Here is a 70,213-nt window from a genome sequence, read left to right on the forward strand (position 1 = left end):
GTCCCATGCACCTAAAGACAGCACACACACACAGCCATCATCCCCTAGATGTCAGTTCATTTCTGTTTTGGTTGCCTGGATTTTGTTTGGTTTTGTTGTTGCTTATTTCCTTTTGTTGTGCCTTAGCTGTCCTGTAGGCAGTAGAGTGAATCTTGCCAATGAACTTGTGCTTTGTTGCTTAATAGTACCATGATTGAAAAAGGGTCTTGTCCAATTAATTATCTCCCAGATAATTATGCAGCCATCTCAGTGGCTAGGACCTGAAGTGGCCTGGAGTTCAAACCACTGAGAGCATCCAGACCAGGTCTTTCAAATGGACTATATAAGGGAGGCTTGGGAATAAACGTTCTCTGTTGCTGCATGAACTCAAGGGTGAGCGGTCTTTGTCTCCTGCCCTCTCCCCCCAACTCGGGACCTTGAATCATGATTTTAAAGGGTTAGGATTTTAGATGAGGGTCAGAACCAATTTATATTGAAGTTAGATACACTGATAATAGGCCAATGATTATTAGATGCTTAAGCTAAAGGCAATTATTATATTATGAACTCATTTGTTGAAAGAAGTGGAACAAGTGAACCATTATAGGAACGCATTGAAACCAGTAGAAGAATGCCCAGCACCTGGACTCCATGTTCATCCATCACAAAGCAGGGGGCCTTGGATCGTGCCAGAAGGTCACAGAGATCTGACTAAGACTTTCCTGACTTCATCCCTGGGACCACTGACCCAATTCAAGACCACCAGCCCAATTCAAGGAAGAATTGTGCACGTGTGGAGGACTAATTTTATCACTCTAATACAAGGTGGGGATGGGAGGTGCTGGAGTTATGCATATGTATTATTTAGGGAAATAAATAGAAGGCAAAGAGCCTTGTGTGTGGTCACACATTTCAGGAATGAACGACCCCGCCCCCGCCCCGTGCTGCCCACCGGTGTAATAAACATACAACTTTCTAACTTTAACTAGTTAGAGAGTCTTTGCCTGTGATCTTCGGTTTTAATGATTGGCAAGCCAGCCAGGAGGACACTCTGCTGGGCTGTGAGACCAGCTCAGGTCATGGACTCCCTCGGGGCACCCCCGGGATGTTCCTGGAAGTATGGGCTCTACTGCCCGGACTGTTCATCCAGCAGCAGACAAGGACCCCTGACTACCAAAACTCCAGACAAAACCGTATCTTTAAAAATTAAAACAGTTTTAAACAGTGACCTGTAAGGCATACGCATGGTCTGGAAAGGCCATTTGGTAAGTCGTGGGAGATGTTCCACTTGCAACTTGTGCCTCTGTAGTGTGCTTGCACGCTGAAGTTGCAGTTGAAATCTGGTTCATCTGGTTGCCAGCAGAAAGAGTTGTTGAACTGTTGTACCGAGCTCAGGCTTTTGTTGCCATTTGTTTTGCCATAGAGGGCTCCATTTGCTACCAATTGGGGCCAGCAGTTATAAGGGCAAATCCTGGTCTAAAGTTGTCATGCTATTGTGAATGTGTCCTGACTGTAAGAACAATTGTGAGAGCATTTGCTGAGATGTGCTGTTAGCATAATCCAAGTGGGAGTTTGGACCCGCAGTTCTGTTTTTGGGTGACTGAAATGGCCAGGGAAAAACAAAGTGAGTGGGATGCACGATCCTTAATAAACCTCCTCCCCGCTGTGACTCTGTGTGTGTGTGTGTGGGTTTTGGTTTCAGGGACAGAATTTACTATAACACCCGGTTTTCACATTAAAAGGGCTTGGACTCTGAGAAAATATAGGGCAGCGCTCTGCTGTTCAGGTGTTTATGTTTGTGAAATTTGAAATACAGAGGTTGAGTGCTTTAGTGTAGCGTGTTTGTAAGTATTTCCCATGGAATAATAAGGTTGTGGTATTGTCAGATTGCATGAAAAAGATTTTATTATACGTGAGTATATGTTGTGGTCGTTTGGAGATGTGTTGTATTTTTGAGGCAACACTGCCTTCCTGTGTCAAAAGTTATAAGTGCAGCACAGGTTGAGTGTGAAGTGGTAAATCTGGTTCGTTTGAAAGAATTGATTGATTTTTGAGAGATGAGACATGAACATTTTGAAGCAAATTGGGGACAGACAAAGGACAGGAGGACAGGGCCAGTTTGGCAAGAAAAACTTGAAGCCTTTGATAAGAGTTTACTTGTGGTTTTAGGTACAGGGATTGTGTTTGTAGATGCTGATTGCTAGAATCATAATAGGGGTGGGTAGTTTTGGTCTGAGAATCCAATCTGGCCAGAAAGATAGAAGGAACTCCTTTACTTCAGTGGTTTAAGCTCCACTCATGGAAGTTTGTGAAGACAGTAAAGTGGTGGATAGACAGGGGAAATGAGACAATTTATTTAGAAGGTTTATATCAAAAGTCTGCTGAGAGACTAGTGGCTTTGGATTGGGAGCAACTGGCTGTGGAGAATCTAGAAAGCCAAGAAAGAGTGAATGGAATAGCTTGCATTTGTGGGAATTTTCCTGCAGCTTTTGATGCATCTCGAGGTTGGCATTGTGTGTGGATGTTACTGCAGTGTAAGATTTGTGCAGGATGTTTTTATTGTTCTTCTGCTAACTGGTACAGAGAATGTGCCCAGTGTCACAGCTCCCTGACTGAGTTGATTTAGAACCAAAGATTTTAAAGCTGGTGTGTGGAAAATCACATTTAATACCTGAGCTGTGGGCTATGCAAGAAGAAGATTGGGAAAGGACTGTAAAAATCTGTGAAGCCAGGTCTGGGTGGAAGTGAGACAAGAAGCAAAGGAGGAGGTAATAAGGATGGGAGAAGGGTGTTGGTTTTGTTAAGGAGAAGGGGAGCGATGGGAAGCAACCAGAGCAAAGAGATCCCCAAAAGTAGTCCTTTAGGGTGTATTTTGGCACACTGGAAGGAACTAGTAGGGTATAGAGGTATAGAAAATAAAAGGACCCTAGTGAAATTTTCCACACAATGGTGGCCACTCCATAGGCTTGAAGAGGGGGACAGGTGGCCCCCAGCTGGAACTCTACATTATGAGACTTTGTTACAGCTTATGTTGTTTTTGAGATGGGAGGAAAAATGGGAAGAAGTGACATTTGCTGATGTTTTTCTCCCTCCAGAACCACCCTGAGTGGCAGAGAGATCGTGGGCTCAGGGCTCCCTTTGATGCCTTTGTATTGGCCCTGGAAAAAGATAATGAGACTAGTAGAGGGAGGATGAAACAGGGTTGTAGTGCATGCTCCATAAATCAACACTGCACACACTCAGACAAGGTATACCTAGCTGAGTCACTGGAGCAAGAGCTGGGGGAACTGTTTGAACTGTCCCCTAGAAGGCAAGGTGGGCAGAGAGGGGCAGCAAATTCAGGATGGTTAACCATCATTATAGAGCACGACACGGGACAAAGTACCACAACTCCATCAGAAGGGTGCAAGAGAGATTTATCATAGCAACATGTTGCTTTTACACTTTTTCATTGTGTTTACATTCACTCAGCAGACACATTCATTGCCCATTGGTTACAAGAAAGAAACAAAGTTCTCAGTCAGTGATCAAGGAGCCACATCATTCTGTGAACCGGCTATAGTCCGTATCTTTTTACTTTTTCCCCATGGCGACAACCTTGGTGTCTTCTTCAGGAGAGATACAGGGCTTTCCTTTATCTTCAGGAGGCCTTTCCTGGCTCACAAGAACAGCAGAGAATGTCTTTCCTACAGTTAATAACCTCAACTCCAGTTCCAGCTTTTGTTCCACCCCCTGACATCTCTGTCGAAACTCCAGCTTTTTTTCCACCTCCTGACATCTCTGTTGAAACTCCAGCTCATATTCCATCCCCCACTCCAATTAAGGCTATTACTTTCTCAACACCAGCTCCAGGTTTAAACAAAGCTATTACTATTTCAACTCCAGCTCCAGTTTTAAGCTCAACTGAATCAACTCCAGTTTCTATTTCAAGTTCATCTCCAGCTTCTACTCTATTCCCCACCTCCATTGCTCTACTTACTCCTAAATCTTTCCCACTGCAAAACCAGAGAGATTACTTTGGAGGTTAAGGACCAACAATATGTGGAATTGTTAAGCCTGATGTTAATAACCAATGAGGCTAAAGTTCAAAGTGAGGATGAGACTCACAGGAAAATAGTGGATCGGGTATTTCCTGGGGTGTGGGCTTCTAACATACCAGGGAGGACAATGAATGCACCCCCAAAGCAAATTAAGCTTGAAGAAGGAAAACAACCAGTTTGTGTCAAGCAGTACCCTTTGAGAAAGGAAGACAAGAGAAGGGATTAGCCCAGTAATTGAAAATTTTTTACAGATAGAGCTATTAAAGGACTGTCAGTCTGAGTTCAATACTCCTATTTTACCTGTTAAAAAGCCTGATGGATCATACTGAATAGTACAAGATTTAAGAGTTGTCAATAACTGAGGATTTATACCCAGTGGTTGCCAATCCCTACACTGTTAACTCATTTAAGATCTGAATTACATGGTTTAACGTGGTTTACTGTTTTGTATTTAAAAGATACTTTCTTTTGCCTTCCTCTCCATGAGGCCAGCTAGAAAATTTTTGCATTTGAGTTGGAAAACCCCAAAACTGGATGCAAAACCCAGCTAACACAGTCAGTTCTACCTCAAGGTTTTAAGAACTCTCCCATGATATTTGAAGAACAGCTAGCAAAAGATCTGGAATCCTGGGAAGCTCCATCAGAAGGACAGCTGTTACAGTATGTGGACGACCTTCTGGTACCTACCAAAGCTCAAGAGGCATGTATGAGTGGATCTCTTCGACTTTTAGGGCCTACAGAGTATTGAGTATCCCAGAAGAAAGCCCAGATGGTGAAGCAAACAGTTTTTTATCTGGGCTACGAGATTAGTGCTGGACAAAGAACTTTAGGACAGGATCACAAGGAAGCAATATGCCAAACCCCAAAACCCCAGACAGTAAAAGAACTGAGAACCTTCTTGGACATGAGTGGGCGGTGCAGGCTGTGGGTTTATAATTACAGACTGTTAGTCAAACCCCGATATGCCTTGATTACAGAAGGGAACAGAGATCTCCAGTGGACAAAAGAAGCAACATGAGCCTTCAGCCAACTGAAGAAGGCCTTTATTTCAGCTCCAGCCCTGGGACTTCCAAATGTGAGTAAACCATTCTTCTTATTTTCTCACGAAAAGCTGGGAATTGCTTTGGGAATACTGGCACAAGATCTGGGCAGGGCAGTCGCCTACCTCTCTAAGCAGCTGGATGCAGTGGCTGAGGGATGGCCAGGATGCCTCAGAGAGCTTGCAGCAGTGGCAGGGAACATGCAGGGAGCACACAAGTTCACCCTGGGCCAGAAGATGACTGTGCTAGTGTCCCACACAGTGTCTGCAGTGCTGGAAGTAAAGGCTCTCCCCACAGAGATTCCTGAAATACCGAGCCATAATGGTGGAACAAGTTGATGTAGAAATTGTGGTAACTAACATTGTGAGAGACCCGGATCTGAAGGACACCCCTCTCGAGGACACTGAGACCTGGTTCACTGATGGAAGCAGCTACGTCAGCAGTAGAAAAAGGCATGCTGGGTATGCAGTTACCATAAGCCAAGAGGTAATAGAGTCTGGATCATTACCAATCAACACCTTGGCAGAGGAGGCTGAAATAACTGCCTTAACCCAGGCTTTAGAGCCGGCAAAAGGAAAGAAAATCAATCTTTACACAGACTCGAGGAATGCATTTGGGGTAGTCCATGCACATGGAGGCATCTGGAAGGAAAGAGGACAGTTGAACACACAAGGAAAACATTAAACATTCACAAGAGGTAATAAAACTGTTGGAGGCAGTCCAGCTACCTGAAATGGTAACCATCATGCACATCAAGGCACACCAAAAAGTGAGTTCTGAATTGGAGGAAGGAAATGAGCAGGCAGACAGAAGGGCAAAAGAACCAGCTAAAGAAAAGGTAATTGTTGAGACAGTTTAGGCAGCCTCAATCCCAGATGGATACATTTCTATTGAAGGTAAGCCAAGATACAGTAAACTCAAGAGGCTTGTTGAGAAAGAAAACTGAAGTTATAATCAAGAGGGGTGAACTATTACAGATGAAGGGAAAGGAAGGCTTGTGATCCCCTCATATATGTTGTGGTCATTAATGAAAGAGGAACATGAGGAAGCACATTGGGGAATAGATGCTTTGTATAATTACTTTAAAGACATAATCCTAACCAGAAACTGGCAAAGTGCAGTGATTCAGGTGACTCGCCAATGTAGCCTTTGCCACCAAATTAACCCCAAAAATATTCCTAAAACAAAGCTTGGGCAAATTGGAAAAGGATATGGACCTGGGCAACAATGGCAAATTGATTTTTCAGAACTACCCAGGAAAGGGGAGTACCAAGACTTATTGGTGTTAACAGATACCTTTTCAGGGTGGCCAGAAGCTTTTCCTACTAGAACTGCCAAAGTGCAGGAGGTAACTGAGGCATTGTCACAAGAAATAATACCGGGTTTTGGAGTCCCAGCCACAATGTCTTCAGATAGGGGGCCACATTTTATTTCAAAAATTGTGCAGCAAATTAGCCTCCTGTCAAAGCAGAGAATGAGATGAACCAGTACATAATGTACAGCCTGGGGTGGGGTTATGTGTATGTTAAGGCTTTTGCAAAAAAGACTCTGGAAGCACAGTGAGAGAGAACATTCCAAGTGCTCCACACAACCTTTACTGCAATCAAGATTAAGGAACAAAGCGCCTGGATCCATCATTCCTGAGTGAAGAAGGCTCCTGAGGAACTCTGGAAAGGTGTACCAAGTGACAATAAACTGAAATTGGGAAAATAAATAGGGTGTGGGTGAAATGATAAATATAGTTTAAGAATGGAAAAGATTCTAGTTAAAATCAATAATCAAATAGGTGTAGCCTGGAGAGTTGTGGCATTTGTGATTATCACTATAGCCATGGATAATGCAGTGCTGCTGGTATATAATGTGACTGGTACATGTAAGTGCCAAGGGAAAGCCTATGACTCCGACCCCTGTAAGTCTCTGGATCAGATGCTAAGAGTGACAAATGCAACTGTGTGGGAAGGGAAAGATCTTTGGGGATGTGAATATGTGTTTGTCCAGGATGGGTTTTAAAAATTTTATCAAAAACCCATGAAACTTATTCTAATTGTTCCTGAATGCTGTGACAAATGCTTAGCCAATTGTCCAGAGATTAGACTCCAAATAGAAGGTTGTGCAATCAAGGATTTTAAGATTGATTATAATTTAACTCAATTTTGTACTGTTTCCCAAATGGGTAAGGTTAAAATAACCAGAGCCAACACTGAGAGAAACCATGGCTACTCAAATCACTTTAGAACCCATGGTTTCCATAATTACCAAAATTGGACCATGTGCTGTTAGGAAGACTGGAATTCAAAAATTGCAAATTAATCCAAAGTGGTCATTGAAACAGGTGGAGATGGCAATGCAGGTGAATTCCTCTGCCATTCAGCCTGAGTGTGCACCATTTTTAAGGAGCTCTTTTATGGACTGGACTACCTGGCTGCAGAAGTCTATGCCTTGTATGTCCAGACAGAAGAAAGACCTTACTGGATTATTTGGAACGGGACTAGAGGTTCTAAACACAATACTCAGAAATATGAATGAACAAATTGACAGCACTTGGCAGTGATATGTTTAAATTGCAACAACCCTTGCAATCCTCCTTGTTGGCATTAGGTACCAGCCAGTGGAAATTGTCCAAAATATTACCAGAATGGGAAAATGTGGAAGAACAAGATCATCAGCTGATAATTAATACCTTAGGCACACCTGGCAAGAACATTTCTTTGGCTCTCGGGTGTATGCAGGCACAGTTATGCAGGCATATGTATGCAGGCATATGTATGCAGGCAATCAGTGGTGGCCTCAGTCATTAGGGATAGGGAGAAGGCATATTCCTTGCCAAAATTTGTTAAGTTGTTTGGGATAATGCCTCAGATTTAGAAAAAGGAACTTCAATCTTGGTGGGGTTTAGTTAGTTTTACTTACGATCCCATGACAAATATGGTAACAGCTTTTGTTTTAACCATATATGATGCATCAGTGAGCTTGATACCTCAAATTATTCCTTTAGGGCTAAATCTCAAGAGGACCATGCTATATCCTTTTGAACACAGAATGTGGGCATGAGAGGTTGAAGGAAGGTGGTGAACTATTAACATAGAACCTTGCTCAATGAGGGGACACCTGGGGTGGATATGTGAAGGCAATGTAAGTGATGATAAAGATATTTGTTTAGATATAAAGTAAAGCATTTGTCACTTTGAAATGTATCCTATTAACCAGACAACCTTACTTGTGTATATGGGTTAAGGTTGTGTCTGCCCCAGAACAGCATGCTCCACTATAATGGTGGATGAGATCACTGTAAAGGAAACTTAATTTAACCTGTGCATTTGTAACTTTGTCAAAATTGAGGGAGGGGATTTTTCCTATCAGGCACCTGTCATAGTATACCAACATATAAAAGCAAATTTAATTTCTGTACAAGAAATATCACCCATGCCTATAGGGATGAACTTAGCTTTGGTTACGCAGTTGTTGAAACATCATGAATTAGAGAGAATTCTTAAAGAAATTAAAGATGAAGGGAAGAAAACTTTGGTTACGATACACCATGACACAGAGACTATACAGAGAGTATTTTAAAGATTGGAAAACAGCCCATCCCATCATTAGTGGGATGGGCTCTTTGGGTAGTCTCCAACAGCAACCAGATTGCTCAATACCTCAGTTCATCCAATTATTGTTTTGCTTATCTTAGTTGGTATAAGTTTGATTTTGTTTATTATAGTACTTGTATAGCTGCTACCGGCTGCAACAATTGGAGATTGTTGCAGTGAGTAGCAGCTTTAACTTCAATATCAAGAGCATATGGTCCAGTTTAAGAGACACCTACAGCACAGCCTTGCTAGATGAAGAAGAATCTCTATATTATTATTATTAAAAGAATTTTCTAGCCTTGAAGAAGGAGTGGGGAAATGAATTGTGATTTTAAAGGGTTAAGATTTTAGATGAGGTCAGAACCAATTCATATTGAAGTTAGATACACCCATAATAGCTCAATGATTATTAGATGCTTAAGCTAAAGGCAATTATTATATTATGAACTCATTTGTTGAAAGAAGTGGAACAAGTGAACCATTATAGGAACGCATTGAAACCAGTAGAACAATGCCCAGCACCTGGACTCCATGTTCATCCATCACAAAGCAGGGGGCCTTAGATCGTGCCAGAGGGTCACAGAGATCTGACTAAGACTTTCCTGACTTCATCCCTGGGACCACTGACCCAATTTGACGCCACTGACCCAATTCAAGAGGAGAACTGTGCACGTGTGAAAGACTGAGAACCTAATTTTATTACAGAGCGGGAATGAGAGGTGCTGGGGTTATGTATATGTATTATTTAGGGAAATAAATAGAAGGCAAAGAGCCTTGTGCGGTGTGGCCATGCATTTCGGGGATGACCCCTGTGCTGCCCACCAGCGTAATAAACACACCACTTACTAACTTTGACTAGTTAGAGTCTTTGTCCACGATCTTCAGTTTTAACGACTCAATCCGACTCAATCTGACTTTGCGCATGCCCTAGCCACTGATTTTTAACCACTCTCAAGCACTCTCGTTAATGACAGCACCGCAGTGTCCCACATCACCGAGGGCCCTGACACGGCCCGTGTCACAAAGGGTCACACCCGGCCCCCAACAGCAGAGGGACAGACTGGAACGGGCACGGAGCAGCCCCGGCCTTGTGGCCTTGTAGCCCCTGCGGTGCCCAGAGCCCTGGGAGGCTTTGGCCACGGTCCCAGAGGACAGCCCCAGCCCCGCCCGGCAGAGCCCTGGGGCTGCAGCCCGGGCTGTTCGGGCAGGAGGAATTGGCCGGCCGGACGTGCCGGGGCCGTGTGGGCAGCGGCTCCGTGTCCCGCGGGAGGGGGACACACAAGGGGTGTCCCTCAGGGCTCTGCCTGGGCACCGGGGCTCGTCACTGCCTCGCTCAGGGACAGCCGGGGGCAGGGGCACCACGGAAACACCGAGTGCCTGCCCGGGGCACAGCCGGGGGAGGGCCGGGCTGGAAAGCCGGGAGAGGCTGCCCAGAGCTGGCCCGGGGACTTGGGCACCTGGGAGACAGAGCCCAGCTCTGAGCTGGCGCTGAGCCAAACACCTGAGAAATGACAGCACGTTTTTCTAGACACACTTCTGTATTCTGTGTTTTCTCAATGTGAGTGTTTATGAAGAATATTTTCCATGTTCATTTTACTTTATTTTTTCCCCTTTAGTAAGAATTCCATTGAATTTTGTTATGTGTGAGGAGGGATGGGCTGGGAAACCTTGTGGGCATTTTCTATTCAATATATTTTCAAAACTGGGATGTGACAAGTCCAGACTTTGACTCTAACAGCAGTGTCTGGTTCTGACTGCTCTGCTTTTCACGGTGAGATCTCAGTTCTTTCAAATCCAGCAGTCAAAGCCCTTGAAACACGGAAAAGCTGGGAATCAGGTTAAAGCCCTTGGAGGGTTTGCTCTGTCCGTACATTCCCCATCTCCCCTGGTGTCCGTTCAGCCTCTCCTCTCCTGTCCCGGTGCACATTGCTGTATGCAGAGTTCAGTACATGCTTTTATAGATAGATAGAGACCTGTGATTATTGTACATGCAATTGTCTCGGAGTGAGTTACTGTGATGGTGCATTCCATGATCCTCTGCTTTGTGCCCACAGAATGGTTATTGTGTCTTTAACCCCGGGAGCCGGGACGGGCCGGCCGGGAGAGGCTCCGTGTTCGCTGCGCGGGCGTTTTGAAGCCTCGCTGCTCGGGTTTTCCGCAGCTCTGCGCACCGTCGTTTTCTGTCTGGCTGAAAAGCTTTTCTGGGCCAGGCAAACAAAGGATTTTCCCGTTCCTTGGTTGGGAGAGGCTTCAGCGGCAGCCTCGGAGTGCCTGGAGGCGAACCGAGCAGCGGCTCTGTCGGAGCCCGAGGGCTCGGCGCGGGCAGGAGCGGAGCGGCGCCGCTGCAGCCCAAAGCCGCTGCGAGCCCGGCCGGGCCGGGAGAGGAAACAGCCCGAGGCTTCGGCGTCGCTGCTTCACCTGCCGGGACCGCCCGGGACAGCCCAGCTGGGGAGGAGTTCAGCGCCGGGCGAGCCCCGGGCTTTCATCTCCTCTGGGACAGCCCCTGCTTGGCTTTTCCCCTGGGGGAGAAGTCGGTGCCACCTGCGCCCCGTGTCGTGAGCGGGGATTTCTCTGGCATTTTGGGTCTTTTGTCCCACGGTGTGTGTGGGGGGTAAGGACTGACAACTCAATGTCTATTAATGGTTTTTAATGTTTTTTTGTTTTCATGCCTTGCGGGCATTCTGTTTGTAAATAAACTGTTGGAGTTTTTTTCACTTTCATATATTAACATTCATTTCCTGTTGGTGGAAAGGCATTATTGGAACCCTGTAGAGGGGACAACACTCACTCCACAGTGTCCTCTTTTAAATCATCTCTCAAGCTGAGACACCCTACAAGTGCTTGGAATGAGCTCCAGCCAGAGCTCCCACCTGATCCGGCACCAGGAGATCCAAACCAAGGAACATCCCTGCTGGGGCTTGGAATGGGGGAAGAGCTTCATATGGAAGTCTGACCTGGTTATCCATCATAGGATCCACCTCAGGGAATGGCCCTACAAGTTCTTGGAATTCGGGCAGAGCTTCCAGCAAGAACTCCCACCTCATCGATCAACAAGATCCACACCGGGGACTGGCCCTGTGAGTGTGGGAGTGTGGGAAGGGCTTCAGCCTGAACTGCAAGCTCGGCACCCGCCAGCACATCCACACTGGGGAGAGCCCCTCTGAGTGTCCGGAGTGTGGGATCCCCAGTGACCCCAGCTGTGCAGAGCCCCGGTGATCCGTGGTCCTGGTGATCCCTGTTGGGCGTGGGGAAGGCGCTGGAGAGATTTCTTTCCCTTCTCCTTGTGCTGCTGTGATTTGGATGGTAATAAATTCACTCCCTGCGCCCAGGCTGGGTCTGTTGCGCCCGTGCCGGTTCTCGGAGCGGGATCTCTCCCGGTTTTTCTTCCAGCTCCTGGGCCTCTCCACAGCCATTTAGAGAGCTAATCAGAGCGCGCGGCGCTGATGACTCCCCAGTTGCCAGGCAGTCCCACAGCGCCCAGAGCTCCTCACCTGGACTCCACCCGCGCCCCCAGACGCTACCGCCAGGGGAATTTGGGCAGGGGGGAGGTGTCAGACCCTGCCCGGCGCTGGCCATGGGGCGAAGGGCGGCAGCTGGGGCCCTGCTGGCGGCCCTGTTGATGCTGGGAGCCCCCCCGGCTGCGGGAGCGGAGCTCTCGGGTGAGCGGGGCGGGGGAAGTGTTGGGAGGGTGGGAACGGTGGGGCGTGGAGGGAAAAGGGGGAGGTGAGACCCTCAAATTGATGTGGGGGGTGGTGCTGGCGACTGAGGAGTTATGGAAAAGGGGGAGGAAAATACGGAGAAGAGCGGAAAAGAGGAAGAGGGGCTGCGGGAAGAAAGGGCCTACAAGGGGTGGTAGGTGGGGCACACGGAGTGCAGAGTGGGGATCCGGGGTTGCCTCTGAGCTCTTGGTTTGCTGTGGGGTGCTGCGGGTTGCTGGAGGGGCACCCTCTGACCTGTGTCCTGTACACATAGGAGTGTTCCAGGAGATGGTTCAGTCCGAGTGTCACTTCATTAACGGCACCGAGCGGGTGAGGTTCGTGAAGAGGTTCATCTACAACCGGGAGCAGTACGTGCACTTCGACAGCGATGTGGGGCACTTTGTGGGCGACACCCCATATGGGGAGGAGGTGGCCAGGTACTGGAACAGCAACCCGGAATGGATGGAGCACAGACGGGCTGCGGTGGACAGGCACTGCCGACACAACTACGAGTTGTCCACCCCGTTCCTCGTGGAGCGCCGAGGTGAGCGCGGGGCAGAGCGTGTCCCCTCGGGCCCTGCCCTGGCAGTGACCCTGGAGCCCCTCAAAACGCCCCTGGGAATAACCCCAGACACGTCAGCCCTTCCTGTGCCCATCCCCGTCGGCTCTTGCCCACCCCGCAGTGTCCCGGAGCTCTCCCTATCTCTTCCAGTCCATCCCAGTCTCCCCCAGTGCCCCCCGCGTGTCCATTTCGACGGTGCGTGGAGCTGCCCCAGCCAATTACGACGCGTCTCTTTGATGACTCATCAGTTGCCAGGCAGACCCGCAGTGCCGAGTGCCCCGCGCTGGACTCGGCCTCCCAGTGCCGCGCACGTCATTCCCAGTTCCTCCCAGTGCCCCCACCCCCCCCCACCCCCCCCCCCCAGGCCTTCCCAGTGCCACAGAAATCTCTTCCAGTGCCAGGCACTTCCTTCCCAGTCCCTCTCAGTTCATTCCCATTCCATTCCCAGTCCTTCTCGGGCCACTCTCAGACTTCCGTCCTCTCTCCCAGTGCCCTCCCAGCATTCTCCAACCCCCTCCCAGTCCCTCCCCAGTCCCTCTCAATGTTACCCGAGTCCTTCCCCGTGTCTCCCATTTTACCCGCATTTTATCCCAGTGTGTCCCCGCTCTCTCCCAGTGCCCCCCACCGTGTCCATCTCACTGGTGCCCTCGAGCTCCCAGCCCGGCCCCGGCCGCCTGCTCTGCTCCGTGATGGATTTCTACCCTGCCCACATCCAGGTGAGGTGGTTCCAGGGCCAGCAGGAGCTCTCGGACCACGTGGTGGCCACCGATGTGGTCCCCAACGGGGACTGGACCCACCAGCTCCTGGTGCTGCTGGAAATCCCCCCCCGGCGCGGGGTCACCTACACCTGCCAGGTGGAGCACGTCAGTCTGGAGCATCCCCTGAGCCGGCACTGGGGTACGGCCCGGCCCCCAGAGCACCGGGGGAGGGGGAGTGGGACTGTGGGGACTGAGAGGGGAGTTGGTGGTAGCTGGGAGTAATTAGGAGGGAGTTTGAGGAAGGCAGAGGGTAAATGGGAGAAGGGTTTGGGTGGCCTGGAAGGGCAGAGAAGAGTTTTGGAGGATGCTGGGAAGACTGGGATGCAGTTAAGGGTTTCCTGGTGGTTTCTGAGAGGTAACATCCTGGTGGTGCTGGATGTAACTGGAAGGGAGTCTGACAGAGCTGGAGGCACTGGAAGCAGGTTGGGGATGTAAAAATGGGGCTGGGATGGGAGTTGAGTGTGCTTCAATCTACTGGCAGTGATGTTGGTGAGTCCTGGTGGGACTGGGAAAAGGTTTGGGGGATCATTGAAAGATGGGTGTCAACTGGGAGGGGGTTTTGGGTTCTGGAGGGATGAGGAGGGGACTTGGGTGTTACTAGGGAGGTTGGGTGGGGATAGGAAAGAGGTCTTGTGGTCTTGGGTGGGCTGAAGTGGTATGAGGGTGCTTGGAGGGGCTTGGGGGGTCTGTGAGAGCTTTTGGGGGGGTCCTGACCCCTGTGGACCCCCCAGAGGTGCCGCCGGACGCCGCCCGCAGCAAGATGCTGATGGGAATCGGGGGCTCCATGTTGGGCTTCGTCTTCCTGGTGCTGGGGCTCGGGTTCTACCTGTGCAAGAAGGTGAGGGGGGGTCCCAGGGGTCATGAGCCGCTCCCCCAGAGCGTGTGCACTCCTCCCATGGCCCCCCAGCCCGGTGTCACCCCCTTTTCTCTGCCCACAGAGCTTCTGAGCTGCCAGCGACTGCAACCCCTCCCCGTGGCCTCGGGCCCGGCTGGGACTTCCCGCTCCATCCCCACGGTGATTTTGGTGGGATTGTGTGTCCCCCCCAGCCCTGCTGTCACTGGGCCTCTGCCCAGCTGCTCCCAGTGTTCCCAATAAAGCTTCCCAGTTCACCCTGATCCCATTTATGGGGGAGCTGTGTGGAGGAATTTTGGGGGAACCCACAGGGGTACTGTGGTGGGAGGGGCAGAATCGGCCCCAAGATGGATTAGGAATGGGGACGCCTGTGAGTCCCCTGTGTGTCACCCCACACTGGGTGCTGGGAGCCCACCCTGGCTGTGGGTGAGGAGCTCTTGGGTGAGAGGGGGAGCAGTGCAGGAAAGATGGGGAAGGTATTTGAGAGGGGGGTAAGAGGAGGGGGGACAGCAGCAAAGGGGTTCCCCTGGGAGTCCCTTCCTGTCCCCATCACTGGAGCTCTTGAGCTGTTCCCTGGGGTTCTGGGGCGGGGGGAGGGTGTGTAAGCAGATCCTTGCTAGGGGGTCCCCAACCTCCCCCCTCCCTCTCTGGGGGGCTGACAGTGGGGGTGACCCCACCCAGCAGCCAGTGCTGTGCTGGCCATGGGGCAGGGGGTGGGAATGGGGGATCCAGGGTGGTCCCTTGAGCTCCCAACCTGCTGTAGGGTGCTGGGGTCTGTTGGGGGGTGAGGGGAGGCACCCCCTCACCTGTCTCCTTTCCAACACAGGTGTGTTCCATTTTTTGGGGAAAAGCCCACTGTCACTTCCCCGATGGCACCAACTGGGTGAAGTTTGTGGACGAGGAACACCCACAACTGGGAGTAATTTGGGCTCAGGAGATACCCCAAAATTTTGAGGTGGGATTGAGTTGTTTGGAGGTGGAGTTGAGACATTTTCAGTGGGATGGAGTCATTTTGAGGCACCAGCCATCCCTCTGGGCTCCTGGGGAGCAGAGCTGTGAGGGACTGAAATGTCCCAGGTTAATGGCTCGAAGCACTGGCAAAAGCAGAGGGGCTTTGCTGGCCATGGGCATGGGGAGTGCCCGGGGCAGAGGGGGTGAACAGCCAGCCCCGGGCGGGACGAGCTGGGCTGGCAGCCAGGGAAGGGAAGGGGCGATCAGAAGCAGATGCTGCCAGGTGGGACAGGGCTTTGGACCAGGGCAATGCCCTCCCTTACACAGCTGGCTCAGCTCTGGAAACTCCCCTGGGGAAGGCCTGGGACATTCACACAGAGGGCTGGAGCTTTTCATCCCTTCCCATGGCCATACCTGGCTCAACTGCGCTGCTGGGAGAGGCAGGGCCACATCTCAGAAGGGGCCATAAACCATCAGAGCCCTGGGATCCACAGTGTGACATCAGACGGTGTAAAACTCCCCCCAGAGGAGGTACCTGGGCATTCACCCAAACCTGAATCTGTACTGACCCACAGAACTTGGTGTTTCTGGGGCTTTTCCAACTCCCAAGGAATCCGTCCTGGGACCATCACTTAGACCAAGGACAAGGACATTGCAACAATCTATTTTTGTTGCTGGATCCAGGGCTGGTGCCTGTGTGTCTTTCTACTCTTACACTTACTTTCTTTTCCCTTATAAGTTTTCCTCAGTGTTATTTTAATGCTTTTATATTGCTAGATATGGTAACTAAAAAGGGTTCCAAACCTGCTTTACATTGCAAAGAAATTGTTCTAAAATAAACCCAACAGAGATTTATTTATAAACACAGATCAATCACTGTTTCACTTTAATCTGTGCCCTGGGCTCCATGAACCAGAACCTGGGTTACCTTTGCCTTCAGGAGTGGATCAGAACAGGAGCCAAACATGGGGGAAGCTTCTGGAAGCTCCTCACAGAAGCCACCCCTGGAGCACCCCTGTTTCCAACACTTGATCACACAAACCCAGTACCCTGCCCTGGATTACCAGAAACATGGGTCACTAGGTCTCTGCCCAGTGGGGCTTACTGTGGATCAGCCAGCGTTGGGGAAGATGAAACAGGAAAGCCTTACAAATATGACTGCCTGGCAAAAGATTTTGAGAATATAGAAACTATAAGTGAGATTGAAATGAAAGCAAGCTTTGAGATCCCTTAGTTACTGAACAACAGGAAAACAATGGTGTGGCCAGCTGAAGGTAATCCCCTTTGGATGAAACAATACCTTCTGCTTGCAGACAGGCCCAAGGGGCAGAGCAGACCCTGCCAGCTTGGCAGAAGGGGTCCCAAGAGTAGTTTTTAGGGTTTAAAATGTAGCACAGTATGGCAGTGTAGTGATTTTTATAGGCTGTATGTAAATGCTATAGGATTTATATGTTGTACTGGATTGGTTAGTGAGAATCAGAATATTCAACACAGAAGATGATTTATTGTATTGTAACGGGAACTTCGCGCTCTTGCTCTTACTCTTGCTCTCTTTCTCTTTACTTTTCTATGCTCTTAGCTCTTGCCTTTTACATTCTTACCCTCTCATCCTCTCTACCCCTCTCTTCTCTCGGGCCTGCTCCGAGCTGCAGCTGGCAGCTCCCAGCAGGGCCCTGCACCCACGCCCTTTGCAATAAACTGCAAGTTCCACAACCTGGATTCAGAGATCTCTCGTCTCCGTCCGTCCCGACCGTGCCACCCCCCGTCTCGCCTACAATCCAGCATGGGTCTTCCAACGGGTAATGGAGCTGGAGCAGCGTTTGAAGCCCTGCCCGTACTTGGGGCACTCACAGGGGTTCCCTTTCCAGTGAATCCATTGGTGTAAGGTCAAGGTAGAGCTCTGGGTGAAGCTTTTCCCACAGTCAGGACACTCCTAGGGCCAGTCCCCAATGTGGATATTCTGGTGATGGATCAGGTGGGAGCTCTGGCTGGAGCTCCTCCCGCACTCCCCACACTTGTAGAGCCATTCCCTGGAGAGCAGGCGCTGGTGGCTGATGAGGTTGGAGTGGTCATTGAAGCTCTTCACACATTCCCTACACCTGCAGGGCTGTTCTCCTGTGTGAATTATCTGATGGTGGGTTGATGGGGGTCTCTGGTGTTGACATGACCCCGAGGTGTCAGAAAGTCTCAACTCCAAGATTGAAGAAGAAGACAGGATTCCTCAGCTTTTGTTCTCAAGGTTGTTTATTTTTTGTTATTTATAAAATTCTTTCTCTGACTTTCTGAGATCTATTTAGCACGTCAGTTCATGGCACACTGACTGCTTTGGGGCGGTGTTATCTTTTTATACTGAAAACTACGTGTACGTTATCTACAATAATTTTCTAATACTTATCACCTATGTTAGACAGTTTGTCTCTAAACCAATCTAAAAGCGCTACTATCACAGCAGAAGATGGAGGCTAAGAAGGAGGAGAAAGACTGGACACACTCAGATTTTTCTGTCTTGCTTCCTGAACCCCCATTCCAAAAAACTCAAAATTCTACATTTTTCACTCAGTGATAAATTTACTAACATTTTACTCAAACCTTTGTGGCTTGTAACTCCTCGCACAAAGTTGGTAAGTGTTTCTATGGGTTAAAATTGAAGGCACAGGTGTCTTTGACTCCGTGCCAAGGTCTCTGAGCCTCCAGGGCAGTCAGAGGAATTTCTTGGGTTCCGACAGCGGATCAGACAGGAGCTCCGGCTAAAGCCCTTCCCACATTCCAAGCACTTCTAGGGCCCCCCACCACATGTGGATCTTCTGGTGCCAGATCAGGTAGCAGCTCCATCTGAAGCTCTTGCCATGTTCCAAGCACCTGCAGTACATCTCCATGTGAAACCACTCAAGGACCACCAGGTCAGAGCTCTGGATGAAGCTTTGGCCACCTTCCTGACACAGGATAGGTCTTTCCTCCTTGGAGCACCGTGGGCTGTGTTTGCAGACGCTCCTTATGGGATACCACCACTGTAGCTTCTCCTCCCCACTGTATTCTTGTGCACCTCATACCTTACAGTGCTCACATGAGCAGGGCAGACACCATCCCTGCTGTTCAGGCCTGCCACAGCACTGGGATTTATGCTATTCTCAGATGCTAAATCTCTCCACTTCCCCTATCAATCCAGCAAGACTGAAATACTGCAGAAACACCGAGAAGTCCCTCACACAAATAAAACATACTATAGAAACAACCACATCAAACTTCCACTCTGCTCTGAAAGCCTAGAATAGCAAATTCATTAAAATAGAAAATGGACAGAACATACTTCCAACAAGCACTGAGGAGAAATTATTCACTTCAGATGCTATCAGTCTCAGGGAAGGTACCTGGTCCAACCAATACCAGCTCACAGAAGTGCCCTGGATAATCACTGGATAACAACTCAGGGAAAAATTCCCCTGGAATCCAGTGGAACTCTCCCTTCAGTTGCCTTTGCATCTTCCCACCAGGTGCAGGGCAGAGCCTTGAGGAGTGGGGGGGCTCAGCCCAGGACCATTTGGGGCTGCCCCAAGTGCAGCAAACAGGAGAGTTCCCAGCTCACAGAGGCCCCAGCACAGGGAGGTCGCTGTCACAGCTGCTGCAGCCCAGGAGAGCTCCAAGGGTGTAACATGGTGGTCAGAGACAGAGACACACTTCAGAGTTGCAAGTGGCAATAATAGAGAGAGCTTTATTGTTTGAACCCAATGAGCTTTATATAGGCGGTTTGAAAATGCCCCAGTCTAAACCAGTCACTGGTCTGGTCCTCTCAGTTCTCTGACCAGTGAGATGTCTGCAGCTTAGGGTGGAATGTGGTTGGGTGAAAATTGCCCAGTACAAGCCAGCTTGTACTGTAACTCAAGGGTCTCATTCAGGGCTGCTGTTTATAGCCCAAGGGATGGGCTTTAGTCACAGATATTTTCCATCCTGGCCCAAGCTCAGGCTGGTGACTTTCTGGGAAAGGTTAAGAACTAAAATATGATCCCATTTGGGATGTTATACAGGCAAAAAAAAAAAAAAGTTTCTAAGGCTGTTACTTAATAAGCAGGAGCTTTTTGGACAGCACCAGTCCCTGGAGCAGATAGTGTTTGTAGTAAGCCCCAGAGGAGCTGAGCTCAGGGTTTGATCATCAAGGCCAAAGCCAAAAGAGCATTTCCCAGATCATGCTTTGGCTTGGGGAAGGGTGGATGGACTCTTCCTCGAGTGTGTCCGCTGATGCTTTGTGAAATCCGAGTTGCTCCAAACCTCTTTCCTCGTTTCCCACACTTGTAAGGCCATTCCCCGTGAGCCAGTGCTGGTGAAGGTGGAGGGAGGTGTCCCCACCATAGTGCCTGAGCTGCTCCTTGGTGTAGATGTTACTGTCCATGAACCTCACCTGCTCGGGGTCCTTCACAAAGTGGCACTTGGGTGCCACTTTCCCATCCACTGAACACCCCTCTATGGGCAGAGAGGCAGGTCAGTGGCACCTCACCCCCCAGCAACCCCCTGCACCCCACAGAAGGTTGGGAGCTCAAGAGGCCACCCCTGCACCCTTTTTCACACCTCACTCTACCACAAGCCCACCACAGCACTGGCTGCTGGGTGGGGGGAACCCCCCCAAGGGATGGAGGGTTGGGAAACCCCCAGAGCAGATCTACCCCCTCAGAGCCCCCCAGAACCACTCCGGGGATTAAGTGATGAGGAACACAAAGGGACCCCCATAAGAGCATGTTTGCAGTGACCCACCACCTCTTATACACCCTCTCCCACCCTCGTCCCATTGTCCTCAGTTCCCCTCCGGATCAGTTTGGGGGTGCCCTACCCTCTCTCTTGCTCCTTTTGGGGATCCCTTCCCATATTTCCCCTCACTTCCCCCCTTTTCCTGTCATGTCCAGCTTCCTGCTGACCTGAGAGCTCCTGGCCTGCAGATGAAGGGATAGAGGAGGAGGAAGAGGAGGAGGACGTGGAGGAGGAAGAGGAGAGGGTAGCAGAGGTATCACGTGCATCCACCATTTACTGCAACTGCAGCCCCTCCACCCCAGGAGGATTGGCCCCTCACATCCCTCTGGTGACCAGGGAGAGGGAGCTTGTCTCAGATATCGTGGACAGTCCCCAAGAGTGCTGTTTTTGGGGGGCATCCCGTGGCTGCTCCCGGCAATTGCCCGGTGCTGGCCAGGGGTGGGGAACGTTGGGTTTGGGGACTCCCCGTGAGAGCCAAATGTGGGAAAGCCTGGGAGCCCTGGAGTGGGGGAAATGGAAATGGGCAATGCTGGAACTGTGGGGGTAATATGGATAGGGGAGAGCCCTAGGTACCCCAGAACTCGGAATGGGGGGCCAGGAGAGGAGGGAGCCCAACAGCGCAGAGGGGCACAGAGATCACTGAAATGTAGGCTGGAAAAAGGGGGAATCTGAAGAGGGACAATTCCTGGGACTGCTAGCAGGCCTGAGACAGGGAACCCCTATTACACGTGGGACCTTCAGCAGCACAGGCAGGGGAAGACCCAAGAGCCTCAATGTTGAGAGACCAGAGATGGGTTTTTTGGTCTGAATCCTGGTGCTTTGAAAATCTCTATGGACACAAGATGCCTGGTCACTTCTAGAGATAGACTTGGACAGGAGGAACCTCCAACCCAACATGCTCACGCCTTGTTTATCCTCCCAAGAAAGGATTTCTTATTCCAAAACTTGGCCAGATGGAGGAGGAGGCTGCAAGGAAGAGGAATGTAGGAATGAAACCAGCTAGGATGAATAGTGGTTTAGCCTCAGTGGCATATACAGGAGGCATCAACCTGAGACCATGGGAAACAAGATACTGAAAGAGAGCTATCTGGTTAGGTCATCGTGGGAAGAGTGTGGTAGTATGTTGATGGTATGTTAATGGAACTATTCTATATTAAGTCATGTTTCTGGTTCTTCTCAGTTGGTTTGGGACCTCTCACATATAAGGTCATGTTCCGAGTTTGTGCTGCTGATTGAACCCCTACCCTCAGAATACCCATATATATCACCATACCCCCATACCCCGCCCATCACTGGATCTTGCCCCTCAGATTGTGCAGTTTCTGTGTTTTGTTATTTCGCTGTTAAAGTTCTCTCTTTTTTGGGCAAATCCATCATTCCCATCCCTCTATTTTGCCATATTGCCACCAGCTGGACTGGGCTTGGGATTGCAGAGAGCCAGACTGCAATAGAAGAAGATGCCCCAGGACACCCAGGTAGGTCAGGAGGAAGTCACTGCCCCTTTCCCCTGCTCAGTCTCTTAGCTGAAAATTGCCCTGGGCTGCAGGACAACCCCGCTGCCAATGCTGCCCTGTTGGGGACGGATTGAGGGATCTTCTTCCCCTTCCCTCTGCCATGGAGGAAAACACCACCCTCTCCTTGTCCTTCCTTCCCCAGGCACTGAGCTGCAGACAGAGACCAGGGAGAACAAATCCCTGCCACAGAACCTCGTGGAAGAGGCAGTTTTGAGCAGCTCCACAGCGCAGGAATCCAACGGGGAGGAAAAGTCCCAGAGATCCCCCACAAGGAGGGGCTGCAAACCCAGCCCAGGGAGCTCTGAGGAGGAAGGACCCATTCTGTGCTTGGAAGGCAGCCAGAACTTGAGCCAGAGCTCTGATCTGGGGGTCCAGCAGCATATTCACACCAAAGAGAAACCCTCCTCCTCATCCACCAGTGAGTGCACACAGGGAAATGGCCCTCTGAGTGTGAGGAATGTGCAAAGAGCTTCACTCAGAGCTCCACCCTGATCCCCCACCAGAAGATCCACACAGGGAAACAGCCCTATAGGTGTTTGGAATGTGGGGAAGAGCTTCAGTGACTGCTCCTGCCTCCTCTGCCACCAGAAGCTCCATACTGAGAAATGGCCCTGTGAGTGTCCCAAGTGTGGGAAGAGCTTCAACTAGAGCTCCCACCTCATCACCCAGAGCGATGCCTTGACCTCACACCAGTGGTCCCACGTGTAAGGGAAGCCCTGCAAGTGCCCTGACTGCGGGAAGAGCTTTGTCCAACTTCATCACCCATCAGAGGACAAATATTGGAAGATACACATTGGGCAGAGACCAGTGGTCTACACTGGAAAAAGATATGTTGACCAATATTCCCGCTGAACCACATTGGGCAGAGATCTGCTTACCCACGTTCCAAGTGATCCACATTGGGAAGACATCTGGCTAGTGGTGTCCACATCCTCCTTGTTCCCCACAGGCACCCTGATGAATGCAGGGGAAGGAACATCCATTAGAATGGAGACCAACATTGGAAATTCATTGGGCAGAGCAGTCTTGTTGACTTTAGACCCCAAAAAATCTCACCAGCAGCCGCCACTCATTTCTTCAGGAGGCATCAAGCAAAACTGGATGATCTTTGAGGTCTTTTGCAACCAAGAGGTCTTTTTAATTCAATTGTTCTAATTCTCTATGGCCCACAGGCATCTTCCATAGACAAGTGGTGATGGATTGGTGCAGAGACAAAACTATTCAAATCAAAGGCTCCATAAAGGGCTCTTCCCACCCAAACAGCCCAGCTACAGAGATACTCACATGACACCAACATGTAAATCCTTCTGTTTGGGCCTTCATTTTCTTTTGAGCCATTTTAATCTCTTACAAACAGATGAAAATTGGGCTAAAATAAAGTAATTAAACAAAGATCTTCAAACTATTTCAGCTTGATTTCAAGGAGAATTTGGGATTTAGGGGAATAATCAGGAGGATTTGGGGATTTTTGTGGCGATTTGGGGTTGTTTTCCTCAAAAATAGGGCTGCTCATGCCAGGTGATTGGGGTGTGCCAACAGTATGTGTCCCTGTACTGCAGTACCTGAGCCCATCTCTCTTCCAGTAATTCCAGTTGGGTGTTCCAGTACTGGGCCTGGGTGTTCCCATATGGGGTGTCCCCTCAAAGCGCACAAACCACTGTCAAAGTGCTGGAGCTGCTTTAGGTTATAGATGTTCTTGTCCATGAACCTCACCCACTCAGGGCCGTTCAGGAAGTGACACTGGGCTTTTCCCATCCACAGGAACACCACTGTGTGGGCAAGGAGGCAAGCTGGGGGATGCACCCTCCTACGCCCACCACCCTACATCAGGCTGGAAGCTCAGGGGGCCACTCTGGACCCCCCCTTTCTAGCTCCCACTCATCCCACATCCCACATCCCAAGTGATGGGGGATGTGAAGGGTCCCCCACTGGGAACCCTTTTCCCACTGTCCCACCTTCCCTTACATGTCCTCTCAAACACCTTTCAGTTCCCTCCCCCGCTTCCCTGCTCAGCTCAGAGGCCACTACTAATCCCCTCCAGCAGGCTGACCCTGACTGGATGCAAGGTGCCACCAAAACTGCTTTGTCCCTGCCCCCTGCACCTGGACAGGGGAGAGAAAATAAAAGGAAAGGCCCAGGAATTGAGATAAGGACCAGGAGGGATCATTCCCCACACACTGTCACAGGCAAAACAGACTCACCCTGGGGAAAGGACATCAGTTTATTACCAACCAAATCAGAGCAGGATAATGAGAAGGAAAATAAAACTTAAATCCTTCCCCCAGCCTTCCTCTTTTCCCAGGCTCTCCCTCCCCGCTCCAGCAGCACAGGGAGATGGGAATGGGTGTCACAGTCAGTTCATTGCACCTCGTTCCTCCTCCTGCTGCTGCTCAGGGAGAGAAGTTGGGAGTCCTTCCCCTGCCCCAGCGTGGGTCCCCACAGGGCCTCAGGTCCTTCCAGCAAAGCTGCTCCAGCGTGGGCTCCTCTGCCCAGGGATCCACAGGATCCTGCGTGGAGGCTGCTCCAGCACGGGCTTCCCACGGGCTCACATCCTTCTTTTCGGGCATCCCCCTGTTCCAGCATAGGCTCCTCCAGGGGCTGCAGGAGAATCTCAGCTCCAGCACCTGGAGCAGCTCATGTCCCGCCTTCTGCACAACCCTGGGTGTCTGCAGAGCTGTTCCTTTCACATGTTCCCACTCTGCTCTTCTCTGCACCCGATTCCATCTGTGGAAGAACTTTTTTCTTCTTGAATCCATTATCCCTGGGGTGTCACTGCCATCTCCTATGGGCTTGGCGTTGGCAAGTTGTGGGTCCATCCAAAAGCTGGCTTTGCTTGACATGGGGAAATTTCTGGCAGCTCCTCACAAAAGCCACCCCTGTAGCCCCCTACTTCCAAAACCTGGCCACACAAACCCAGTACATGGGCCACCTGGAACATGGATCACCAGGTCTTGGCCCAGTGAGGGTCACTGTGAATCATCCAGTGTGGGTCCTCTGATGGGTGATGAAGTTGGAGCAGCAGATGAAGCTCTTCCCACAGTCAGGCCATTCGCAGGGTGTTGTGGGGTGTCCACAATGAGCCTCTGTGAACGATTTGCACACCCAGAGCAGGCTTGCTTAAACTGATGGCAAACAAGGCCAGAGATGGGTCTTTGTGTGGAGCTCCAAACCTGGTTTATTGCGATGAAGAGGGTGCAGGGACCGACAGCTGAGGACAGGGTTTTATATGGGGGGGGAAAAGAGGCAGATACGAGGGTCAAGGGCCAATGGGAACTGAGTACAAGTGGCGCAGAAGAGGGGCAGCAAACTGGGAACCAATGAGGTAACAGGGGCAGAGCACCACAGTAAACCAGGACCAACAGGAGATAAGAGAGGGGAGAAAACTCTAGGGGGAGTACCTAGGAAGGAAAAAAGGGCAGTTGAACTGGGTGATACCAATAAAGCCTGTAGCATGGAAATGCCCATGGGTGAGACCATTGTATTCAGAGGGAGTCTCTCTTTGACCCTTGTCACCTTTGCCCTTCCAGGGCTGAGGTATTACAGCTCCAAGGGTGGGCCCCTGGGCCTCTACAGCAGGGCTTCCCTTACAAGTGGGACTGTTGGTGTTGGGTCAAGCCAGAGCTGCTGCAGAAGCTCTTCCCACACTCCCCACACTCGTAGGGCCTCTCCCCGGTGTGGATGCGCCGGTGCAGGGTGAGGTGGGAGTTACGTCTGAAGCCCTTCCTGCAGTCGGGACAGCGGAAGGGCCGCTCATCCGTGTGAATGCGCTGATGCAGGAGGAGATGGGAGCTGGTCCGAAATCTCTTTGCACACTCAGGACACTCATACGGCCGTTCTCCACTGTGGATCTTCTGGTGCTGGATCAGGTCAGAGCTGATGCTGAAGCTCTTCCCACACTCCCCACACTCAAAGGGCCGTTCCCTGGAGTGCAGGCGCTGGTGGGTGAGGAGGTTGGAGCGGTCATTGAAGCTTTTCCCACACTCCTTGCACCTGTAGGGCCGTTCCCCTGTGTGAATTACCTGATGGCGGATCAGACAGGAGCTCCGGCTGAAGCTCTTCCCACATTCCAGGCATTCATAGGGGCGTTCCCCTGTGTGGATCATCTGGTGGCGGAGGAGGTGGAAGCTCCGGCTGAAGCTCTTCCCACATTCCAAGCATTTGTGGGACTTGTCCACCGCGTGAGTCTTCTTCACCAGCTCTGAACTCCAGCTGAAGCTCTGGCCGCCTTCCTGGCACAGGGGGTCTCTTTCTTCCTTGGAGCACCCTGGGCTGGGTTTGCAGCCCCTACTGGTGCAGGATATCTGGGGCTTCTCTTCCCCATTGGCTTCCTGTGCTGTGCAGGTGCTCAAAATGGCCTCTTCCACAATGTTCTGCCAGGGGGATTTCTCCTCCTTGATCTCTACCTTCAGGTCATAGCCTGGGGGAGGAAGGACAAGGAGAGGATGGGATTTGCCTCCATGCCAGAGGGAAGGGGAAGGAGATCCCCTTGATCTGTGCCCGGCAGGACGGGCAGCAGGGTTGTCCTGCAGCTGGGGGCCATGCTGGGCTGGGAGATGGAGCAGAAATGAAGGGGAAACAAGAAGTGACTTCCTCCTCACCTGCCTGGCTGTCCTGGAGCATCTTCCACTTCCTTGCAGCCTCCTCCTCCATTCAGCCAACCCTTAGGAATGACAAATCCTGGTTTTGGGGGAAAACAATGTGTGAGTGTGCTGAGTTGGAAGTTCCTCCTGCCCAAGTCCATCTCTAGAAGTCACCAGGTATCTTGTGTCCATGAAAACCTCTGAAACACCATGATGCAGAAAAAACCCCCACTCCAAAATATTAAGATTCAGCACAGGAGTCCTCCAATATTCCCCCCTCTCTGGTCTTGCCATTTTGGGGTTCTGGAGGTCTTCCCTCTCCTGGCTCCTATTTAGGGTTGCAGGAAGTTTTAGAGGTCCTAGGGGGTCCCTTCTCCTCTGAGTCTCTGTTTCGGCTGCTGGGGGTCCCAGGGTTCCTACTCTTCAGGCTCGCCTCACTCCAGGATGCAGGGCACGTCCCCCGTTTCAAGGTCGATGGAATCCTGCCCTCCCCATTAACTCTGTGCTTCCCCCTTTCGAGTCTGCCGGGGCTATTCCAAACAGGAATGGCCCCTCTCCGGTCTCCCACGCCAGGGGCAGCCAGAGCCGCTGTCCCCTGCCCCCGCCGGGCGATCTCCAGTTGGCGTGCGAGACCCCGCATCCTCCCCCGGCCTCTGCCGATAGACACGGCAGGGATCCCCCGGAACAAAACACCTGCCGGGGACGCTACCTGGGGTAAGTGCCCCCTCCCCGGTCACCTGCGGGATGCGGCGGGGCAGACGCTCCACGGGCCGGGAGGGCTGCGGACACAGGGCGCGGTGGACACGCCAATTTCCTCCTCTTCTTCCTCTCCCGCTTTCTGCTGCTTTTTCTTCTTCTCAGATCAGACAGCTACAGAAGCTGACCTCCTGGCCCTGGTACATAAACTGGAGGCAAGAACAAAAACAAACAACGCTCTTCCTCGTCGCCTTTCAGCTCCTCCTCCTTTTCCGGCTCCTGCTCCTCCTCTTCCTCTCCCCTTGCGCCGCCGCTCCGGCCGCGGGCCGGGGTCTCTGCGGGTGGGAACGGGAAGAAGGGAGAAGATGTTAGAGGAGGTGGGTCAGCGCCGAACCGAGATGGGGGAGCTGGGATTTGGGGGGACGCTGGGAAAGGAGTGGGAGAGGGAAGATGAAGGGAGGTGGCCCAGCATGATTCCCAGAGGGGGTCCCTTCATAGCTCCGTAATGCCGGGAAGGGTTCCCTGCGGCTCTGGGGGAAGCCGATCCTCTCTGGGAGGCTCCTGGGGGGTTCCCCCCACCCAGCAGCCGGCGGGGCAGAGGGGAGTGGGAAGGGGGGTCCGGCATGGCCTCCTGAGCTCCCAGCTGGCTGTGGGGGGCTGTGGCTGGGGGGCACACCATGACCTGTGTCCCTGCCCACAGAGGGGTGTTCCAGCGGGCGGGAAAGGCCAAGTACCACTTCCAGAACGGCATTCCAGAGCGGAGCTGGACAGGAACAGCTCGGGCACTCCATTGGGAAGCCGCTCTGCGTCATCCTGTGCTGATTCTTGTCTACCTCTCACCCAGCTCCGGGCTCTGGAAATTCTCTTCTTCCATCTGCATTCATCACCCACTGGCACACGGGGAATAGCCTTACAAGTGTGAGGAATGTGGGAAAAGGGTTCAGAGCATCTCAGATCTCATGAAATATCAGTGGACACACTCGGGGAAAACCTCTCCCCAGCCCCCCCTCCTGTCAGGCTACACCATGATCTGAGAAATATTTGTTTAGGCCTTGGCCTTGACAAGCAGCCCCCGGGCTCAGCTCCTCTTGAGTTTGTCACCAATGCTGGCTGTTCTAGGGACTGGTGCTGTCCAATGAGCTCCAACAGCCCTGGATTCTTTTTTTTTTTTTTTTTCCCTGTATAACATTCCAAATGGGATCATATTTTAGTTCTTAACCTTTCCCAGAAAGTCACCGGCCTGAGCTTGGGCCAGGGTGGAAAATATCTGTGACTAAAGCCCATCCCTTGGGCTATAAACAGCAGCCCTGAATGAGACCCTTGAGTTACAGTACAAGCTGGCTTGTACTGGGCAATTTCACCCAACCACATTCCACCCTAAGCTGCAGACATCTCACTGGTCAGAGAACTGAGAGGTGTTAGGACCAGACCAGTGAGTGGTTTAGACTGGGGCATTTTCAAACTGCCTATATAAAGCTCATTGGGTTCAAACAATAAAGCTCTCTCTGTTATTGCCATTTGCAACTCTGAAGTGTGTCTCTGTCTCTGACCACCATGTTACACCCTTGGAGCTCTCCTGGGCTGCAGCAGCTGTGACAGTGACCTCCCTGTGCTGGGGCCTCTGTGAATCCACAGGGGAATTTCCAGGGGAATTTCCCACAGGGACCTTGTACAGACTCTCCTTCTGTCCATACATGTGTGACGCTGCATATGCCATAGCAAATGTCCTGGGAATGCTGCTCTTCTGGAGTCAGAAGTACTTTAAATACGTAAGTCAGATATGTTCCTGTTGTGGTGTAATAAATTATGTGTGAAGTTACTGATTAAGTTTCAGTTAAATGCCGTTAAGTTTAAGTTAAGTGCTATTGGGCCTTTAAGCATAAACTTGAAATCCAGGCTCAGTTCTGCACAGGTGTCTACTCTGACCCTTGTGACTCAGCAGGGGAGTCTTCCATATTCCTTTTTATCCTTACCCTTTTCTGGTTTTTTTCCTCACCTCTTCCTCCCCCAGAACCTCCTGAGCTACATAAATAGTTTTGGGTTTATTTCAGTTTGGATTGATTGATTTTGGATTTTTGTTTCCTTTTTCTTGGTGTGCTTTAGCCAGGTAATCTTCTCCTCCTCTATCCTTAGAAGTAATCTCCTCCTCTATCCCTCCTTCTCCTCCTCCTCCATCCCTTCTCCTCTTCTCCCCAGGCCCAGCACCCACCCTTGGTCTCCTGTGCCTCCCAGACCCACAGCATCCCACAGGAGGGGCAGGGATGGAGCTGGGGCAGGTTGGGCTGGGGCAGCGCTGGGCTCTTGGCTGCTCCTGCCCACACTTGGCCCCCACCACAGCTTCCAGTGCCAGGACAGTGTGGGGGAGCCCAGGCTGGATGCTCCCTATCTTCCCCCTCCTCAAATTCCCCTCCTGGGGAACGCTGAAGGTGGGGGGGGGTTCAGGTGGGGTCCACGTGGGGAATGTCGGGCACTGTGGGTCTGCCTGGCAACTGGTGAGTCAACCCCTGCAGAACTGGGGGATACCTTGCACCCCCTTCAGGAATGGGGCCCCCCCAGGCCTCATCATCCCCAACCTTCAGCTGTCTCATTTCAGACCCCATCCGACTCCTCCTAATCCCCATCCTCCCAATTCACATGCCCCTTCTCCCATCTCACGCCTCCCAATCCCCATCCCATCTGCCCAAGCCCATATCCCATCCCTCTTGATTCACATCCCACCCCTTCCCATCCCCTTCCTTCCCCTCCAGGGTTTAGAGTGCTCTGGGATTGAATACTTTTTGGGGGGTGTTGAATTATTTTGAGGTGGGATCAAGCCATTTGGGCTGGGATGGAGACACTTTCAGTAGCACTGAGTGGTTTTGAGGTGATGGATACAACCCCTTACATTTTGGGGTGCAAAGTAATGGAGGAAACTCCTCCAAATTCCCTCAAAAACCCCAAATCCTCCTGAATATCCCCCAGACTACAAATTCCCCCCCAGTCCATGTAAAATGGTGGGGTTTTACACATCTTTGATGAGTTTCTTTATTTTTACCCAGTTTTGGGTGTTTTTAAAGGATAGATCACAAGAAAATCAAGGCCAAAATTAAAGCATTTATGTGTCCGCATTGTTTGAGTATCCATGGGGTTGGTTGGGTCGGATTGGGTTGGGTGGGTAAAAGAGCCTTTTTTGGAAGGGTTTCCATAAAATTGTCTCCAAAATCTTGGTCTCTGCCAGTGCTGGATTACCACATCTATGACCAACTTGAATCACCAGGTTGATTCAAGTCCCAACATGGTCACCATAGATAACACAGTGTGGGTCCTCTAATGAGTGAACTTGGAGCAGGGAACAAAGCTTTTCCTGCAGTCAGGGCACTTGCAGGACTTCCCTTACCTGTGGGACTGTTGGTGTTGGATCAAGGCAGAGCTGCAGGAGAAGCTCCTCCCACACTTGGGACACTCTTAGAGCCTCCTCCTGGTATGGATGTTCTGGTGGCAGATCAGGTTGGAACAGTCATTAAACCTCTTTTCACATTCCATGCATATGTAGGGCTGTTCCCCAGAGTGGATGCTCTGGTGGCAGACCAGGCAGATGCCTCACCTGAAGCTCTCCTTGCATTCCAAGAATACATGGGGCTGTTCCCTAGCATGGACACTGGTGGTAGATCAGATGGAAGCGGAGGCTGGATGTCTTTCTGCATTCCAAGTACGGATAGGGCCATTCCCCAGTGTGGATCTTCTGGTGGCACATCAGGCTGAAGCTCAGATAAAGCTCTTCCTACATTCCAAACACTTTTAGGGCTGTTCCCCGTGTGGATCTTCTGGTGGCAGTTCAGGCTGGAGCTCTGAGTGAAGCTCTTCCTACATTCCTCACACTCACAGGGCCATTTCCCCCTGTGCACCCAATGGAGGATGAGGAGGTTGAAGCTGTTGCTGAAGCTCTTCCCACATTCCAAGAAGCCCTTGTAGGGTTTTCCCCATTGTGAAGCTGCTGGTCAACCACCAGATCAGAGCTCAGCTGCCTTTCTGGCACAGAGTGGGTCTTTCCTGCTCAGAGCACCCTGGGCTGGGTTTGCAGGCCCTCCTTGTGGGGGTTCTCCATGGCTTTTCCTCCCTGTTGACTTCATGTGCTGTGGAGCCACTAAAAATGGCCTTTCTCATAAGGTTCTGCCACGGGGATTTGTTCTCTCTGGTCTCCATCCACAGCTCAGTGCCTGGGGGAAGAAGGAACAAGCAGAAGGAAGAAGGAAGAAAAAGGACAAGGAGAGAGAAGAAGGAAGAAGGTGAGAAAGGAGATTTGCTTCCATGCCAGAGGGAAGGGGAAGGACATCCCCCCAGTCTGTGCTCAGTAGGATGGTACTGGCAGTGGGGTTGTCTTGCAGCTGGGGGCCATGCTGGGCTGGGAGATGAAGCAGGAGAGAGGGGGGAAGGGGCAGTGACTTCCTCTTCACCTGCCTGGGTATCCTGGAGTATCTTCCCCACAGTCTTCTCCATCCAGCCAAGGCGTGGGAATGACAAATTCTGGTTTGGGTGAAAAACATCAAGGTATGAGCTCATTGGGTTGGGGTTCCTCCTACCCCAGTCCATCTCATATATATCTACATGGTCATCTTGTATATCTAAAAGCCTCAGAAACATGAAGACTCAGTGTCAAAAATCCTCACAGAAGTTCTCCCTTTCTAGGGGGTCCCATAGGTTCTGGGCTTCCCCTCTTCTTGGCTGCTGTTTAGAGATGTTTGAGGTGTCTCAGGGGTCCTTTCTCCCCTAACTCTCTACTTAGGCATGTCTGGGGTCCCAGGGGTCCCCCTGATAAGAGAAATGGGTCTTAATGTCTTCACAAAAGACTAGGTCTGAAAGAACCCATCAGGTTCTGAAGAAGGTGTATGGAGGTCTTCATGAACATCAAGATGTATGACTTTGTTGCAGAACCCAGACAGTTTGAACTTCTGAGCTTTAGGGGAATATGCAGTAGGTGGTTCGGGAAGGCTGTACCTCAGGCAATGGGGAAACAAAGATGGCAGTACCCGGCCAAAAGTTTATGATAAAAGGAGGCTCCATCCTCCTTTTATGAGGAGAGTCCCCCACAGGGGTATGCCCTAGTGGACTCTCTCCCTTTGTTCGAATGAGGTTGCAAGGCTCTGTCTCCTCTGTGAGCACTGGCTCTTCACGGCGTGATTTTCCCACACACCCGTCTCCAGGCTCCTTCTCTCCAGGCTGCCAGCGGTTACGGCTCCTCCGTTGCTCGCTCTGTTCTCCCCTCTCCGCTCCAGCTGCCGGGGATTCTGCCTCCTCCGTGCCCCCATTTCAGCATGCCGGGGTTCTCCCCCTCGGCTCTCCCACACTGCCGGCGGTATGCGATCGCCATACGGCTCCGGGACCCCGCATTCCCCCGCCACCACTGCTCTGCCAGCAGCCGCCGGGACACCCCCAAAAAACCCCACCTGCAGGGGATGCCCCGAGATATTTAGGGAGAACTCACCCGCAGAGCGCTGGGGGGACGGAGACGATGCTCCCGGGGGCGGTACAGTGAGCGGTGGACCCCCGAGCTTCCTCCTTCTCCTCCATTTTCATCCCTTCTCTTACTTCTTGCTCCACCTGGTCTTGCTCCTGCTCCTCCTCTTCATCCTCTATGGCCACCCTTTCTCCCCCTCTGGACCACGGCCCCCCTAAGCTAACCCTAACCCCACACCAGCACTGGCTACGGAAGGGGATAACCCCCCCAACCCCCCCCAAACATCTCCACAGGGATTGACCGGGAGTTTGGGGATTCCCCTCCCAGTGTGGATCCGCCTCCCTCCTCCTAAGCCCGAGGGAGCAGCTCCGAGGCTCAAGTGATGGAGGACAGCCGAGGATCCCCATAGGAACCCGCTGCCCCACCTCCCCTTATCCCCCCTCTCCCACCCTTTCCTGATGTCCCTCCAAACTCCAGCTACCCCCCACCACGGTTTAGGCGTGACCGACCCCACATCCACCTCAGAATGGGGTTCCACGCCCCGTTATTCCAACGCTTCTCCCGCTATCCCACCGTTACCCCTTCCCTCCCGCCTCACCCGCAGCCGCGGGGGCTCCCCGTGCCACCCGCACTCCCAGTACGGCCCCAGCTCCCCCGCACGCCCCATCCCCAGTGCCGGCCCATTGGAGGACACACGCTGGATGATCCACAGTGACCCACATTGTTCAGAGACCTGATGATCCATATGCAGAGCTGGGATGCATTCAAGAAGCAGCTGGTTTTTTGAGGCCTGTGATGAACAGGGATAATTTGAGGAGTGGGATGAGTGTTTGTGATAGGGGGAGTCATACCCTGCACACACCTAGCAGTGAAATAAAGCTGCTTTCTAATAGTGAAATTACCAGCCCCACCCTGCACACAATCCCCAGCTCCAAATAGGTGCTGGCACTCCCTGCTTCGCACAGCACTGGGAGCTCTGGTCCTTGAGGGGTATCCTTATTCCACGGAAGAATCTCCACATCCCTCTTCCCCTACGAACTGGATACGTCAGGAGACTGCCGTTAAAATTTGGGATGGGGCTGTTACAGTCTGAAGGCCTGCACTGTCAGTCTGTGCCAGCTCAGCAGCTTTGGACAAGTTATCACTTGGTTGTTCCTTTATCCCGGTATTTTAACAGATCTCCTCTATCTTATCTCACTGTCATTCAATGCCAAAAACGTTGGAAACTGCCTTCCTCATTTTCCGCTAGCATGTTTGCAAACAGGGCATTGTTTGAGTTGTTTGACCCCATTCAGGCAGAGCATCTGGCTACAGGACTCCCATGGGATCTCCCTGCCCACTGTCCCACCCCCAATTTTCCTCATTCTCCCATCGTCCCTTGAATAACCAGTTCCCCCTACAGTTTAAGTTCAGGGTATTCCCAAGCCCCCCCGCCCCCGCTCGGTATTGGGAACTCAGCCCCTTCACACTCAGTTTGGAAGTCAAAAGATCCTCCTCTCCACTCTCACACTCCCTTCTCATCATACCTCTCATCTCCAGGTTTCCCCAGAACTTGGTTCAGGGCTGCCACCTACCTCCCACTAAATTTGGGGGTTTGATGTGCCCCTTTCACTGACTTCTGTGGATTCCATATCCCTCCCACTCCGTTTATGGGTCCCAGACCAAACTTTCCACCTCTTTCCCATCGCCCTCAGATCCCCAGCCCACCATACCCCGCTCTGGGTGTAGGGAGGTCCTACCCCACCCTTTTCCCATCCTGTCCTCACTGCTTTGCATCGTCCCCCTCCCTGCTTTCCCCCCTTCCACCCCACCCCGTTCCCCCGAGTGCTCCGCGCCCGCAGCCGGGGATGCTCCCAGCGCTATCAGTGCCCCCAGAACGGCTCCAGCTGTCCCCAGTATGGTACCAGCTGTCCCCAGCTGTCTGATCCCCAGTGCTGGGCGGTGCTGCCAGCCTCAAGCACAGCCGCACTGTGCAGCAGGGGGGTCCCCAAAGCGGCCCCAGCAGCCCCAGACCGGACCAGCGTGGAGCATCTGCCATGCCTGGGCCCTGCAATCGGGGGACCCCCACAAGGTGGTTATAACCCCTCAGTCACCAGAGAAACCATGGGGTCACCCCAACCTCCCAAAATGAGGGCAAGGGGCTCCACAAGCCATTTATAACCCTGAAAATTGGGAGAAAACAGCAAGATCTTCTCCAAAATGGGATCACCTCATCCTCCCAATAATGAGGGAGCATCACTGCAGCCCGCGAGAATAGCAGGGAGTCACCTCAGCCCCTGAAAATGAGCAATATATTCCCAAAAGCCTCAAAACTAGCAGAAAGCAACAGGGTCCTCCCCAAAATGGGCTTCCTGTACAGCTCCTTGTGGAGCCCCTTTTCCAAGTGCCAGAGCCACATGTGTCCCCCTTCTTCCACCACCCCCCACTCAGGATTCTGGGTACACCAAAAACTCACTCAGGAAGTGGGGGTGCCCAAAAATCCCCTTAGGAATGGGGAATAGCCCAAAAATCTCTTCAGGAATGGTAGATACCCCAAAACCTCCACAGATTTGGGGGATACCCTGAAACACCCTTGGAGACATGGTCCCCCCATCCTTAACATCCCCTATCTTTTTTTATCTTATTCCAGATCCCTTCCCACCCCTCCCAAAATTCATTCCAGCCCCTAACCTGCATCCCACCACTCCCAATCCCAAACTCAATCCTGATCCCCTTTCTAGATATGAAGATCCCTTTCCAAACTCTATTTCCTCCATCCCATCCCACGCCTCCCAAACCCCATTCCTCTCTTCCAAACTCCGTCCCACTTCTCCCAATCCACATCCCCATCCACTCCAAACCCCATCCCAACCATCCCAATTCACATCCCACCTCTCCCAATCCCCACCACACTCCATCCCACCCCTCCTTAGGGTATTGAGGGTGCTTTGGTTTCACATAATTTTTGGGGTGGAATTGAGACATTTTGAGGCGGAATCATGTTCTTAAGGGGTGGGATGGAGCTATTTTAGGCTGGGATTTAGCTATTTTCAGTGGGATTGAGTAATTTTGATGTAACAGATTGATCCCTCTTGTATTTGGACAATGGAGAAAACTTTCCCACATTTCTCCAAATATCCCCTAGAACCCCAAAATGTCAGTAAAATATTGGCAGTTTGGAAGTTTTATTCAATTTTTTTACCCCAAGCTTGGGTGTTTTTAAGGGATAAACAGGAATCGAAAGACAGTCAAGGCCAAAATAAAGATTTACACGTCAGCATTGTGTGAGTGTCCATGGAGTTGGCTTGGGCGGGTGGAAGAGCCTTTTTTAGAGGGCTCTCTTCCCCACTGGGTTCAAAATTTTGGTCTTTGCCCCAGTCTATCACCACTTGGCTGCGCAAGACACCCATGGGCCAGAGAGAATTAGAATCATGGAATTATTTAGCTTGGAAATGACCCTAAAGATCATCCAGTGTTGCTTGATACCGGAGGAAGAAATGATTGGATGGAGCAGATTAGATTTTCTGAGGTCTAAAGTCAACAAATCTGCTCTTCCCAATGAATTTCCAACATCAGTCTGTGTCCCAATGGATGTTCTTGCCCCTCTGTTCATCCAGGTGCCTGTGGGGAACCAGAAGGATGTGGAGACCACAAGCCAGATGTCTTCCAATAAGGATCACCAGGAACATGGGTCACCTCCATGCTCTGCCCAGCACGGATCCTCCAATGCTCTTCCCGCAGTTGGAGCACTTGTAGGGCTTCTCTCACCAGTGGGTCCGTTGGTGTGAGGTCAAAGCAGAACTCTGGGTGAAGCTCTTCCCACACTTCAAGCACCTGTAGGGCCTCTCCCCAGTGTGGACACGCCAGTGCTTGACTAGGTCAGAGCTACGGATGAAGCCCTTCCCACAATCAGTGCAGCGGAAGGGCCTCTCCCCGGCGTGCATCCGCTGATGCAGGAGGAGATCGGAGCTGGTCTGAAACCTCTTCCCACACTCACGGCACTCGTGGGGCCGTTCCCCAGTGTGGACACGCTGGTGGATGACAAGGCTGAAGCTGCGGTTGAAGCTCTTCCCACACTCCAAGCAGTTATATGGCCGTTCCCCGGTGTGCAGCCGGCGGTGGCTGATGAGGTGGGAGCTCTGGATAAAGTCCTTCCCACATTCCAAGCAAATGTGTGGCCGTTCCCCAGTGTGGAAGCGCTGGTGGTATGTGAGGCTGGACCTCTTGCTGAAGCTCTTTCCGCATTCCAAGCACTTGTAGGGGCGTTCCCCTGTGTGAAGGCGCTGGTGGACCACCAGGTCAGAGCTCTGGCTGAAGCTCTTCCCACATTCCCCACATGTGTAGGGCCGTTCCCCAGTGTGGATCTTCTGGTGGCGGATCAGGTGGGAGCTCCAGCTGAAGCTCTTCCCACACTCCAAGCACTTGTAAGGCTTCTCCCTGTCAGGAAGCTGCTCATGGATCACCAGCTCTGAGCTCTGGCTAAAGCTCTGGCTGTCTTCCCGGCACAGGGTAGGTCTTTCCTCCTCAGAGCTCCCTGGGCTGGGTTTGAAGCCGTGCCTCGTGGGGGATCTCCAGGGCTTTTCCTCCTTGCTGACTTCCTGTGCTATGGAGCTGCTTAAAACAGCCTCTTCTACAAGGTTCTGACATGGGGATTTGTCTTCCCTGGTCTCTGTGTGCAGGTCATTCCCTGGGGGAGGAGGGAAGAAGGAGAGGAAGGGAAGGGAGAGGAAGGAAGAAGGAATGAGCGAGTCAAAGGAACAAGGAGAGGAGGGATCGAGGAGAGATAGGAAGGAAGAAAGAGCAGGAACAGGGAGAGGAAGGAAGTGAGGAAGGCAGAAGAAGGAAGAAGGGGAGGAATGAAAAAGGAGGAGGAAGGAGAAGAAAGAACAAAGAAGGGAAAGAAGGAGAAAGGAGAGGAAGAAATGAGGAAAAGGAAGAGGAAGGAGCATGAAGAAGAAGGAGGAAGGAGAGACAGGAAAGAGAAGGAACAAGGAAAAGAAAGAAGGAACAAGGAGAGGAAGGAAAAAGCAGAAGAAAAGGGAGGGAGAAACAAGGAGAAGGGAGAAGGAAGAAGGAGAGGAAGGAGATCTGCCTCTGTGCCAGAGGGAAGGGGAAGGACAACCCCCCAAATTCATACCCAGCAGGACAGCTGGGGTTGTCCTGCAGCCAGGGGCAATGCTGGGCTGGGAGATGAGGCGAAAGAGAGAGGGAAAGGGGCAATGATTTCCTCCTCACCTTCCTGGGTGTCCCAGAGCATCTTCCTCTTCCTCGCAGTCTCCTCCTCCATCTGGCCAAAGTTAGGCAATGATAAATCCTGATTTTGGCAGAAAAAACAAGATGTGAGTGCGCTGGATTGGAGATTCCTCCTGCCCAAGTCCATCTCCAGAAGTCACTGGGCATCTTGTCTCTACAAAAATCCCCAAAACACTAAGACACAGCCCCCCAAACCCCAAGATTAAGCCAAAACCCACTCTAAAATAGCAAACAAATAGAAAATTCAGCACGAAAAACTACAAATGGCCAAGATTTAGCCCAAAACACCAATAAAAATACCAAGATCCACCCCCCAGAAACTTCAAAATATCAAGATTCTGCCAGAGAAAAATCTCCCGAGGTCCCACTTCTCCAGGCTGCTGGGGTTCCTCCGTGTATTGGGGATCGTCATTCTAGGATGCCAAGGGTTCCGAGAATCCCAGAGGTCTCCCCACTTTGACGCTCTGGTAGTCACTCTTCTCTGGGCTGCTGGGGGTCCAGTGGGTCGTGTACCCCCCCTCCGCCGTGGTCCCCCTGCTTAGGGATACCAAGGATTTTGGAAGTCCTGTGGGTGTTTTCTCCTCTCACTATCTGCTTCAACATGCTGGGCGTTCCAGAGTTCCCCCCCACCGGGTTTCCCACTTCGGCGTTCCTTGGGGGAGCCCTCTCCAACCTATGCCCCTCCCCTGGCTGCCAGCGGTTCCCCCTCTCTGGGTGCTCTGTTTCTGGCTCCCGAGGGTACCCCCTCTCCAGGCTTCTCCCTCTCCGTGCTCGACCCCCCTCCAGGCGGCTGGGGATACCCCGGCTCCAGTATGGCCTCTCTCCGGGGCTCCCCCCCACACCTCGGCTCTTTCGAAGGGCTCCCCAAACCGGTGTCCCATCCCCCGCCAGCACCGGGCGATGGCCACGAGGGCGGGCTAACAATGGAGGCGGCGGGCCCTGAGCAGAAGGTTCAACCCGCAGCGCGGCTCCGGGAACCCGGCATCCCCCGGCCCCGCCGGGGCTCTGCTGCCAGCCGCTACCGACACCAGTCCAAAACAAACCCACCTCCCGGGGACCCGCCACTATCCTCGCAACGGGCATTTCCGGCTCAGCTTTGGATTCTCGGAAGATGCCAAGATCCCCCTCCCAGAAAAACTCTACCAGGAACCCCGCATGATATTTGCAGCGAGCTCCCCCTCCCCCGTCACCTGCGGGATGCGGAGGGGAGGACCGATGCTCCCAGGGCGGGGATGCTGCAGTTACAACGAGCTGTGGGCAGGAAAGGCTCCTCCTTTTCCTGTCCCTTCCTCTTTCCCTCCTCCTCCTCCTCCTCCTCCTCCGGCTACTTCTGTTTTTGCTGAATCCTTACTCTTCCTCGTCGTCCTTCATGCGTCCTCCCCCTGCCTCTCCTTCTTCATCCCTTCTTCTCCTCTTCCCCCTCTTCCAGGCACCCTACCTGTGTGTCTAGACTGGGACAACAGAGGCTGGAGAGCAGCTGCGGCAGGGGGCCTGGCGATCCTGGTCGATGCCCGTGCGGATCTGAGTCAGCAGTGCCGGCGAAGCCAGGAGGGCCGTCCGTGCGCTGAGTGCATCAGGCCCAGCATCGCCGGCCGGGCCAGGGAATGCAGTCACGGAGAAAACATACTGGTGGGGATAGGAATTGAATTAATTACCTGTCAAAATAACAGCAGCATAATGAAAAGTAAAATGGATTCTATAAACACCTTCCCCGACCCTCCCTCTTTTCCCAGGCTCTCCCTCCCCGCTCCAGCAGCACAGGGAGATGGGAATGGGTGTCACAGCCAGTTCATCGCACCTCATTCCTCCTGCTGCTCAGGGAGAGAAGTTGGGAGTCCTTCCCCTGCCCCAGCGTGGGTCCCCACAGGGCCTCAGGTCCTTCCAGCAAAGCTGCTCCAGCGTGGGCTCCTCTGCCCAGGGATCCACAGGATCCTGCGTGGAGGCTGCTCCAGCACGGGCTTCCCACGGGCTCACATCCTTCCTTTTGGGCATCCCCCTGTTCCAGCATAGGCTCCTCCAGGGGCTGCAGGCAGCTCTGGCACCTGGAGCAGCTCGTGTCCCGCCTTCTGCACAACCCTGGGTGTCTGCAGAGCTGTTCCTTTCACATGTTCCCACTCTGCTCTTCTCTGCACCCGATTCCATCTGCGGAAGAACTTTTTTCTTCTTGAATCCATTATCCCTGGGGTGTCACTGCCATCTCTGTTTGACCCACCCCTGGCAGTGGTGTGTCTGTCCTGGAGCCAGCTGGTGTTGGTTCTCCTGGACACAGGAAAGCTTCTGGCAGCTTCTCACAAAAGTCCCCCTGCCACCAAAACTTGGCCACACAAACCCAACACAGGCACTAATGAAAGAAGCCTGGAAGGCCCTTGCTCTCTCTTTGGGAACTATTGGTCAAGTCACCCCTCATGTCACAGGTCCCACCTGGCCTGCCCCATTTTTCCAGCAGGACAGTAAGAAAAGAGAGAAGAGAAAAGCAGGAGGTAGGAGAGAAGGAGGTAGAGAAAGAGCCAGAAAATGGGATCCTGGGAACAAAAGAGGGATGGGGAGATGCACCAGGATGGCAAGGGAGACAGAGATATGCAGAGGGCTATCTGTGGTTACTGCAGGCTCTGCTTTTTGCACACATGGGTGGCACCAAGTTCTGCTGGTGGGCTCCTGAAGTGAATGTTGTACTTTCCTTGGGAAGTACAACACCTGGGCCCATTGTTGATGTGTAGGTGTCAGCCGCCCAGGGGAGGGAAAGACCGGCAATAGCTTTCTGTCCTGGCACCTTTCATGTGGGAGCAATTCCAGGGCTTACTCAATTGTGGGAAGTGGGCTCAGGAGGAGGCAAGAGCAATCTCAATATCCCACCATCAAAATTAGGAGCCTAGCTCTGTGGTCAGCCTCAGAACTGGGGCAGTTCTCATGAACAGGAGACACTCCAGGAATGCCCCTCATTTCCGCCCCTGCCTCCTGCTTACCTTGTGCAGGTAGAGGAAGGATGATGAACCCTAGCATTAATCTCCCCACCCCTGTTACCATCTGACTGCAGCTGCACCCTGAGCACCCCAGGGAACTGTTGGTAGAGGTAAGGGAGGATGTCACGAGACCCCCCCCCCCTTCACACCATTTCATTTCCTCTTTTCCACCCTTCTCCCATGCCTTTTCCATAGTATCTCCAAGCCCTCTGAACTCCATTTGAGGTCCCAGCCCCCTCCTATTCCCCACACCATGGATCTGAGCTCCCCTAAGAACTCCTTACCTGTCAGCGATGGAGAGAGACGGGGAGACTGACTCAGTGATCAGAATCCGATTTTATTGTGAGATACAAGCACTTATATACTATTTTAGGGAGACTAGTAATGTGTACTACAATGATTAGGTTGAAATCACATATACAAACTTATGCAAATAACAACATCTCTTGCTTGCAGAGTTTAATAGGATTTTCTTTTTCTGGTAAACCTGTCTAATTAAATCTTCTTGCTCTCTAGGTCTAATTTTCAAAGTTCTGTTTGCTTTTGCCAAGGCATCCTGTTATCAAATCTCTTATGTTAACCAGGTCCAAAGTCCATCATCTGTCTTGTGTCCCCCAACATTCCAATACTTTCCCACACCTGGATGTGCTCCCAGTACCACCAGTACCATGGACAGCCCCAGCTCCCAGGAAATGGAAAGCAAAGAGGTGATTGGTGACAGTCAACATGGCTTTGCAAAGGGGAAATCATGCCTGACAAATCTGGTGACCTTCTATGGCCAGCCTACAGCATTGGTGGATGGGGCAGAGCAGCTGATGGTTTCTGTCTAAACTTATGCAAAGCATTTGACACTGTCCCTCACAACATCACTATCTCCAAAGTGGAGGGACATGGATTTGATGAATGGAGCACTTGATTGATAAAGAACTGTCTGGATGGCTGTATGCAAAGTGTTGTGGTCAATGGCTCATTGTCCACGTGGAGAGTAGTGACGAGTGGAGTCCATACTGGGGCCAATACAATTCAGCATCCATGCTGGTGATGTGGACAGGGATTGAGGCACCTGCAGCATGTTTGCTGATGACACTGAGCTGTGTGGTGCAGCACACACTGGAGGGAAGGGATGGGCCATCCAGAGGGCCCTTGACAGGCTTGAGGGGTGGGGCTGATGAAAACCTCATGAAGTTCAATGAAGCGAAGTGCAAGGCCCTACACCAGAGTCATGGCACTCCCAAACACACCAACAGGCTGCATGGAGAAATGATCAAGAGCAGCCCTGTGGAGAAAGACTTTGTGGTGATGGTAGATGTAAAAGTCAGCAGGTGCTGGCAGTGAGCACTCCCAGCCCAGAAACCAATGGAGTCTTGGGCTGCATCCAAAGGACTGTGGCGAGCAGATCGAGAGAGGTGACCTTGCCCTCTACTCTGCCCTCGTGAGACCCTACCTTGTGAGCACAGGTCTGGTGTCCCCAACATGAGAAGGACTTAGAACTGTCAGAGAGAGTGAAGAGGACATCATGAAGTTGGTAAGAGGACTGGAGCATCTTCGCTATGGAGACAGGCTGAGGGAGCTGGGGCTGTTCAGCCTAGAGCAGGCAAGGTCATGTGGAGACCTCAGAGCACCTGTGCTGGTTCTGGCTGGGGTGGCTCAGTTTCCTTGCATGGGTGGTGGTGGAGCTGTGTTTGGGGTTGTGCTGAACACAGGGCTGAGAACACAGACATGGGTTTGTCCCTGCTGAGCTTGGCCAGACCCGAGGCCTTTCCTGCCCCTTGTATGGCCACAGTGGAGACGGAGTGGGGGTGCATGGGAAGTTGGGAGGGGTCATAGCCAAGACAGGTGACCCCATCTGACCCAAGGGATATTCCAGACCTTATGGCATCATGCTCAGGATAGAAAGTAGGGGGAAGGGGGAGGAAGGGGGGGACGTTTGCAGTGGTAGCATTTGTCCTCCCAAGTCAACATTCCATGAGATGGGGCTGTGCTGTCCTGGAGGTGCTGAGCACCTGCCTGCCCTTGGGAAGCAGTGGATGAATTATTTGTTTAGATTTGCTTGTGTGATGGTTTTTGCTTTCTGTATTAAACTGTCTTAATCTCAACTGACAAGTTTTCCAGCTTTTACCCTTCCAATTCTCTCCCCAGTCCTGCTGGGGGAAGCGTGAGCAAGCAACGGTGAGGGGTTTGGAAGCTGGATGGGGTTAAATCACAACACTGTCCAAGGTGGCTTTTTACTGAGAAATACTACAAGTGTTTAGCAGTAGATGGCAAATATCTGTTTGGGATGAGATATTGAGATCTGTTTGGGAGAGATAATTCCTTCCGAATAAGAAAGAAATGGGAAATGAAGAGCAGTGTCAGCCATCACCTTCCAGGCATGTGGAGAACCCAGTCTACATATTTTGGCAAGTACCACCCCTGCAAAGGCCCATGGTTTGCAGGACTCTAAGCAGTAACAACGCTTTAGAGCATTTGCATAAATGTATCGTTTCTCCTTCCTGAGATCAAACTCCTATAGCTGGAGATGAGAAGGAACTTTCCCTCACAATCTGCATCTCACTCACTTGTGTCCCACAGGTGAGCACCATGATATAGCTGGAAGCTTGTCATCAGAAAATATTTAAAAATAACAGAGTGACATGGATGGCTGAAACACAGTGGCCTGTAAAATTAATGAATCTCTCCTGTTCATGAATCACTAATCAGTAGAAACAATGATCCTGTATTCTTTCGTTTCCCTCCATCCTATGGACTGATTGGGATATAGAACTGTTAAATAGGGATTTAATCCAGACTGGAGAATTTATAAGATATTTATTATTGTATACAATGGATCAGATAAACTGATAGTGCAGCCAGCATGTCAGGGTGGAGAAGAAAAAGGTGATTATTCTGAAGTTCAGTGCTCCAGCAATGCTCAGGTGATAACCAGTATTTTAATGATCATCTGAGAAGAATTTGAGTAACCCAAGGGAGCTGAAACCTCCCACTGTGCCGTAATCAGCATCAAAAAACCCCTTCTCAATAAACAGCTCCATCATTTCCAGTTGGAAAAAACAAGGGGCAAGATTTGTACAGTGTGACATCTAATGAAGGCACATTTACAACACATGCCAAAGATTAAGTTTCTCTAGAAGTGACTGTCTTGTAAGAGAGAACCCAGTTACAACAACTGGCAGGAGGAGACAATGTCGCAATGTGTCAGTGGGGGAAGGTCACTCACTAGTGGAGTGAGCTCAGCTTCGGTTCTGTGTTTTAGAGGGCTTTTCTTTTTCCTTTGTAAAACTTATATTAAACTGCCTTGGCCATTCTCCAGCCAGGCCATTCATCAGCCAGTTTAAATGTAAGGATGGGGCTCAGGTTTCTGTAGTAACACACCAACCAGAAATTGCTTCTATGTGATTTTGCTATCAATGAATAAACAGGTCATTTGAAGTGTTACTAATTTCGAAAACAAACCCTTTTGTCTTCACAAAAGATACATAAGAAAGGACAGTGTTGGTGTCAAGCAGTGTAGGGCTTAACACTGGAAGATCACAACTTCCTCTGCATTGTCCATGTATTAAGGAAACTTCAAGGTCTGGGAAATGGGTCTTCCTCATTCTGAGACTCTCTGGCCATCATACTCTCACTGCCAAAGACTTTCACTGCTGGGATCAGAGCCCCTTCACAGTGGTGGCTGAAGTGCCCTGACAGGACCTGCAGGACCCTCCCATAACCCCCACTCTCTCAGTCAGACCAGGTTTCCTCACTGGTTCCACCCCAGGTTTCCCATGGTAGTCTCAGATGTTTCATTCCATAAAGCAGTTGGTTCACAGTGCAGTAACTCAGAAACAGCCCCAGGTGGTGCCTCCCAGGAGGGACTCCCAACAAAGGAACCCCTTGGCTTTATCCTCCCGCAGTCCAAGCGTGCCCCAGTCTCAAGTCTCAGCTCTTGCTCCTGCAGTATCTCTCAGTGTCCCTCCCTGGGCTGCACCACAGGCCCCTGAGCCCTTTATTGTGCCAAGTCAACAGTTCATGGCCTCTTGTCTCTCTGGACTCCCCCCAGAGTTCAACCTGCAGCTCCACTGCAGCTGCCCCCGAGCCACCTGCACCAGGTGTGTTCACAACCCTGCAGGGTTTCCTGGTGCTCAGGGGACATTGTGACACTGCAGGGCATCATTGGAACAAGGGAACTGTATTGGGTTTTGGTAGTGGGGGCAGGGGGCTACAGGAGTGGCTAATGTGAGAAGCTGCCAGAATCTTCTTCCACATCTAGTAGAGACAATGCCAGCCAGCTCCAGGATGGACCTGCTCCTTGCCAAGGATGACCCCATCAGAGATGGTAGTGATAATATATTTAAGAAGGAAAAAAACCCCAAACCTTCTTGTAGAAATGGAATTGGGTGCAGAGAAGAGCAGAATGAGAGTATGCGAGAGGAACAGCTCTGCAGACACCAAGGTCAGTGGAGAAGGTAAGCAGGTGCTCCAGGTGCTAGATTCTCTTGAGATCGGATCCCAAAAGAGGGCTGTGAACCTGTGGGAAGTCCACACTGGAGCAGGTGGATGCTTTAAAAAGGATGTGATGACTTGGGAGGACCGTGCTGGAGCAGACACCCTGCAAGGACCTGCAAACCTGCAGAGAGAAGAGCCCACACTGGGACAGTTTGCTGGAAGGACTTGTGGCTCTATGGGGGACCCATGCTGGGGCAGAGGAAGGACTCAGACTTCTTTCCCTAAACAGCAGCAGGAACAAGGTGTGATGAACTGACCATGACCCTGTTCCCATCTCTCTGCACTGCTGGAGGAAGGAGGGAGAGCCCAGGAAGGAGGGTGGGATAGGGAGGTGGTGTTTTTAGGATTTATTTTATTTCTCATTATCCTGCTCTGATTTGGTTTGTAATAAATTCAGTTCCTAGTTCCAGGCTGTCGGTTTTGACCATAACTGTGGTTGTTGAGGGATCTCTTCTGGTCCCTATCTCAACTCTTGTGCCTTTCCTTTTTTTTTCTCTCCTGTGTTCCAGATGTGGAGAGCAAGGACAGAGTAGTTTTGGTGGCACCCAGCATCCGGCCAGGGTCAACCCACCACCAAATCCTACATGGTCCAGGACTGCAGGAAAAGCTTTGGAAGAAGTTCCAAACTCATCAAGCACCAGTTGATCCATAAAGGGGAGACCCTCTGGATGCCAAAACTATGGGAAGGGCTTCACTGTGAGCCCAAAGTTCCTGGAACACCTCGGGGACCCATCTGGAGGAGGTCTCTACAAGTCCTCTGGCTCCAGAAAGAGGCACAAGAAGTCAAGGTCCTGCCAGAACTAGCATCTGAAGTAGAAGGTGGTCACAAGCCTTAAGCCCAGGGCCCCAGGAGCACCTGAGGCTTTCCAGCTAGACTCTGCTGAGCCCCAGGAAGGGGCTCACACAGCCTCTCATCCTCCCTCCAAAATCCCTTGGGATTCCCCATCCATCTCTGCATTCTCCCCTCCAAGATCTCCAGACTCCAGAGATGAGCACAAAGAAGTGGAAGTCTCCGACTAGGGAGGCCATAAACCCCAAAATTTTATCTCCATTCACCAATTTTCTGTTTTCCTCTGCTTTTCCCCTTCCCGTGTTCTGCCACAGCGGGTGGGAGCAGCCAAGAGCCCAGCGCTGCCCATCCAGACCTGCCCCAGCTCCATCCCTGCTCCTCCTGCGGGACAGAAGGGATTTTGGGGGGAAGGGTGGGCGCTGGTTGTGGGAGGAGGAGGAGGAGAAGGAATGGACGAGGAAGGATGAAGAAGGAGCAGGACAAGGAACGGAGGTAAGAGGAGAAGGAGGTGGGAGTACAGAGGGCGAGGAGGAGTAGAAGAAGCGGAGGTAGGAGGAGCAGGAAGCGGAAAAGAATGAAGCTCAGGGGGCCAGCGCTCCGTGTGTGCGCAGCCCCTTCCCTCGGCAGCATTGCCTCCGCACCTACATCCCGCAGGTGACTGGGGAGGGGGAGCTCGCCCCAAATATCTTGGGGGAAGGGTCTGTGTGTCCCTGGGACCATTTTTTTTTTGAGTGTGGGGAGAGATATTTCAAGTTCACCCCAAATATCTTGGGGTGGGTCTCTTGTTTTTTTCGGGGGATGGGGGAATATTTCGTCCTTGCAGGATTCCAAACCTGAACCGTAAAAGCCCCCTGGGGGCATTCTGGGCAGTCTCCAGGAGGTGTTATTTCGGGAGGACGGTCCCAGTGGCGCCTGCCTGCTGGGGCTGCGCCTTGCCGGGTCTGGCCCCGTCGCCTCCGCTGCCAGCCCGGACCTGCGTGGCGCTCGCCGCTGCCGATGGCCGGGGGAGGGAGGCATGACACTGGTTTTGGGGACTGTCCCAGGGGAGCCGGATGGGGTGTGGGAGCACCGGGACCCCCAGAATGGGGACAGTGGAGAGGGGCCATACCGAAGCTTGAGGACCCGTAGCAGCCTGGAAGCGGAGGAAGAATGGAGAGGAGGGGGCCCGGTGAGGAGGGATCCTGAAAAGGGGGGAGTCTCGGGACCCGCCGGGACCCTGAAATAGGGAACCTGGAGAGGGGAAACCCCTGGAGGCCTAGAGGGCAGGGAGGAGCCTGAAAGGGGAAAGCATGGAGAGGGGGATCGCCTTGTAGCCCTGAGAGAGAAGGAAGGAGCCTGGAGAGATGGGAGGAGCCCTTGGATCCCCGGGAATGCTGAAAAGGGAACCCTGGAGACAGGGGACCCCCAGGGGCCTAGAGAGCGGGGACCTTGGAGAGGAGTGGTTGTGACCAGCCTCTGAAGATTTATAGTGGTGTTTATCTGTCTGTCTATCTATCTATCTATCTATCTATCTATCTGTCTTTCTGTCTTTCTGTCTTTCTGCATGTTTTTTTTTGAGAACTCCCCAATTTGGATGCAATGGAAAGGAGGTGGGCAACAATTTTGGTTATTATTATCTACAGAAATGCAACGATATAAAGGCATAAAAATAACATGTAAGAAAACATATAAGGAAAAGAAAGAAAGAAAAAGAAAGGATAAGAGTAGAAAGGTGTAACCATCTGTGGATCCAGACATGGGACTTGATTGTTGTAATTTTGATGTCAGTTGGTTGAAATTATGGTCACTGTTTTGATTTGTTGGGGCTGAGTGACACCCATGAAACACAGATTTCACTGGGTTAATACACACTTGGGGTTATGCAGGAAGGTCCACGTCCTTCCCCTGGAAGGGGGAGTTTGCACGGTCTGTTACAACACTGTGGGTTTATTGCAACACTCGATCATATGCAGTCCTCTGGTGGAAGGCTCCAGAAATGAGTCTGGGGCACTTCAGAGATCTTGGATGGTTTATGACATTTGTTAAGACATGACAGCTGTCTCTCAGTCATTGTAGTTGAGCAAATTATGCCCCATCAGAAGGGATGAAAACCTTCAGCCCTCTGTCTGAATGTCCCAGTATGTCTGAATGTCCCAGTATGTCCCTCTGGGAGGGAGGAGTTTTTACAACTGAGCCAGTTGTGTTAAGGATGAAATTGCCCTGCTCAAAAGCACTGCCTCACCTTGCTGGATCAGCTGCCTATAGAATTTTTCCCTGATTTGGCTGAAAACTGCAGCTTCTTGCTAAACCAAGGTTGATTTGTTGTGGTCATCCTCTGGGGCTCAGACCCTCTGCACCTGGGCTGTTCCCTTGCTCGTAATCAGCAAAGCCCCCCTGCTTTTACAAATGGCCAGTTGTTCAAACCATTAACCCAGAACATTCCAGTCTCTCACAGTGAGACCTTCAGAACCACTAAGAGCTTGGAGAGGAGGAAACCCTGGGACCCCCAGCAGCCCAGAGAGCAGGGAGCCCTGGGATTCTGAAATGGTGAGCCTATAGAGGGGGGGACCCCCCAGCAGCCTGGAGAGGGGTAGGGAGCATAGGAAGGGGGGAACCTCAGGACCCCTGTCATGATCCTCTGGTAGGGGAGTGATGTTTGTTATAAACTCCCCCCAGACACATCCATGAATTCTCTGCTCCCGCCACAAACTCGTCCAAGGCACTGGCTTACAAGTGTGTGGAGCAGCACAGCTCCACAATGTCCCCAGTCCCACCACAGTTCATGTTGAGAATGGGAGAGGTGTGCTTTGCCTAGGCACAGCCAGGAAAGGAAGAGAATATTTCCAGTGCTTCAATCCTGTGTTGGTGCTGCCATGTGGATGGGCTGGAGCTGGGCAGAGAAAAAACAGAGAGAGGGGAGAGAGGAGAATAAAGAGAGGCAGGGAAAACAGAGAAAAAAGAGTGAGAGGGCCTGATCTGCTCCCTTTTCCAGTTCACCTGGTGCAGGCTCTTGTGTAAACCAGACTTTTGGTGGGTTTTGTTCCTGTGGGCATAGGTGTTTTTCTCCAGTGGGTGAGACAGGGGGGCTGAGCATAAGTCTTAGGGCAGAGCAGGAAGTTCCTAGAATCACAGAGTAGGCTGAGTTGGAAGGGACCCATCAGGATCACCACATCTAACTCTGGGACATGCACAGAACACTCAAACAATCTCACCATAGGCTGACAGCATTGTCCAAATGCTCCTTGAGTTGAGACAGGTTTGGAGCTGTGACCATTTCCCTGGGCAGCTTTTTCCAGTGCCTGACCAACTGGGGTAAAAACCTTTTCCTGATACCTCACCTAAACCTCCCTGACTCAGCTCCAGCTGTTTCCTTGAGACCTGGCACTGATCACAAGAGTGGAGAGGTTGGTACCTGCTCCTGTGCTGCCCCTTGGGAGGATGTTGAAGAGCTCAGTCAGGTCTCCCCTCAGTCTCCTTCAGCTGAACGGATAAAGTGACCTCAGTTGCTCCTCATAAAAGTTCCTCTGCAGACCTTTCCCATCCTTGTGGCCTCCTTTGGATGCTCTCCAGTGGCTAAATGGGTTTTTTTTGTGTTTTCGTGCCCAAAACTGCCCCCAGGACTCCAGGTGAGGCTGCCCCAGTGCAAAGCAGAGGACAGTCCCCTCCCTAGCCAGGCTGGCTATGCTGGGCCTGATGACCCCAGGACATGGATGGCCCTCCTGGCTGCCAGTCACTGCTGGTTTAGATCCAGCTGGACATTGACCAGGACCTCCAGGTCTCTTCTCACAGCTGCTGTCCAGCATCTCATTCCCCAGTCTATGCACACAACCAGGGGCACCCCATCTCAGGTGCAGAATCCTGTACTTGCCCTTGCTAAACTTCGCATGGTTGGTGATTGCCTACATCTCTGATTTGTCGAGGCTTTTTGCAGAGCCTCTCTGCCCTTGCAGAAGTTGGTAGCTCCTCCCAGTTTAGTGTTGTTGGCAAACTTTCTTAGTATTCCTTTGAGTCCTGCCTCCGAGTCATTTATGAAGATGTTGAAGAGAACTGGGCTGATGATGGATCCCTGTGGAACCCCACTAGTGACTGGTGCCAGCCTGATTTCATCTGTCACTGTCACCCTTTGAGCACAACACGTAACACAGTCATTCAGCTGTGGGCTGGACAGTTTGTTCAGAAGGGTCCTGGGAGAGACAGTATCAAAACCTTTGCTGAAGTCCAAAAAACATTCCATCTCCTGGGTTTCCTGGATCAACCACATGGGTTGCCCTGTCTTAGAAGAAAATCATGTTCAACAAGCAGGACTTTCCCCTCATGAAGCTGTGCTGGCTTTGACCAATAACTGTGGTGTCTTCCAGGTATTTTTCAATACATTCCAGAGTAATCTTTTCAGTATCATTGGATACTGAAGTGACTCTGACAGGCCTGTAGTTTCCAGAGTCCTCCTCCTTGCCCTTCTTGAAAATTGGGACAGCAGTTACTAGCTTCCAGTCAGCTAGGACTTCTCGGGTATCCCAGGAATACTCAAAAATCATCAAGAGAGGCTTCGTAATGACATCAGCAGCTCTTTGAGTATTCTTGTATGAATCCCATCAGATTTGTAGGGATTCAACTGGATCAGCAGCTCCCACGCAAGTTCAGGGAGTTGATCATTCTTGATCTCCTGCACTGAGATTCCCTTGGTCTGTCATCTGTGTTGAAGACAGTGGCAAAGAGTGTATTAAAACATATCTGCCTTGTGCATGTCCCTGTTTGTGAGGTGACCATCCTAATCCTGGGATGGGACAATGTTATTTCTACCCTTTGTTTTCCCATTAATATATTTGAGAAAACTTTTTATTGTTCCCCACGTTTCTGGCAGCTTCAATGCCGACTGAGCTTTGACCCCACAAATTTTCTCCCTACAATGTTTAGCAGCATCTCTATATTCTTCCTGTGTTACCTGACCTTTCTTCCACTGGGCACACACCTTCCTTTTTTTTCTTATATCCAAGGGGAAATCCCTGTTCAGCCACACCAGTCTTCTACCCTGTCTGCTTGACTGCCAGCATTTAGGAATTGCTGCTCCTGTGCCCTTAGAAGATGATGCAGTGACGGGCTCCAGGGCCTGCAGAAACATTTTCCCATGGTACTCATTTGTTCCCTGAACAGCCTGAGGTCTGCTCTTACGGCCAGAGTTGAAGTTTTGCTGGCACTCTGCCTCCTGTCAACAGAGATTTAAACTTGATTGCTCTGTGGTCTCTGTGGCTAAGATGACCACCAATCTCCATTTTGCTTATGAGATCTCTCAGTTGAGAAGCAGCAGATCTCAGAGAGCATCTTTCCTTGGAAGTGTCCCTTAGTTCCTCAAAGAATAACTCTTCACTATCCTGGGCCTGGCTGGGTGGTCTATAGTAGACTCCCACAGTGACATCTGTGTTATTTGTTTGCCCCTTTATTCTCACCCACTCTCAACTGTGCCGTTGCCAGCTGTGAGCTCCAGACATTCCAGCCCTTCCATTACATCCAATGCCACCCCACACCTCTCCCTGCCCTGGTTACCCTTCTCAAAGAGCCTTTAACCATCCAGTGGGGCACTCCTATAACAGAGTTGTCTCATCCCACCAGGTTTCACTTATGCCAGTGATGTCAAATCTCTGGCAGTGGGCCAGAGCCTCATCTTTGTTACTGATGCTGCCTATGCATTAGTGTAGAAACGTTTCAGGTGTGATATAATGTAGCAGGATTGAGGGATCCTGTCAGTGCTCCTTTCCTCAAACTTTGCTCTTCACTGGTGAGCCTGATTTTGTCCCTTTCCCTCTTAAAGGTAAATCCCATCAGGTGTCAGTAGGCCAGGTGAATAGATCATCCCATAGTCAAATAACCCCATTTTTTCTAATCGTGTCAGCCTTGGACCCATGCATTGATGTGACGGATCTTTTTATTCCTGTCAATATTATTCCCTGTTACCAGAAGGATGAAGGAAATCACTACCTGTACTCCTGATCCTGCACCCAATTATCTCAAGGCTTTGAAATCTCTTTTGATTTCCCTGGGACTTTTCTTTATTACGTTGTCACTGCCAGCCTGAAGCACCAATAGCAGATGGTAATCAGAGGGCCTTAATAGACTGGAGAGTTTTCCAGAAATGTTTCTTACCCAAGCCCCTGGGAGACTGCAGACTTCCCTGTGGGTTGGGTCCTGTCTGCAAATCAGGCCCTCCGTTCTCAGAAGGGAGAATAGTCTCCTATTAAACTTCCCTTCTTTTCCTTTTAACAGAGGAGATTGTGATGCCAGCTACAGGTGGTGTTGCTTTAGGAGGCTCTTCTATCCCAGAAGCACCGTCACACACCTTATCAGCTCTCTGGCCGCTGAGTTCCAGGGCCTCTTACTTGTTGTAGGAGGTACCTGTCCTACTTGTCAGGTTTTCAGAAGGAACCTCCCTCCTGGTAGCTGAAATTACTCTCTTCCAGCCTTTATCTTCAACAGACCCTTGACCTTACAGTGTTCTGAGTCTCCACGACAACAAAGGTTCAAGTCTCTCAGAATCTGGAGACTGGAGTGTCTCTGAAAACAACTGGTCAACGTTGGGATTCTTGTGTTTAGTGCCTGTTTAGGATTTGAGTGTTTTGTACTCATTTTTTCTATGCTGTGCAGATCTTCAGGGCCATGCTGAGGATCCCGTCTGAGCAGGGACAGCACAAAGCCTCACACAGTCTGGTCACTTCCATGTTTGTTTACCTGAAGCCCCCCGTCACCTCCTCCCCACTGTTACATCTGGTGGTGTCAGTTCTGTACTCAGTGGTGCCTCCAACACTGACCCCCCGTCATGTACAGCCTGAGGAACCAAGAGCTGAAGAAACTTAGGAGTGAATGCATTTGAGCAGCCACAGTCTGCCTGTTGTCCTCTGTCAGTGACTCCTAGTGCATGTCATGACAGATAAGTCTGTCTTTCCTTATTTACATATTACATATTTTTCTTCTCCACTTGTGATGTTGTTGCCAGGCCTTGTGGGGCAGGGGCAGCGCCAGTGCAAGGCATTGAAAACAGGCAAGTGCCCCAGAGAGGAGGCTGCTCTGTGCCCTTGGGGGCAGAGACATTTGTCAGCCCCAGCCTTTGTCCCCAGCCCTTGGCACCCTGGGCTGAGTTTGGCCATGGCCCAGCTCCATCCTCCAGCAGGGCTCAGGGCCTGTTCTCCGCCATGGCCAGCCCTGGCTGCCTCTCTGCTGGCCCAGAGGCCGGCAGAGCCCAGGGCAGGGCTGTCTGTGCAGGCCCACAGGTGCCACGGGCTCTGCAGGAGCTGGCAGAGGCTGCCCAGCAGGGAGGCCATGGGGCACAGAGCCCCAAGGCTGCTGTGGGCACCACGGCACAGGGGCCCTTCCCAGCCGCCATGCTCCTGGCCTGGGCTGGGCCTGCACAGGGGCTGTGCCACCATGGCTGGGCCTGCACAGGGCACAGGGGCTGTGCCACCATGGCTGGGCCTGCACAGGGGCTGTGCCACCATGGCTGGGCCTGCACAGGGACTGTGCCACCATGGCTGGGCCTGCACAGGGGCTGTGCCACCATGGCTGGGCACCACGGCACAGGGCCTGTGCCACCATGGCTGGGCGAGCACAGGGGCTGTGCCACCATGGCTGGGCACCACGGCACAGGGGCTGTGCCACCATGGCTGGGCCAGCACAGGGGCTGGAGACACGGGCAGGGAGCAGGGCTGCGATGGCACAGGACCAGTTACAAATGGGAGCCACGAAGACACTGCGTAACAGCAAGGCCAGCAACAGACAGGGAATTTCTGTGCCTTGTTTATGCTGTGCAGGGTTGCTTCAGAACAGCGAGGGGGATTTAATACCAGCAAACACTGATACTGATGTTGAGGGATAAAATGGCTTCTTTGCCTGAGTCTTTGCTAGAAAGATCTCTCAGATCTCTGCATTCAGTGAAGGGCTTCAAGGAGGAGGAAAACAAATATTGTCAGGAACCTAACTGAGGGGGGGAAGGAGTTAAAAGCAGAAGATTTGGCAAGGAAGAAAAAATTAAGAAAAAGTAATATTTTCACTCAAAGATGACCTTGCAGCTGAAAGATGCTAATATTCGGTTGTTTTCTGTCTGCTTTGAGAAGTGGAATTTCTGCAGAAGATAACAGGATGTTGTAAAAAAGTCCTAAAATGCATTTTTCACAGGCCTCAGACCTCCTGATGAGAGGGAAGAGAGATAAGCTCGGAGATTGCAGAAGCACAGCCTTGTGAAGTAATGTGCCTTTGATGGGCCCTGTGGTATGTTATGGCAGGGGAACAGGCTTGGCATGTGTTCTTTTTGCCCCTGTTAAGATGGAATAAGATTAGGACTGTATATGTCCCATTTTCCTAGCATGGCAATAGAATAAATCTACTCTTTACAGTTCAGCTGTGGATTTTGGCTGTCTTGGTTACCTGCATATACTCAGTTCACACACATGAAATTCATGAAAGAAGGACAAATGCCAGTATCAGCCCCTGCAGTGGCACTGGCTGTAGCTACCTTGCTGGGACTATTCCTGTGGGAAAGGACTTGGTGGAAAGGGAGCTGGAGGCAGCAAGGAAGGCCAGGAGCACCCTGGACTGTGTGACCAGGGGATTAAGGATATGGATTATCCAGTTTATTGTGCCTTGGTTTTGGTTCCTCAACCCAGGAAAGATGTCTGTAAGCCTGAGCAGGTTTAGTGAAGGGCCTCCAAGGTGGGGCTGGAGCACCTTGCCTGTTAAGAGGCTGTGGAGGCTGGACTTGGATTAGATTCAGCCACACCTACATTCCCTTCTGAGAAGTTTAGAAAACCAGGGGGTCCTGGGTAGGTTTTGGGGGTGTTGGGGGCCCTTTCTGTACTTTATATCTCAAAAGAAGCTTCTCTAATAAACTTTGTTTGAGGCTCCCACTCTGCCCACCATGAGGGCAGCACCGCAGGGGGGCACTGGGTCACTGGGGACCAGTGATGAACACTGTGAGCACTGGGAGGAAGCACTGCGAGCACTTGGAACTCTGTCATGTGCCCCAGTTGCCTCAGTTCAGCTTCCTGCTTTGAGTGGGGGCTGTGCGTATTCCTGTGGCTTTAGGGTGGGCCTGCGAGCAGCAAGGGTTTGATTGACAGCTGGCATTTATTGGGGAGAGAAAAATGGAGTGGGGGTGCTGAGGGAGCTGGGGGGTAGATGCTGGAGATCTCCAGGTGTGGGGTTGCTGAGGTTGTCCAGGTGCTGGGTGACACGGGTGTTGGGGATGGCCATGTAAGGGATGCTGGGTGTACTGGATGTCCGGATGCTGGGGGTTCTGTTGGGGGTGCCCAGGTGCAGGGTGCTGGGAGTGCTGGTGGTGCTGAGCGGGTGCAGCTCCTGTGCTCAGATGGAGATGCTGTTCTCCGTCTCCAGTGGGTTCAGGTAGTTGTATCTCAGCTCAGCCAGGTGGTTCCTCTCCTCAATCTGGTCCCGGATCTCCTCCAGCCGCCCTTGGAAGGCCCGGATGAGCCGCCGGGGTTCTGCCTCTGTGAACCACTCCTCTGGGTACTGTCCCAGGAGCCTCTGGAGGGAGACAGCAAGATGGACCCTTCAGCTTCAACCCCTTGGTGCCGTTCAGGGGTTCTCCGGCACCCTGGTAGGTGTGGAGCAATGGTGGCTGTCCCCCAAGCTTGGTGACACCAAAGGTGGTGACATCCACCTCTTGCAGTTCCCCAGGCCCACAGAGCTGTTTGGGGGGCACATGGGGACTGTGGGGCCAGACTCACCCTGTCCTTGAGTTGGGAGCTGAGGAGAATGAGGGCAACCAGGATGTTAGCAGTGGTGGCCACCTCAGGAATGGTGTCAAGGAAGTGCTGGAGGAAGGCCCGGCCCTTCTCGCTGGGTGGTGGGTGGCGCATGGAGGATGGGGCGTTGGGGACGAAGGCCCCCAGATCATACTGCAGGGAGAAAGATTACTGCTGAGAACATCCCCCCAGAACAGCAGTGGGATGGGTGGGGACATCCTCCCAAAACAGCTACGGGACAGGTGGGAACATTCTTTGGCATAGAGAGGGGGCAGATGGGAACATCTCAGCATGGCAAGGGAGATGGATGGGGACATCTCCAGTATGAAGAGGGGATGGATGGGGACAGCCTTCTGGCCTGGGGACCCATTGGATGGGGACATAGGATGAGGACATCCTTCCAACATGGAGATACAATGGATGTGGACATCCTTCTGGCATGTAGAGGTGTGACATAGACATTGGTTCAGGATGGGGACATCCTTCCTGCACAAAAAGGAGTGGGAGGGGGACATGTCCCAAGCATGGCTCCAGGACGCCTCAGGATATCCTTTGGGTCCTTGGCCCATGTCCCACCTGCCCATTGTTGACAGCCGCGTGCTGCGCCGAGCAGGTGAACATCACCATGGTGAGGAACTTGATGAGCTCCACCACTGTCTGCAGCGACGAGGGAATACCTGGGTAGGGGTGGGACAGTCAAGAGCCTCAGGGACCTGCCTGTTCCCTGCCTCCTCTGGGGACATCCTGTGGCAGCCACAGGTGTGCTACCTGAGGAGGTCCTGCCCAAGAAACCGTTGGTGAAGATGTCCATCACCCAGGCCTGCAGCTCGGTGTCCCCGCTCACCGCAGCATCCCCACCATAGTAGAATGTCACAATGCCAGTGACAAAGCTGCCGTAGGGACAAGGTGATTGTGAGATCCTGGGGCATGCCAGGACCACCCTCCACCCCCTGAAACCAGTCTCACCTCTCAATGGCTTCCCAGAGGCTCATCCCATCATCTCGGTAGTGGTAGTTGGGGACATGGGACATGCCACGGTGGCGGATGTCATCGGGGAGGCACAGGGATGTGTAGGTCACCTGCTCCAAGCCTCGTTGCACCACCAGCAGCAGCCCCTCATAGGTTACCCCAGAACCCTGGGAGGACGGCCACCCATGGTTGGGGAGGGCAGGAGGTGCCAGGCTTCAGTGTCGCCCAGTGCTCCCTGTATACCCCAGTACCCCATACTGGTCCCAGGGTACAAGTACTCCAAGTACACACCCAGTGCCCCTGGTACTCCCGTATACCCCAGTGCTCTCCAGTGTCCTCCACACCATGTTCGCTTATGTCTCCCAGGTCTCTCATGCTTCCCAGTGCCCCCTAGTGCCCCCAGTACACTACAGTGCTCCCCAGCAATTTCAGTACACCCAGTGTTCCCAGTACACGCCAGTACTCTGGTCCCAGTAGCACCCCAGTACCACCCAGTGTTTCCAGTAGACCCCAAGGTTCCCAGGAGACCCCAGTGCCCCCAGTAGAATCCAGTACCTCCCAGGAGACTCCAAGAGACCCCAGCACTGCCAAGACTCCAGTGTCCTCCAGTGTTCCAGTGGACTTCAGTAGACCCCCCCAGTGTCCCCAGTACACCCCTGTGCCTCCCAATACCCCAGAGCATTCATTGCCCCAGCAGAGCCCAGTAGTCTCAGTTCCCAGGGCTCACCTTGTCAATGAGGCCACCCTGGTTTATGAGGACACTGCGGGCCAAGGTGTTGATGTGCAGTGTGAAGTGGAAGTGGGGCATGAGGAGCTGAGGGAGGAATAAACACCTGGCAGGTGACCACGGACCCCATCATGGAGCTGGGGGGCTGTCAGGTGGGGCATAACTGCCCACAGATCTGGGGACGGGGAGCAGCAGGTGGCCCTGAGGGGGGACCTTACCTTGAAGAGGGGGTGACAGCTGGGCAGGTGGCGCAGCGTGGCGATGGCAAAGACCTCCCCAAACAGGTGGGTCCTCAACAGGTGGGTGAGGAGCTGGTGGCTGTAGAAGTCTGCGTTGCGCACCCAGGTCTTGGCCAGCAGCCAGTCCCACTCATCATCACTTGGCAGGAAGATGGGACTGCCGGGTCCTGGTGTTTGGCTGAGCTGTGGGACACCACACAGTGGTATAGAACCATTGCCACCCTCCTGATAGCAGGATTAAGAGTGGGACCCCTACCTGGATGGCGATGGGGCGCAGGAGCCCATCGGTGCCTTGGTGAAGGAGGCAGAGCGGGGCTGCTACGTACTGCTGGCGCCCGTAAATGGTGTCAGTTGGGATGTCCTCCAGCACCTTGTAGTCCACAATGAAAATCCGACCTTCTTGCAGCTCCTTGCCCAGGTCAGTGCCACCTCCCAGTGAGCCAGCAACCATCTCTGGTGTCACTGGGAAATTGAGCGGCAGTGTGGTGCAGCGATGGATTATGATGGGGTTGTTGCCATTGAGGAACTGGTAACCGAAGAAGTCATCTTCTTGCCAGTGCTTGGCCACATACTCAGGGACTAAGGCGATGGTCAGACATCAGCACCCACTTACCCACTCTCCAGGCACCTTGAGTGATGCAGGGGGAAGGGCAAGGGACAACACAAAAGGCACCCACCAATGTCCCTGCCCTGTGTCCGTGAGAAGATGGTGCGCATCTCATCCAGGCTGTTCCAGGAGCTGCGTCTCAGTAGGAACCCTGACAGAAAGTGGGACGCCCCTCTACAGGGCAGAGAGGGGACCTCAGCACACTTCTTGCCTTCTCTGGTCCCTTTCCCTGCCATCACCCTGGTTCTCCATGACCTCAGGGCACTGCTTACTGGAAGATGAGGAAACCAGTGAAGTTGTTGGCCCTGATGCGGGAGAACTGGATGTTGGAGTCCAGCTCAAAGATGGAGTCCACGTTGAGGCAACGGGGCCAGCCCTGGGCGAAGTTCTTCCACCTGAGCGGGGGGGAAAATAGGAGCAGACATCAGCATCACTGCTGACCAGCCCACCTGGCCAAAGCAGGCCTTGTCCTCGTGTCCCTGCTGTCACCGGTAAGCCTCCTGCCGTGCTGCCAGCTCCCGATGACGATGTTCCTTGAGGATCGGCAGCTTGTCATCCACCAGCTTCTTCCCTAGAAAGAAAGGGGGTGTCAAAAGTCGGGCCTCTGGCCATCAGAGGAGGATGGGGGCAGGGTGGGTCCTACCTGAGCCCTCTCGCACCTCCACCGTGGTGACTCCCTCCAGCCACTGGTAGCAGGGGAAACGATACAGGGTGCCATTGGGGGCTGTCACCCGGACGTCCTTGCAGAACCAGGCATCCTCCAGGAAGAGCCGCCACTTATGCAGGCGGATGAGGACAATGGGGCCCAAGTCCTGCCCACAGTGCACAGACAGACTCTTCTCCTGGAGAGGAGGAAATGGCTTCTGGGGGAATGGGCAGATGCCCTGTGGCAGCACCAGGGACACCAGCAGAGAAGGGGCTCAAAGCATCCCCAATTGCTTCCAGTGCCTCCAGGATCCTTTTCCTCCATAATCCCCTCAAAGTTCTTTTCCTCCATCCTTCCAGAACACCATTCCTCCAATCCCCCCAGGACCACTACCCACCATCCTCCCCAGATTTTTTCCTCCAGACCCTGGAACCCCTTTCCTCCATCTCCCTCAAATCCCTTCTCACCATCCCCTTGTATCCCCAGGACAGTCCATGCAGCCCCTCATGTCCTCAGGACAGCTCTATCACCCCTTGTGCCTTTTGTCCCTATCCCCATGCCCACCTTCCCTGGCAGGAAAAAGAAGGAGACGGTGGTCTGGCGGCTCTCGCCATAGCTGCCCACCAGGGTGATGGAGATGGAGTTGTTGGTCCCAGCTTCCACCATGTCACCTGTTGCCACTGTCACCTTGTAGGTGGCCATGACAAGCTGCAGTGATGTCCTGGAGATGCTGTCAGAGAAGAGTGAGGGGCTCTGTGGTTCAAGCCTGCTGTTTTGGGTGATTTGGGTGTCGCAACCCCCATGGCCGTTGTGTGAGTGGGTGACGGGGTCCTTCCTCCTCAGGGAGATGTTATCAGACAACCAGACTGTCCAGCATCAAGTACATCTGATCTCAACTGATGTGGCCATGGGGACATTACCCAAGCAATAGCCCCCGGGGGTGGCTGTGGGGACATTACCCAAGAAATGGCCCTGTGGGTGGCTGCAGGGACATTACCCAAGAGATGGCCCTGTGGGTGGCTGTGGGGACATTACCCAAGCGATGGCTCTGTGGGTGGCTGTGGGGACATTACTCAAGACACCATCCCATGTTCCTGGCTATGGGAACATGACCCAAGCAATGGCCCCGAGGGTGGTTTGAGCCAAAGGATGGGCATTCACTGCGGGCCAGAAGCTTCACGTGCCCGCACCCAGGATCTCCTCCATCAAGAACATCCCCAGCTGCCATTGGCAGGCAGGAAACAGTGGCGCCAGTTGCGGGCCCAGAGGCGGCTCTGGGGGCCAGGCCACAGCAGAGCAACTCCATCGGTGGTTCCAGCACTGGGTCTGGGGGTACTCCTGGGAGGTGGTGAGGGGTGAGTGGGACCCCTGGCACCAGAACACCCCTGAACCAGCATTCCTGGGAATTGGAACTGCTATTGCCCGAAACTGTGACCCCCATGAGCCCCACATTCCTGTGCATCGAGACACCCCTGCACCCCATTGCCTGGCCCTGGCGCCAGTCTCTATCCTCATTCCCAGCCATCCTACCCCTCCCAGCCTCCAGCCTCTTCCTTTCCCTTGAATCTGGCACCCTGTGCCCATTCCTGCCTTTCCCAGTCCCCAAACCCTTCTTTCCTCAACACTGGCGATGCTCTGAACCATTCTTCCTGGAGATCTTGCCTCTCCCCACCCTTATCCCCGGCTTTCCTTACCCTGGGAACCCTCCAAACTGCAATTCCCAGCCCTGGGAACCTTGAATCGCAATTCAAGAGCACCAAGATGGCCTGATCCACTGTTCCACGCACAGAATGACCCTGAATCCCCTTTCCCAGCCACCCTGTCTCTCCAGCCTCCAGACTCTCCTTTTCCTTTGTCCTGGGACCCCCTGCACCCCCATTTCTGCCTTTCTCCTTTCCTTAACACTGGGGACTGTCACGATCCGCAAGTACAAGTGGGGGTTGTGATGGTTCCTTAACTGATCTCAGAGTGCAAAAAACAACACAGAGGGGATTTCCTAACTGTGGATTTCCTAACTGTATAGGTTTGATGAGGGGTTCAGCAATTAATTTACATGTTATTGTAACATCATCACCTCATGTTACCATAAAGGGAGGGAAAACATTATTTTTGTCATCCAACACTAATGTTATCATGGGTCTTCATGTCCCTTGGAGTTCTTCTGTGAAAAAGTAAACACAACAGAATCTGCCACCAAGAGGCATGAAATTAAAATGATGGAATTATCCAGCGTCTATTTATCCAATGCTCTTTCCCCAGAGCATCAGGGGCTACCCATGTATATTTATTCAGAGAGGTTTTTAACACAAGTGGTACTTGCCCTATAGTAAGGGAGGTCCACCAGAGCAGGTTGTTCAGGGTAATGTGCTGGATCATTAGGATCATTTGGTACACAGCATAGAAGTCAGTGTAGATACAGACAAGAGAGGCACCTCATGTTGGAAAACACTCCAAACAGCTATCAGCTCCCCAACCTGAGCACTGCTTCCTTGCTCAGTAATAATTTCTTCACCAGAGGAAATGTGGAGGGCTGCTGCCCTGTATCTCCACACCTTCCCCTCACATTTAGCAGAGGCATCAGGGAACCAAGAATTTGCTGATTGTTCAGGGGAGAAAGGAGGGGCTATTTTAATTACAGAGGCAGGTTTATTTGGGCTGCTACCCAAACTCTCAGTTTCTTGTATCGTTAAACTTTTTACAGCACCTTCTGTTATTGAGAAAATGTTACAGTAATGTTCTAATTGAGGCCCTCTGGGCCACCCTGTCAGGTGAGGGGTTCCCGGTAGCGACTGTCTTAATAACTTTGGAAAGGGCCTCTCAAGACAATTGGTTGTTGTCGTGCAATTTTTTCCACTTCTATGAGAGCTAAGCTAACCACAAACAATCCTTTATCCCAGCAGTGTATCTTTTCTCAGCATCTTTGAACCCATGGGAACAGAAACCAACAGGCCTGGTGGGACCCTCAGGACCCGGCTGCCATGGGTGCACTGACAGCCCTGAGGAGGCAAATCCCCATTCCAGATGGGAGGGACCTGTGGGATGGACAGGGTCCAGTGCTTGGGGAGCTCTTGCTTCAAAAATCAGCAACTGCAATGCTTCCTCCTGAGAAGGAGTCCAATCTCATTTCACCCCTTATCTTTGCCTGAGAGCCCCCCTTAATTTGAAATTTATAGCAATTCAGAGAAAGGGGGTTTACATTTTCCATTTCAGGGAAGGCTTCTGCCTTCCTTAACAGACACCGGTCTTTTCAAACCAAGACAAGAACTTATAATTAAATTTATAATTTGTTGTATAGTCAAGTATGTTAAAATATAGTTCTTGCTTCACAGGAGGACTTTGCTTCTTTGCTACCATAAACAAGACTTTGCGTATTTGTTTAAAACTGATAAGCAAGAAAAAATTGGATCTGTAGTTTGGACTATGGCCAGAAGCCTTGGAAAACAACCAGCTACCCAGAGAGCATGCGCAAAGACCAGGTTGATCCAAAGCGCACCCTGAGGAAGACTGCTCTTTTACCCCATTGACTTCATCTGAAGACCCCCGCCCAAGACCACCAGAAGATAGTACTTAAGCACAGAGTGATAAGAAGCTGATTACAATACGAAGGGGGGAGGGGGGGAGGGCAAATAGGCTATGAATATGTATAGGCGATGTTGAAATTTTTGCAAATATGTATGAGCTTATGGATATTCCCCATGTGTCCAGCGCTGTAATACACATACCTGCTTCACAACTATTTATTAGTTGTGGAGCTCTTATTCCACATGTCAATCGGGTGGGGGGGGGGAAAGGCTTTGGGTGTGTGTTGGAAAAACCTCTGGCCAGAGGCACAGTGACTGCCCACCCTACACTGTGCAGAGAAGGCCAGCTGAGGTTCACAGGGTGGAGAGACCTGTAATCACTGGGAAGGGGAGTGTTGGGGGTCCCTGGTGTGAAGGAAATGAGGTCCAAGAAAGGTAGGATCTGGCAGATCTTTGCATGTTGCAAAGGAAAGAGGATTGCCTCTTGAATGTGCCTCAGGGGCAAGCTCCACGCAAGTTCATTGTCCTGGCACAATTCTCTGTGCAAGATGTAGCTGAGAAGCTTTCTGTTTGGATTCAGACGGCGAGAGAGGCTGAATGTGGTGGTACATAGTGCTTAGAAGGAAAGTGCATGTCCTAGGTCAGAGAATAGATGAGGATTCGCCTTGGTGAGAATGAAAACACGACAGTTCCAAAAGGCAAAGAGCGAGGCTGCAGAGCACCGGGCTGGTGTGCGCAGCGTACCGGTTGCCAGAGAAGCGCAGCTGCCACTTGCTTGCCTGCCACATTTACATTGGCAGTCGTAAGGGGGAAGTTCAAAGATAAAGCTTGTTCAAAGACAAGCGCTCTCGTGGCTTGGCTCCATTCGTGTTAGGAGCAGTTCAGGGAAGAGGTCCACGGTGGATCCTGGCTCTTGGAGACTGACAGAAGGCGATCCTGAATGTAGCAGGGAAGGAAAGGGAATCATTGCATCGTTGGCTATGCAGTTTATAGGCTGAAAAAGAAAAGGCAATTGCAGCATGGCTTCTTTCTTTTGCGACTTTTTCTGTGCAATCAGCCTCTCAACATGTAACTCACACCCACTGAACTGCATCCACCTCCCTAGAGATATGCACTTTCCCTTAAGCTCTATGTACCATCTATGTAACTCTCACTGTCACAGATTCGAAACCTTTTCAAAATGTACAGCAGCTGCTTGCAAAGTAAAAGTCCCAGAACAAAAAGCCAGTGCTGGCTTTCATACTCCCTTTGCAGTCTGCAAACTACACAAAATGCACTAGTGATTTTGCACTTTTCAACTCTATGTATAGCATCAGCACATTCTCTCGAAGTGGCAGAGTCCATTGTTACAGTGAAACGTTTCCAGCTGCAGTTACTACTGAGAGATGTCCCAGGACAGAGAGCATTTTCTGCACTTCCCTCTTCCCTGAGAAACCTGATATTCAAGCTCAATTACTTTCATACCCCTTCGGTGTTCTTGAGTGGAAGAGCTAGAGGTCACAGAGAAGGAAGGAAATGTCAGGGCAGACTAAAGAAGCCATTTTTCCTAGCAGCATTTAAATTGTGCACAACACACTTGGGACCATGTACCTCCTTTTAACATATATGGACGTTTAACTGCAGTTTTGCTGCCAACTTTCAGCAGCTGCTCCCATCAAATAGACTGTAGAAGACAAAGCCATTGCTGGGCTGCCCCTTCCCCTAGCCTCACGTAGGCCACATCAAACTCACTGGTGCACTCTGTATATCCATTCTCTGCTGTGTCTACTGTCGTTATCTCTGCATCTCAGGACCTAAAGATAAGGGCAGTAGTTTTCTGATAGGGCTGGAAGAGGAAGAGGTAGCAGCACAAGCTGCTCTTGTTGAACTTCCCACTTGACAACTGTTAATGTGAATTTGGCAGACATGCTCCTCTGGCAGCCAGTACACTATGCACACCATCCCGATGCTCTGTGGCCTCATTCTTCGCCTTTTGGAACCTGTCCTGCTTTCATTCTCGCCAAGGTGAATCCTCATCTATTCTTGCACAGAACACTCTGCCAGCAGGAAAGCACTCCTAAGCACTGCTTCTGCCAAAACTGACCTGGGCCATGCACTTTCCTTCTAAGCACTACTTACCACCACATTCAGCCTCTCTCATTGTCTGAATCCAAACAGAAAGCTTCTCAGATACATCTTGCACACAGAATTGTGCCGGGACAATAAATTTGCCTGGAGCTTGCCCCTGAAACTTGTGGAAACCTGTATTTGCACCATATTCAAGGGGCAATCCTCTTTCTTTTACAATGTGCAAAGTGCTGTCAGATCTCCGTGCTCTCTGCACGGTCCTTCTTAGCTTGAAGTAATACTGTACACATTACAGCCTCGCAAGGACTAAAGCTCCAGAAAGACATCTCACACAGAAGAATGTGCTGGGACAAAACCATGTTCTTCCTGTCCCCTTCTTGTTGCTCAGATTATGGTGCTGTGTCAAATGTCTTGGACACAGAACAACTTATCCAGCAAGTCCTTCTCTCCCAGCACATTTCACTGAACGAAAGCTCCATGGACAGTTTGGACTTGGCAAAACAAAAAGGATATGAGTGTACCTAAAGCTGAGGAGAAACCATGCGTAGCACACTGTGGGTGCCTGCAGTACACATAGGGAGAAGTGGCAAAGCTGAATGTGATCACTGGGCTTCACTCCTGTCCGGATCACATCAGGTGAAGAATGAAGTGGCAGAGCACTGGGCTTGTTTGCACAGTGAGCAGAATTGCAAAAGTCCAGCAACAGCTTGTTCTCAATTTGAATCTGCTGAGAATGCTTTTGTTGCTTGAAAAGTAACATGAAGCTGTTAGACTTCATCACAAAATGTGGAGATTCGCTCTTTTTTACACTCTCAGTGTTGCAGAGTCTATGATAACCAAGTCCATAGATCACCTACAAGCACATGTCAAAACAGAAGGTGTTCTTTACCTACCCCTTCTCCAAGCAGCCCTGAATCTGTGCACACATCCCTGTACTTTCTTTCTCAGATAGCTAGGCCATCACATTTCCCACTCTCACAGCTCTGTTGCCAGCTGTCAGCAGATGCTGTTACAGAAAAAAGCTCTGTAAGTCAAAACAAGTGTAGGGCTGCACCACCTGCTTGCCACACGTAAGTCACATCAAACTCACCGGTGCACTGGATCCTTTCCTTCTCCGCTGCAACTATCATTGTGTTGTCTGGATCTCGGGGCCTAGATGAAAACACAGTTGTTTCCACAGAGGGCTGAAAGAAAAATTGACAGCAGCAAGAAGAGCTGTCCTTAAGATTCTTGCTTAAGACTGTGATGTGAATTCAGCAGGCAAGAAAGTAGCAGCCACCAGTTTTTTGCAAGTCTTTACGCTACACAGGGGAGCTGGACTCGAGCAACTGGAACACATGATGGGGTGTCTCCTGCTTCCACTGCCCCTCCTGGTGCTTCCAGTGCCTCACCTCAGTGCTCCCAGTTCTCTTCAGAGCTCCCTGTGGCACTCCCTGGTTCCCTTTCTGGCCTCCAGTTCCAACCACTGCTCTCAGCTTACTCTCAGTTCACTCCTGGTGGACTCAGTGTTACTCCCTGCAGCACCGTCCCTGTCTCACCCCAGCGCTTCCAGTGCCATCCCTGTGTCACTCCCAAACTGTCCCAGTGCTCCCAGGGTCATCCCCTGGCTCCCTCTACATCTTTTCAATCTCTCTTGTGTCTTTGGCTCACCTCAAACTGACCCCAGCTCTTCAGATTCATCGAGGCCAGAGCAAAGGGGAATGTCTGTGGAAGATGCAGAACTCCTGTCAGCACCGAAATTCCCAATGTTCCACCCACTGTCCCAAGGAAACACCTAAACCCATCTTTTCCCACCTAAACCCAGCTTTTCCCACCACCTACTCTGGGAAATCATGTGTGCCAAGAACCTGAGATCCTGGACATGACACCAAAGTGGAGACACAAAACTTCCTGCAGAGCCTAACCTCCAAATCCTGCAGATGCTTTGGCCGTTCCCAACCTGGAGACAACTCAAGATCACCTGGAGCACAGAGATGGGTCATGAGGACACCCCAAGACCCTCCAACCCCCTGGGGGGAGGTGGGGAATACATACACCAAGGTCCTCCAGGCCTGGAGGTGATGAAGAGGTGCCTGCACTGGCCCCTCAACCATGATGGAATCCCCCCAAGTGCAAGCCCCCACATGGCTCCCCCTGAATTTTCTTGACTAGTGTTTATTGATTGGGCATTTCCTTGTTTTCCTTTGTTTCCAGGAAAGGTTTCTCCAGGGTGATTAATAACCCACCTTGTGTTATGAGTTCAGAATTCATCCAGATGTGTCACAAATGACCTCCACTGTCACCCACTCCTGTGTTATGAGTTCAGAATTCATCCAGATGTGTCACAAATTACCTCTGCTTCTTTCAAATAGGAAAAAGATGCCACCTTTTCCCTGCTCTGGTCTGTCCCCACAGGGAGGACTTCAGTGTCTGTGCCAAGGGCTGTGCAGCCACTTTGGGGTGGAGCAGGGGCTGAGGTGGGTGGGTGTGGAGCAGAGATCCTCCCACCTTCGCAGAACTAGCTATGCCCATCCTGAACACACCCTTCAGTCGTTTTGACCCATTTAACCCTTTCTCCAGTCTCCTACACCATTCAGTATCAGCCACTGTTAGCAATCTTGCTGTTTTCAATGGCTGCAGCTTTAAATGAGAAAGTTCAGCATGGCAAAAGTTCAGAGTGCTGAAGACAGCAGGTATTTCTAGCCTGTGTGTTCCATACTTTGTCTAAAAGGCTGTTGGTATCTGGATGTTTAGACACTTTTTTAGACACTGAGTTGCATTTATCATCTGAAGATGTAAAAATCTTCATCTCTGTGGCACACCCATAGGCCACATTCATCCCACTCAGCTACTCCCAGACCAGTTCCTGCCCTCTGCTGAAGCCCCCAGTCCCAGCCCAGTTTAGGCTGCTCTAATTCAGAACTGCCAGTCCCACCCTGATATACTGAAGTGCCTGCAGTCCATTTCATTAGGCTCAAAACTAACAGGAAGTTCTCAGCTTTAATTTTCAGCTGGCTTAGCCCTGAAGCAGGTCACCAGAGTCAGCTAAATCCCCAGAAATGTCCCAAGGAAGGACGAATTGCCCAGCCAAGGCTGTGCCAGTGGTGCTGAAGGGGTGACTTCTGCTGTCCCAAGAGCAGCCCTGGGACTGCAGCCTGAGGAGCCACATTTCCTCAGGAGCAGGAGCAGCAGCCTGATGGATGTTTAAAACTTAAGCAATTCAGATGGACAGTTCTTTCCTGTGCCTCCATGATAGCCTTCAAAAAGGAGCAAACCCACTGATTTCAGGTCATGAAAGATCCCTGCAGGAGGAACTCAACACAAGCTCCCAGATGTGTCCCCAGTAATTCCCTCACTGCTGTCAGCAGAGCTTTAGGACAGTGCCCAGAGCCCTGTGCTCATGGCAGGTGAGCTCAGCTCAGCTGGCAGTGAGACTGTGTGTGGTGGGTCCCAGCACACCTTTCTGGCAGCCCAGTGCTGTGGTGGCTCCTGATGGGTCACAGTGGCTACAGACTCGGCTGCTTGCCCACAGGTCTGTGTTGTCCCAGGATTCACCACAAAATCTCTTTTTCCCACCCTGTCAGAGAGAACAAAGTCACAGCACTTGCTGGAAGGTTCAAGTCTCCATACCCAAGATTTGTGCCAGGGACAAGGGGGCACACAGCCTCCCCCAGGCAGCACTCCTGCTCTGTTAAACATCACAGCCGATGTCATTCTGGGGCTGGAGCAGCAGCAAGTTCAGGCTGAGGAGAAAGTTGGAATCCTTGGACTTCACACTGGTGCTCCCAGTAACACCCAGAAGGTCATGGTTTGGTTACCAGATGAAGAATTATTAGCACCTGGTGAGTTTGATGCCTTAGGATTTTAGGTTTTATATTTTTCATGTATTTGTGAACCTGCAATTCTTTAGTGTATAACTCTGAATTCCACACAGAGTGTTAGCTGCTGCTTTCCTATTTTGGTTAGACACAATAATTCCTCTCTAGGCCTGGGAATCAAGAACACCTCACTGTCTCAGGCCCCAAGAGATGGAAACAAAAGTGAGTTGGTGGGGAAACAAACTTGGGGTAAACGACTTCATTACGTGAAGCTGTAATTGGAAGATTAACCTCCAATATGCAAATGGCCCAAACTTATAGAAGTGTGAAAACCTGTGACCCACTGTCCATTTTTGGCTGTAGCCTCCCTCAGGGGGCTTCATCTGCCTGGAATGTACCTGAAGGACCTTCAATAAATCCAACTGCTCTTTATTCCCTTAATTTTGTCTGGTCTCTGTTTTTAGGTAGCCCTGGAAAAGGCATCAGGTTAATACAATGCTAATTTTAAAAAACCCATTTGTCTATGGAACCTCACAATACTTATTCTGTAGGAAAAAGAACTGGAAAGCAACCAGCCCAGTTGTGGCAAATTTTACCACTTCAGGTATAACTTTGGGGTTGTCAACCACCAGAGACCACCAAAGAGACCCCCAGGACAGAAGAATGTGTGCATGAAAGGAAGAGAAAATGTCTTAATGATTTTGTGGAAAATGATTATCATATGTATGTTTACTCCAGGAAAATCAATGAATACGTATATAAAATAGAGTATAGAAACAGAAGCAGTTTCTATAATCAGTGTAGACTTGGTGGAGTTACACCCCACATGTCTAGCCAAATAAAGAACACCTGCTTTCTGCAGGAAAACACATGAGATAGTTCTTCAAACATAAAACTAAAATGCACAAGAAAGAAAATGCTCACCAAATGTCACTAAACTGTTTCCAAGCCACCAAAATCCATTAAATTGAATCAGACAATTTAATTTAAACAGCAGGATGTGGCACGCTCCTTATCTTTGCTTTGCAAAGAACAAGTACAGTATGTCCACAGTCCTGGTTTGAAAAGACAGGTGTCTGCTAAGGAAGGCAGGAGCCTCCCTTGAAATGGAAAATGTAAACTCCCTTGCTCTGAATTATTATAATTTTGAAATTAAGAGGCTCTCAGGCAAAGATATAGAATAGGAATAACAGTTATTTACTAGGAAAATTAAAAATACAAAAGCAATAGTATAAACAAACAAACAAAAAAACCCCAGTGCCAGAGTCAGAACAGGAGCTGACACGCTGTGGGTCAGGGTGGTGGCACCAGTCCTATTAAATGGTGGCTGCAGTGCACCTGCAGTGACAGGAGTGGCTCTGTTGGAGCAGTGATCCTGTAGAAGGGGGGACTTTACATCTGAGGGTCCAGTGGTGGCGTAGATGGGCCTGGAATTCCCCTGAGAATGCAGGGGAAAAGAAAGCTGCTCCTCTGGGAATCCAGTGGGAAAAGGCTGATCTGTTCTTCCAAAATCTCAGATTATATCCAGATAGGAATGTTTGGCTCCTCTCTATGGGCAGAGCATCTCACAATGGGATGATGTAATTTTTATCAGTCATGCAGTGACATTCACTGGCCCATTAACAGAAGATATTTCCTGGAGAGAGGATTGGTTGTGGAAGAGATAAAGAAAACTGCCCAATTGACAGAAGCTCCTCCTCTAACAGATGGGAATAGAATACACACCCCCAGCTATATCTTTCAACCTAGGACATCCACTGAAGACAATTCCTTTTGGAAGAACACGTTCCTAAACTTCCCTTGAAGCTGGGAATTTGTGCTACAGACAGGTTAGGGAGCCCTGACAAGCAGACTCTGATGTTAGAAAATGTGTGGACAGGAGCTGCACCACTCACTGTGAACGGAAATGAGTGTTGAAGGAGCATGGTGGGTCCCAGGGAACTCTGACCCCTGCAGAACCTCGTCTGACATGGATGGGCCAGCCCAGCTGCACTGGGATTACAGATCACTGCACTTCCA

At 51.4% G+C, this 70,213-nt stretch overlaps 3 protein-coding genes across 4 annotated transcripts; all 3 read right to left on the reverse strand.

Moving 5' to 3' along the window:
* Positions 1-24,001: 24,001 nt before the first annotated feature.
* Positions 24,002-27,226, reverse strand: LOC311164328 (uncharacterized protein). 2 transcript variants are annotated; one of them, XM_084223735.1, is made up of 3 exons: positions 27,034-27,226; positions 26,315-26,393; positions 24,002-26,133 (listed from the first exon to the last, which is right to left on the reverse strand). In XM_084223735.1, the coding sequence occupies exons 2-3, from the start codon at positions 26,364-26,366 to the stop codon at positions 25,301-25,303; spliced, it is 885 nt and encodes a 294-aa protein (XP_084079861.1). In that variant the 5' UTR covers positions 26,367-26,393; positions 27,034-27,226; the 3' UTR covers positions 24,002-25,300. The 2 variants fall into 2 exon arrangements, with proteins under 2 accessions (XP_084079861.1, XP_084079862.1); XM_084223736.1 differs by having other exon boundaries at positions 27,006-27,226.
* An 8,801-nt stretch (positions 27,227-36,027) lies between these two features.
* On the reverse strand, positions 36,028-37,847 carry LOC311164345 (uncharacterized protein). The gene has a single exon (XM_084223764.1). The coding sequence runs from the start codon at positions 37,538-37,540 to the stop codon at positions 36,170-36,172; it is 1,371 nt and encodes a 456-aa protein (XP_084079890.1). The 5' UTR covers positions 37,541-37,847; the 3' UTR covers positions 36,028-36,169.
* Positions 37,848-55,220: 17,373 nt separating this feature from the next.
* On the reverse strand, positions 55,221-59,511 carry LOC311164324 (hydroperoxide isomerase ALOXE3-like; the record flags this gene model as incomplete). The annotated part of the gene is made up of 13 exons (XM_084223732.1): positions 55,221-55,400; positions 55,604-55,774; positions 56,198-56,298; positions 56,390-56,511; positions 56,588-56,757; positions 57,318-57,404; positions 57,536-57,739; positions 57,813-58,135; positions 58,234-58,337; positions 58,436-58,558; positions 58,653-58,734; positions 58,807-59,005; positions 59,374-59,511. The coding sequence occupies 13 exons, from the start codon at positions 59,509-59,511 to the stop codon at positions 55,221-55,223; spliced, it is 2,004 nt and encodes a 667-aa protein (XP_084079858.1).
* Positions 59,512-70,213: the final 10,702 nt, after the last annotated feature.

The sequence above is a fragment of the Fringilla coelebs genome, assembly GCF_963513975.1.
Source record: "Fringilla coelebs genome assembly, chromosome: 31".
Classification (NCBI taxonomy): domain Eukaryota; kingdom Metazoa; phylum Chordata; class Aves; order Passeriformes; family Fringillidae; genus Fringilla; species Fringilla coelebs.

What these genes read in the sequence shown, in the direction of transcription:
- LOC311164328 (XM_084223735.1), bottom strand. Translation starts at nt 26,366, where the DNA reads ATGGAGGAGGAGGCTGCAAGGAAGTGGAAGATGCTCCAGGACAGCCAG. An exon ending in GCTCCAGGACAGCCAGGCAG is followed by an intron (nt 26,134 to 26,314) that starts GTGAGGAGGAAG and finishes TTCCTCCCCCAG; the next exon opens with GCTATGACCTGAAGGTAGAG.
- LOC311164345 (XM_084223764.1), bottom strand. Translation starts at nt 37,540, where the DNA reads ATGAATTTGGGGGGTTGTCCTTCCCCTTCCCTCTGGCACAGAGGCAGA.